The 71,568-nt window shown below is 51.0% G+C and overlaps 1 protein-coding gene and 1 pseudogene across 1 annotated transcript; one reads left to right on the plus strand and one right to left on the minus strand.

The window, feature by feature from the left end:
* Positions 1-12,351: 12,351 nt before the first annotated feature.
* LOC148217407 (serine/threonine-protein kinase pim-1-like) lies at positions 12,352-40,388 on the minus strand (annotated as a pseudogene).
* Positions 40,389-40,973: 585 nt separating this feature from the next.
* Positions 40,974-42,067, plus strand: LOC148217408 (syncytin-2-like). The gene is given in 3 exon segments (XM_088158608.1): positions 40,974-40,992; positions 41,083-41,279; positions 41,282-42,067. Coding segments are annotated over 3 exon segments (1,002 nt in total).
* The last annotated feature ends 29,501 nt before the right edge of the window (positions 42,068-71,568 follow it).

Genomic DNA, 71,568 nt, shown 5'->3' on the forward strand with positions numbered 1-71,568 from the left:
AAATGCATAGATTTTTTCATATAAATAGAAAAATTAGGTATAAAAAAGTAATAATAGTATTATAAAAATAAAAGCATAATTATACTTTTATGACTTAATTAAATTACAATATTACTAATAAATTTATAGAGGGGTTTTTATGTTTTAGGATGGCAGTCCCAGCTAGGCAATGTCAGACATGGTGAGGCTGGGGGTGAGGAGCAGCTTGTCCAAACAGGGTTGGCCTGCAAGGGGCTCATTCTTCTGCAAGCCCAGACCTCCTAAGGAGACATTCAGCACCAAGATCGCTTAAGGAATGCTTCAGTCAGCCCTTCTCTGAACTGAAAAATAAAAATAATATGGCCTTGATCAAAACCAAAATTCCTTCTCTTCTCACTGGCAAGGCAAGCTCTGTCTCCTGCTGTTCACAAACAGAGAAGGGCTGGAGGGAGATGTGGTGCTCAGAGGCTGTTTGGGGTACAGTGACCATGAAATAATGCAGATTTTTAATATTCTGTGAAAGAAGGAGGGTCATCAACAAAACATCTACACTGGACCTACAGAGAGCAGACTTTGGCCTATTCAGAATGCAGAATTGGGAATAATTGAATTGGGTTTTTTTAAGGGGAGCAGCTCTTAAAGGATTCCAGGAAGAATGGAGACACTTCAAGAAAGGAATCTTGAAGGAGCAGAAGCAGCCTGTCCCTCACTTTCCTCACACAGGAAAGAGAGCTAGAGAGGAAAATAACTGGCCTGGCTAGGCAGGGAGCTTTTACCAGGAAGTCATGGAGAAAATAAGGTGCATTACCTTTGGACAGAGGAGCAAGCAACTCAGGAAACATTTAGAGAAGTTGTTAGGTCATGCAGAAAGAAAATCAGAGGTGAAAGCTCAAATGAGGAGTTAACCTGGCTGCTTCTGTGAAGGATAACAAAAATGATTTTATAAATGCATTAATGGCAAAAGGAGAAGCACAGAAAATCTCCATTCCTTTCTTGGGGGGGATGTGTTTACCAAAGATGAGGAAAAGGCTGAAGTACTCAACCCCTTCTTTGCCTCAGTTTTCAACAATAAGACAAGTCATCCTCAGGACAAGTGTTCTCCTGAGCTGGTAGATGGGGACAGGGAGCAGAACAGACCCCTGGAATCCAGGGGGAAGCAGCTGGGGACCTGCTGAGCCACTCAGATGCTCACAGGTGTCTCTGGGACCAGATGGGATCCATCCCAGGGGGATGAGGGAGCTGCTGGATGAGCTGCCCAAGGTGCTCTCCATCATTTCTCATCAGTGCTGGCTCAGCAGGGAGGTGCCAGAGGACTGGAGGTGCCAATGTGAGCCCATCCCCAAGAAGGGCTGGAAGGAGGATGTGGGGAACTGCAGGCCTGTCAGCCTGACCTGGGTGCCTGGTGAGGTGATGGAACAGATCACCTTGAGTGCCATCACAGGGCACCTCCAGGATGGCTGAGGGATCAGAGGCAGCCAGCGTGGATTTCAATATCTGCATTGATGATCTGGATGAGGGCATGGAGTGCAGCTTCAGGAAATGTGCAGATGACACCAAGCTGGGTGTGAGTGAGGATGTGCTGGAGGGTAGGAGGGCTCTGCAGAGGGGCCTGGACAGGCTGGATCCAGGGCTCAAATCCAACAAGGTGAGGTTTAACAAGACCAAGTGCTGGGTCCTGCACTTTGGCCACAACAACCCCTGCAGTGCTCCAGGCTGGGCACAGAGTGGCTGGACAGCAGCCAGGCAGAAAGGGACCTGGGGGCACTGATGGACAGCAGGCTGGACATGAGCCAGCAGTGTGCCCAGGTGGCCAAGAAGGCCAATGGCAGCTGGCCTGGATCAGGAATGGTTTGGCCAGCAGGAGCAGGGCAGTGATTCTTCCCCTGTGCTCAGCACTGCTGACGCTGGACCTTGAGTCCTGTGTCCAGTTCCAGGCCTCCCCAGTTTAGGAAGGACATGGAGGGGCTGGAGCGTGTACAGAGAAGGGCAACAAGGCTGGTGAAGAGTCTAGAATACAAGTGCTCTGAGGAGTGGTTGAGAGAGTTTGGGTTATTGATCCTGGAGAAGAAGAGGCTTAGGGGAGACAATGTGGAGTCAAGGACAAAGTTGGACTCAATGATCTCCAAGATCTTTTCCAGCCTGGCTCATTCTGTGATTCTCTGAAACCACCCCTTGAGCAGTTGCAGGATGAGCCCTGGGCCTCCTCTTCACAAGGTCCAGCAACCCAGTTCCCTCAGCTTCTCCACACAGCCCCAAAGCCCATCCTGTCAGTCCTGCAGAGCCTCTCCAGCCCCTCCTCATTGCCCACAACAGGGAGCCCCACACCCAGACACAGCAGCCCAGATGTGTCCCCCTGGCCTGTGGTGCCTCTGGCAAGGGAACAGCACGAGGCACTGCAGGACCCTGCAGACAATTCCTGCAGCACATGGAGGATAATCCTGCTCCCCAAGGGACGTTCCCATGGTGCCAGCACAGGAACTGAAATGGGGAGTGGGGCCAGAGAGGAAAGGGCAAAAAGAGATGGGCTGTTTGCAGGGGAGGGAACAGAGATGGGCAATAGGAATAAATGTGGATCAGGAAAGAGGAAAGAAAAGAAAGGTGAAGCAAAGCGAATGCTCAGGGCAGTTTGGTGGTGGCTGCCAGGCAGCCCTGGCTCTGAACAATATCTGCAATGGGACAGGAAACTCATAGCTCAGGGGAACAAACTTTCTGGCCGACTCCAGAGGCCACAACAAACCTGAGTGGTTTCCCTGCCATCCCCCAGTCCTAGCTGGCCCCAGGGGCTGATGGCATTTGTGCTCACTCAGCTCCATGTCCCCACAGCAGCACCATGGGGGTGCTGACCCTGCTGTGTGCAATGCAAACAGGGGCTCCTGAGCCAGTGCTGCCGTGTGTGTGCCTGCAAGGATGCGGCTCCTGTGTGAGCTGGGGGAGAGGCCAGGGCTGCAGAGGGGGGATGTTGTTGGCAGGTGCATGAGGACGCTCTGGGACACTGCCCTGGGGTGTCCAGCACAGTGGGGATGGATCAGCCCCTGCTCTGCTGCTCCTTGCCAGGGTGTCCCCCTTGCAGGGAGCTTGCAGAGCACCAGCCATGCTGTTTTCCCCCAGCCTGCCCACGGCCAGCCTGGGGCTGCTCCCGGGGTTTTCTCTGCTCAGCATTGCCCTGGCCAAGGGTTCTGGAGAGAGCCTGGCCAAGGAGCCTGGAGCCCCCAGGCCCTGCCCTGAGGCGTTAGTGCTGCCCCAGCAGTGCCCATGGCACTGTCCCTGTCCCTGCTGCAGCCCTGGCACTGCCACCCCCAGGGCTGTGCCCGGCCCCCAGAGCACTCAGGCCCTGCAGCAACACGAGGGCCAGGAGGGCAGCGGGGCAGTGGCACGGGAGCAGCACTGGCAACACCAAGTGCTGCTGCTGCTGGGCACAGCTGCTGTGTCAGCACTGATCTGCCCCAGCTCTGCACACTGACATTGCTGCTGCAGCTCCAGAGAAGGGAACAAAAGGGAATTTCTGGTAAAAACTCTGTGGTGAGATCCTTTATTTCCTTTGAAGCTATTGAGAGCACAGCTCCTCATTGACACAGTCTGTGTGTCATAGTAAAGGTGAACAGAAACGAAAAAAGAAAAACACAAAAAATTACATTACTTAGTGGGCAATGTTAAAAAACTAAAACAAAGGAAATAAAAGAACAAACCAATATCCAAACCAAAAACAACATCCAAACCAACAGCTACAATCTAGGATTTCTTATATTACAAATGATTTGCAGCAATTGGCCAGCAGTTTACTTTTTCTGAAATCGTCCAGTGATCAGTGTCCACACTGCAGCCTTGAGCTCGTGGTTCCTCAGGCTGTAGATGAGGGGGTTCAGGGTTGGAGGCACCACTGAGTACAGAACTGACAGGGCCAGATCCAGGGATGGGGAAGACATGGAGCGGGGCTTCAGGTAGGTAAAAAAGCCAGTGCTGAGGAACAGGGAGACCACGGCCAGGTGAGGGAAGCAGGTGGAAAAGGCTTTGTGCCGTCCCTGCTCAGAGGGGATCCTCAGCACAGCCCTGAAGATCTGCACATAGGAGAAAACAATGAACACAAAACAACCAAGTGCTAAGAAGGTAGTGAAAACAGAAATCCCAAGTTCCCTGAGATAGGATTTTGAGCAGGAGAGCTTGAGGATGTGTGGGATTTCACAGAAGAACTGGCCCAGGGCATTGCCATGGCACAGGGGCAGGGAAAATGTATTGGCCGTGTGCAGCAGAGCAGTGAGAAAGCCACTGGCCCAGACAGCTGCTGCCATGTGGGCACAAGCTCTGCTGCCCAGGAGGGTCCCGTAGTGCAGGGGTTTGCAGATGGACACGTAGCGGTCGTAGCTCATGATGGTCAGGAGGGAAACCTCTGCTGACATGAAGAACATAAAGAAAAACACCTGAGCAGCACATTCTGCAAAGGTGATGATTCTGGTGTCCCAGAGGGAATTGTGCATGGCTTTGGGGACAGTGGTGCAGATGGAGCCCAGGTCAGTGAGGGCCAGGTTGAGCAGGAAGAAGAACATGGGGGTGTGCAGGTGGTGGCCGCAGGCTACGGCGCTGATGATGAGGCCGTTGGCCAGGAGGGCAGCCAGGGAGATGGCCAGGAAGAGGCAGAAGTGCAGGAGCTGCAGCTGCCGCGTGTCTGCCAATGGCAGCAGGAGGAAGTGGCTGATGGAGCTGCTGTTGGTCATTTTTTCATTCTCACCATCGGGGACTGTTCAAAGAAGACATTAACAATCCTGGATAGGTTTCCTTGAGTCAATCCTATGCTATTTTATTACACATTTACTTAAAGGAATTTCTCCTTTGCGGAAATTTCAGTCACCTTTTTTTTATCTATGAGCTTGGGGTTTTGATTTCTTCAAAGTGGGAGAAATCTTCTTGCAGCATTGCTCTCACCATGAACACTTGGGGAGCCCAGAGGGAAAGTAGGGCTGCCTGTGCCCCAGTGCTGTCAGACCTGCTGGTCACACACAGGTGCCTTTTTCATTACACCTCCCTCTATTTCAGGATGGCTGAACCAAAACATGCTTGAAAAATATAGTGGACTTTCTTAAGGCACAGTTTCAAAGAAAGCTTCTCTATACCCTTCTCTCTTTCCCTATGCAATTGGACAGGGAGAGACACCAAGGGTTTGCTCTGGCTCTGTGCTGCCTGCAGTTGTGCCTACTGGGAGCTCTTTCTCTCTATCCAAGTCTTGTCCCTGCCAGTGCTCCCAGATCCCAGCCCAGCCCTGGGGGCTCAGCTCTGCCCTGCACACCCCTCCCAGCACAGGGCACTGCCCAGGGCCATCTCCCTGCCAGCAGGGCCTTAGGGGCAGCTCACACAAACTGAGATGCTGCAAGCCAAGGTGCTGCTGCTGCTGTCTGTAGGCACAGGAGGGTGAGGAGGCACTTTGTGAGGGAGATGGGAGGCAGATGTGCTGATGGCCAGTGGGACAGTGCAGGAGTGTCAGTGACACAGACACAGCTGACAGCCCCTTTGCCTTGCCTTGAGGAGAAAGCTGAGAGCAGCCCTGGCCATGCAGCACCATCTCCACAGCAGGAGGAATCTGCCCTGATGGGGGTGGCTCCTTACACCTCCAACTTCTCCCCACAGTCCATGGGGAGCTGCCAGGCAGGCTGAGAGCTGTCCCTGGCAGGTGGCACATGGCCTGGGCTGGCCAAGAGCCCTGAGGGCTGCAGGAGCTGCTCTGCAGGACAGCCCTGGGCAGCCCTGGCTGCAGCACCAGCTTCAGCCCCTGCAGCCGTCCCTGGCAGCAGGAGCCGTCCTGCCCTGTCCCTCTGACGGTGCCCAGGGCAGCACATCCTCATCTTCCTCCTCCTCCTCCTCCTCTATCTCAGAGAAACTGGGAGAGTCCTCCTGACACATCCCCCAGGCTGTGGGCTCTGCTGGCTCCAGGAGATCCCTCCAGGAGCACAGGGGACATTGCCCTGCACCCACACACTCACCATGTCCAGGGCTGTGAAGATGTTTCCCCAAGTGCAGTCTCAGCTCAATGTCTTCCCAGTCCCGATTGCCTTGAGCCTGTCTGTGCCTGGCTCCTGTGCCCTCAGTGCCTGCAGGCAGTGCCCTCAGCCCTGCTGGGCTGGGAGAGGAGCTGCTCCTCAGCAGAAATGTCTTTTTAAAGCTCTTCTTGGTTGCCAGGAGCTGCCTTTGTGCCAGGAGCCCAGCCCAGCTCATCAGCACAGACACAGCACAAGGATTTTAATTAATCTCTTGGGGCTTTGGTTCTGTTTACTTCATAATCATTCCCTGAGAGAGTTCCAAAAACTTCTCAAGAACTCAAACATGAATTAAAATGCTGAAGTTTCTTCAAGTTTTAATGGGTCCCACTGAGGGACATGACTGAGAAAGTGTCATCAAGTTCCAGTTAGAGCTGGAAATTGGAGGCAGAGATGACAGGTGGGGAGAAAGAGAAGCCAAGTCTTGGTGCCCTGGGGCACAGCAGGGTCTGTGCCACCAAGGGCTCCGTGGAGACACCTTGTCCTGAGCCACTGGGGCCTCCTGGCACAGCCCCATCAAGGCTGGCCACTGTCACCCCTTGTCCTGCCCTCAGCATCCCCCCACATCCCAGTGGCCTCAGGGACCTGCTGGGACCAGTCCCTGGGGAGCCTTGGTCAGGAATGGCCCTGGGGGGCTCCTTCATGCTCCCAGGGACTGCAGGTTTTTCAGAGCACTTTGGGTTTTGCTTTTGCCTTGGAGTCTCTGAAAGGTTTGTGCAATCATGGCCTCCAATTATCTGCTTTAATTCGTCCCTTGACAGCCTTTGTCAGTAATGATACTCAATGGGGCTCATTAATGCTTCAAGGTACTCAGTTTTTTAAGGTACTTGGAGTTTCACTTTTTACAGGAACTCCTTTAGTAGTTTATGCAATCATGGTCCCAATTATCTGCTTTAACGAGTCCCTTGAGAGCTTTGTACTGACACTCAGTGGGGCTCATTAATACTTCAAGGAACTTCAATTTCTTGAGGTACTTTCCTTTTTCCTTTCTTTTCTCAGTCTCTGAGAGGTTTTTGGGCAATCCTGGCCTCCAGTTCTTTCCTCCAAGCAGTCCATGAGGAGCCTGTGGTGTGGATGGACATCAGTGGGACCCATTAATGCTTCGAGACACTTTGGCTTTTTCTTCTGACTTGGACTCCTGGAAAGTTTTGTGCAATCTCCTTTCAGGTCCTGAGGTTCAAGGGCTCAGCACCAAATGCACCACGGGGCTGATTGGGATCAAGCAAGTCCTGACAAACCATGGCTCTGCCTTGATTTCCCTCTGGTCAAGAACATATCCAGCAATTGCTTAGATTATTTTGACTACTTTGATCTTTCCATTTTCATCACAATTTTCATGACCTATCCTTGGTAAAACTAGAGGTGTTTCTGGCAAACAAAGATTCTGGCTGCCTATCAAGATACAATTTACAGACATCAGTAGTACTTGAATGACATGGTTCTTCATTCTTTTTCCTCAGTCTCATTTGGGTTAGGAACAATAATTTTGTTGTCCATGGAGCTGATCCCTTTTTAATTCCACACTAACCTCCCCAAGGTCCTTTGCTGTTCAGCTCTACTGCACTGTCTGTGGCTGACAAGGCTTGGTGGGGTCCTTTCCCCTCGGGCTGGAGAGGTGCCAGGTCCCAGTCCCTGAGGGCCCCCAGGCTCCTGGCTGGAATTCATGTGCAAGTCCCTCAGTGCCACATCAGCCTTCACATGGAGCCCCATGGATCATTTTCCAAAGAGCTGTTGGGGCAAAGAGGGAGATTTGGTCTGGCAGGATCTGTAAAACAATATCCCATAACATCCACTTGTTCTGGCACTGAGCACTTGGCTGCAGGGACACATTCCCATTGCTCCTGCCCAGGTTTCAGGAGTCAAACAGTGTTGTCTTTTCCCCAGAGCTGTTCCTTCAGCTGGCTCGGGAGGGCCATTGGGCCTCTGGACCCACACTCTGCCTCCATTATTAGGACTGCTGCATCCAAACCCTCTGTCTCTACAAACACAGGTGGATTTGAGGTGGAGCTCCTTCTTTCACAATTGTTGTTAAAACTGCAATATCAGTAACTGTGCCTCCCCGCCATGGGGTTGAATAATCCAATCTTGTTCACTATTACTTCACCGAATTACTTAAATTTCTCCTAGATAATCTGCATCAGTTCTTCCTTCCATGACATGAACGCTTTGTAAGGCCAAGCTCCAGCGAGCAGTTATCAAACCAAAGTGTCCTGGAGGAATCTGAATTCCTGTTCCTGTATTCTTAAGTCTCATTTGTTTTTGATTTATCCTAATTAATTCCAATGCATGAAGGCCCAGCCCTGCAGCCTCTGGGGGGGCCCTGCCAGGGGCCATCACACCCAGAACCATTTCCCAGGCAGTCACAGGCTCACTGTCCATGGCTGTATTTGCAAATTGGGTGCAGCCATGCACAGCGAGAGGGTTTCCATTGTTAAGGGCATGGAGCACATCTGTGAGATGGGTTCTCCACTGGGACAGCTTCCCAATCTCCTCATATCTTCAACTACTCTTTTAACAATCCCTTCATCTCTTCAACCAATCCTGCAGCTTGTGGATGATTGGGTATATGAAAAACCCTTATGTCTTATTCACTGCATTTTTCACAGGAACACACAAAGCATTCCACAGCACAGTATCAGCAAACCCCATAAAAATAGCCAATTTCATCCCTTCCTCCTTTATTCCTTGTAAACAATTCACAAAGTTTACCACTGATGTTTGGGTCTTGGCTAGTCCTTTTCTGTAGGGTATTTAGTGTCACAGTGAGCAGCCAAAGCTGACATATTAGCATTGTCAGCATTATTTTACATTAGCAATTTTTAATGATATCTAAAAAAAAAAAAAAGATTAGGTTATATTTTCATATAAGCATTACTATGAATAATAATATTATATTTCACTTGAACAAATGAACCTGAGCTCAAGATTTAAACCCTCCTCTGTCACTCCATGTGGGAAAAAAAACCAAAACCAATTCTTCCTTCTGTTGGTGCCATTTCCAACGTGCTGTCAACAAAATCCATCCCTGTCTTCCCAAACCCAAAAAAGTTCTTTTCCTTTTCTGAGATGCAATTTTTGGATGCTTTGATAGTGCTGAATAAACCAACTGAGAGCACTTCTAGTGTGGGAATGTCTGGTTTCATTCTCCTCTTGGGCTCCTCCCAAAGCCTGGCCAGGGCTCAAGGAGGACCCAAGGGAGCTGACTTTGACCATACAGCCCCAAACAAGGCCAGATGTCAGATTTCGTGGCCTTGTCCCCTTTCTAAATGCACAAAGGTCAATCCATGTTTGCTAAGGAGTGGATACATCTATCACAATGCTACTGATCCTGCATATTTCAGGAATGAGTGGATACAAAGATAACCTTTGCTTGGAAGGTTCATTGAGACGTCACCTTTGGCTCAGGGCCTGTTGTTCAGGCCTCACTCGGGCCTTGGCACTTCAGGACTGGGTTTAGTGCTGAGCTTGACACTGCTGGGTGAATGGCTGGACTGGATGAGCTCAGAGGTCTTTCCCTACAGAAAGGATTCCATCTGCTGCATTCAGCTAGGTCCATGTTAGCAGCATTACTTAGGTCCAAAAGTCCCCTCTTGGTCAGCTCTTGTGGCCTAAAGGCTTCAGCTCCTTTAGCTCCTGGTGCTGAGCTGCTCATGCTGAACGAGATGGCTCAGGGAGAAGAACACAGTTCATCCAATTCCTTCTGGGACACTGAGAGGGGAGGCTGTGGAAACAGGAGCATTGTTTGCTGTGCTCTCCTCCCTGCCCTTCACACCTTTCAGCACTTTGAAGCAGCCAAGAGCTTTCTCCAAGGGTGCAGTGAAGCAGCTGTTGCTGCTCCCAGCTCTGGCTCTTCCCACTCTCTGACCTTGACTGGTTTTGTCCCTCTTGCTGTGCCCTCTGTTCCCCCTGTGCTCGGTGGCTGCTGCCCAGGACTGTGGGACTGGCACAGATCAGGGGCTCCAGCCCCTCCTTTCTGTGCCCTTGGAGCTGCCTGCTCACAGCAGCCTTTTCCATCTGGAAGCTCCACATGGACAGGGAGTCCCCACCTCTGTTCCCTGCACAACCTCCAGGAGCCCAGGGCTGCCATCTCCAGTCCCTGCTGGCTCTGGGGGCTCCCAGGTGGCCCAGGCTGCTGTGACACCACTGCACACGGGAGGGAAGAGTGGCAGGGGCTGTGCTGAAAGTCAGGTCCATGTGCTGCTGCTGCTGCTGCTGCTGCTGCTGCTGTGGGGGTCATTTGTCCAGCTCTGCCCCAGAGTCAGGGATCAGATCCAGGCCCTGCTGCTGCTCCCTCGGGATCAGCCACAATTTGGGTGTTGTTGTCAGTGCCAGCAGAGGCCGTGGCTGGAGCAGCTGGTGCTGACACTGCCCCAAGCCCCGAGGCCAGAGGGGCTGGGGGGAAGCTGCCCCTTGTTCTCCCTCTGCCCCACACACAGCTGGGCCGGGCACAAGTGGGGCAGCACAGCAAACAGGGAGCCTGTCAGTCCCTTCCAGCCATGTCTGCTCAGAGTTTGGGCCTTGGAGCTCCAGGTGGACAAAGGCAGCTGCTCCTGGTCCCTCTGTGTGTCCCCGTGCTCTGCAGTGCTGCTCCACCAGTCTGTGCCCAGCAATGGGGAAAAGCCTCAGCCCTGCAGGGCCAGGAGCTGCCGGGCTCTGCCTGAGCAGCTCAGCCAGTGGGAAGGAGATGCTCCTCATGGGAACCAGGAGCAGAGGACGCTCCTTTTTATGGCATATTTTCTGTTTTATTGAAAAGAAAAAGGAAAAAGAAAAGGAAAAAACCTCTATAAAAAGTGAAAGATAAAAGCAAAATCCAAGTGTGCTGTGAAAAATCTTCTGTACCTTTAAGAGGTAACTGATCTTTTGCAACAGAAAACTCAGTTATTCACTTTGCAAATGAGTCAATGGCATTGATGCATCTTACTGGCCTCTGTAACCTTTTTTGATAAAGATTTTGGGATTTGTTTCCAATATTGATATTTTAAATTGTGGTGAAATTGGTGTGAAGCAAGAAGAAATTGCTTTGTGCCCTGCCAGCTCCTGGCAGGACTGGCAATCTCAACTCTGTCACCGCCCAAAACTTTTAGAAGATGCCCTTCCTTCTCACCCTGTGAATGAGCTGCACATTCCCAATGAAACTGTCAGAGGCTTCTTAAAGTCGCCAAGTCCCACTTACGGCTTTTGGCTTGGTTTGGAAGTGCAGAAGGGCAATTCTCCATCCATCAGCTCCAGACTGCACTGCCTTAGGAGCACGGCCCCCTCGCCAGGTTTTGCCCACTCGTGGCACTTCTAGAGAAGGAATAAAGTGCAATTGCACAAATCTAACGAAAAAGGAATGGCAAGTGGGACAGACTAAACATCTTGTGGAGATCCAGGCGTTCAGCTGGGACTATGGAGAGTTTGGGTTCTTGCCAACTGGATGTGTGTGTCTAACTGCAATCTCTTGGCCTGCAGGAGAGTCTCACTCACCTGCAAAAGCACAAAGCTCAGGTGGAGTGCTCAGAACGGGCTCGTCTGAGACAAAGCTGTCACAGCCATGTGAGGGCAGGGCTGGCCCAGCCGTGCCCAGGGCTGAGCCCAGCAGAGCCCTGGCAGAGCCCAGAGCAGCCTCAGCATCTGCAGAGCCCGGCTGCAAGGAGAGAAACCAGAAACCACCCGTCAGCTGAAGGCTCCTGTCCCCCTTGTCCCAACAGCCCGCAGTGCCCAGGCCATGCTGGCCCTGCCCAGAGCTGGGCACAAACTTCCCAGTCACTGCTGCCTCTGGGAGCAGAGCAGGAGGGCGGGACTGTGCCCAGCCTGCAGCCAGCCAAGGCACATCCAGCCCCTCAGCAGCTGCCCAGAGCCAAAAAGCAGCTTGGCAGCCGCTGAAGAATTCATTGCATCTGCCCCAGCAATTGGGGAAACCTTTGGAGCCCGGCCAGGCTGTGCCATGCCCACATCTGGCAGCATCCCCCTGGCTGTGGGCTCACCTGCAAATTGGGTGTGGAGTGTGTCTGTGAAGAAGGTGCCAGAATCAAAGTCGATCATCTTCAGCTGGCCACGTCGAGGAAGAGATTCTTGTCATTGAGAGTGTCCTTGGTGTGTCTGGCAGCAGCCCCATCTGGAACAGCTTCTCTAGGGGCTCCTTCTCCTTCCCTGGGGGCCAGACCAGGCTGTCAGTGTTCTTCCCAGGGCCCCAGCCATCAATGAACCAGACAAGCAAACCTAGGGGGGATGGTGGCCACCAGTGCTTGCCACACCAGCTCTCCAGCTCAGCTCCAAGAGCTGTGTGTTCCCTTCTGATGATCCCTGCTCAGAGCTACAGGCACTCTGGTTTGCTTTGCCACTGATTGCCAAGAGATGTGTGCAGCTGTTACCTGCCAGGCCTCTGGATCCAGCTGTGCACGTGGATCTCTCCCATCTTCTAGGGCAGATGAACACCCTGAATCCAAGGGTCGTGGAAAAGGTCTTCTAAGGATGGCCTGTCCAACGGTTGCATGGACAAACACCTCTTAATAACATCTTGGCACTCTGAAGACAGAAACCAGAAATCACCAGTACGTTGCAGAAGTTGCCTCCCCCCCACCCCGTTCCTGTGCCCAGGCCATGATGGGTGTACACAGGGTTGTGCCTAAACTTCCCCATGGATTCTCTGTTTGGAGGAGAGTAGGAGAGCAGGACTTGTGCCACCTCCTCAGCAGCTGCCAGAGCAGGATGCTCACACCCTGCTGCTGTCTCCCAGCACTGCTATTCCCCCCTGCCCAGGGATGAGGATCCACCTTGAGAGAGCCGTCGTGGGAACAAGATCCGTCCCCAGATGATCTCCTGGCCCCTCCTGAACGGCTGCTTCCCCACGACCAGGTGGTACAGCAGGAGGCCCAGGGACCAGATCGTTGCTGCCTCGCCGTGGTAGTGCTGGTGCTGGATCCACTCTGGTGGGCTGTAGGACAGGGTTCCTATGGAATACAGATGGAGTTCAGAAGGAGGATGCTGCTGCTCCCAGAGCCTCGCCCCAGCATCCCTGGGCATGTGGGGGATGCCCCAGTGGCACACGGGGTGACTCGCTGCCCTCTCACCAGCACTTGGGACTTGCGTACAGACTCGGGGCTGGAAAAGAAGCCACTGGTGCTGGAAGAGGGCAGCAGAAGCCTTGAGAAGGCCCAACCATGACACGCAAAAGTAAAACCCACCCAGGGGTGGAGAAAACCCACTCTCCTCCCCGCCTGCACGGCCCTCAGAAAATGTTAGTAAGCCAAGGCAAACAAGGGGAGAGGTGCAGTTCGAGCCCTTCCTCGCCTGCACACCAAACCAGCCAGGGCACGCAGTCAGACCCCCCCCTCTCTGCTACCCCCATGGGGGTTTCTGTCGGCCTGGCTGCCCCAGCTCCAACCCCAGACCAGGGCACACTGGGTGCTGAAGGCTCTCAGCAGGGCTGGGAGCTGGCCCCCCTCACACCCCCACCCAAATCAACTTGGCTCAAGCATTAATCCCATCCCGGCTCCAATAGGCAGAAACCTCGGTGCTGCATCCCGGCTGGGCCATAAGGTGCTCAGGAGCATCCCCTGGGAGGGCTCACCTGCAAACTGCGTGTAGGCTGTGTCCTGGAGGAAGGCGCCACAGCCAAAGTCGATCAGTTTCAGCTGTCCGGTGGCCAGGTCGAGCACGATGTTCTCGGGCTTGATGTCCCTGTGCAGGACCCCGCAGCTGCTGCAGTGCCGCACGGCCTCCAGCACCTGGCGGAACAGCCCCCGCGCCTCCTCCTCCGGCAGGAACCTCCGCTCCGCCAGCAAACACGAGAGCTCCTGGCACCGCTCCGGACGCTCCAGCACCAACAAGAAGCTGCTGGGCAGCTCAACCCACTCCAGGAGCTGAATGACAGCAGCACACCCAGAGGACACCTTGTCCAGCAGCGCGATCTCCAGGGGCGCACGGGCGCCGTGGGGCTGCGCCAGGACCACGATGCCGTCAGTGGGGCTGAGGCCGTGCCAGGGCTCTGGGACCCCTCAGCCAGCCCGGGATGCTCCGCATGCCCCGCTCACCCCACGCCCGCTCTCCATGCAGGGCTCCCGGCGGCTCCCACCCTGCCGGGCCCCAGCTCCTCGCCGCCCGGCACGCCCCGCCTTCGGCCGCCGGCCCCGCTCACTCACCAGCTCGCCCCAGTGCCGGATGCCATCCCGTGGCACGCATTTGATTGCCACCTGTGAGCAAGGGGCAGCAGCGGGCTGAGCTTACCGCCCGCTCCGCTCCGCCGCGCCCCGGCCTCCTCCTCTTCCTCCTCTGCCTCTCTTCCTCCTCCTCCTCGTCCTCTGCCCGCCGCCGGCCCCGCCACTCACCGGGGCGCCGTCCGCGAGGCGCGTCCCCGAGTAGACGCTGCCGAAGCCGCCGCTGCCCAGCAGCGAACCCAGCCGGTACCGCTCCTGCAAGGCCTCCTGCGCCTTCCCTGCGGGCGACACGCGGCCGTCAGCGCTCGGCCCGGGGCCAGACACGGCCCCCGAGCGCCCCCCGACCGTCCCGGGCCGGGCATCCCCACCCGCCCCGGGCCCCGGCGGCTCAGGGCCGGCGGCCGCGCTGCCGAGCGGCGGAGCTCGGGCCGGGGAAGCCGCAGCGGAGGCGGCGGGAGCGGCCGCGCCGCGTGTGTCCTCCGCGGGCCCCGGCAGGAGCCGAGGCCGGGACTGGACCCCGCGTCGGGGCCGGCTCCGGGCTCGGGACAGGCGGAGCCAAAGAGCGGCGATGCCGCCCCCGGCCCAGGCACTGATGCCCGCCCAGCAGCGCCAGCGCCAATACCGCCAGAGCCGGGCGGAGGCGAGACCGCGGCGGGACGGCCGGGGCCGGGGACGGGGCAGCCCCGCCCGGGGCCGGGAGTGGGGCGGGGGCATGGCCCGGCCTGGCGCGGGGAGAGGGAGGGGCCGGGACAGGGACAGCGAGAGGGGAGGGGGAGACCGGCAAGGGGATACTGGGAGAGGCTGCGGGACACCGCGACAGAGTGCGGGACAGCGGGAGAGTGAGACGAGGAACAAGAGAAGGGACGCAGAGGGTCTGTGGGATCGCTTCTTTCCTGCTGCTGCCGCTGCCGAAGCGCCGCGAGCGTTTGTCCGTGTGTCCGTTCCCCGCGTGTCCGTTCCCCGCGTGTCCGCTCCGCCCCGTGCACCCCGGGGCAGCACGGGCCGCTCCGCACCGGGGACGAACCGGAGTCACGGAGCATCTCTTCCTCCTGCACCCACTCAAAACCACCGTCTTATTTAGCTGCTTCTTCATTAGTTTGGAACTGTGATAAATGTGATTCCTGCTAATTAAATTGTCACTGTATTAGCAAAGTTGTAATTAGATCAATAGAAGTCAATTGTTACAGAGTGAGGGGGGAGATGGGTGAGACAGGGCAAAGGACGTCTTCCAGATGCTGGGAGTCGAAGAAAGATGTTGGAAGGGAATAGTAGAAGGACGTAGTTCTGACAAGCAGCATCTAGAAACAGAAAGTTTTGACCTTGAAATGGGACAAAATGGGCCAAAATGGGATGATTCCAGGCATGGGACTCAAAGTCTTGCTATGGAAAACATCTGCTCAGTCACATAGTGGCCATGCGCTCCCTGCAGGTTACACAGCGGACACTGAGGAAGACGATGAGCCTTCACTGGAAATAAGACCCTCAAAAGGATGAGAGACCCCCTAACCCATTAGTAGAGCACACGCCATACAACATAGTGACATAGATTTTAGGAATAGAAACTAGGAGGAGTTTTGTATAAACTTCTGTAGCATCTAGTATATAAGTGGGATTGTCAGCCTTGATGCTTTGGTAGGTGAGGAAGGGCGAGTCCCTCCTCGTACCCCTGGTAGGGGGAGGGCCCCCTCCCCGGTCAGTTATGCTTATGCTTTATACAAACCTCAATTATACTAAATTACTTACTCTCAAATTTTACTTATCCTGGAATATATGTATTCAATATTCATTTTAATACTTTGATTGTATTCATTTCCAATACTTTGATATTTTTTGTATTCAACTCTAACACTTTAATTGTATGCATTTATAATTGTTACTATTAAAATTTGCTGCTACATTTAATCTCGTTGCTTGATAAATTGGAAAAATAGAATATCATTCCCAAGAGAACTTTAATTTCCGGCAGGCTTGCAACTTGTCCCTCGTGCTCGCATGCCCCGGGCGCTATCCCGCCCGCTCGCCCCGCGCTGCAGTCTGTTCCTCACAAGCAAGCAAAGCGCTGTCCGCACTTTCCCCTGGAGCAGAGCAAAGTGCCGAAGGAGGAGCCTGCCAGCGCCAGGCAGAGCCAGCCCCGTGGGAGGGCAGAGCAGCACATGAGGAGCGAGACATGCAGCCCTTGCGGGGCAGCGCTGCTCTCCGGCCGCTCGGGGTGGGCAGCGGCTGTTTCTATTTTCTTGTTCAGTTCCGGGTGAAAATCGCAGACTGCCGACAGGAGAATTAAAATGAAAGGATGAAACTGATATTTTTGCCGAGTTTGGATGCCAGTCCAATACAGCAGCTCAGCTGCCTGCTTCCTCCCTGCCAATCCAGACCTTTCAACCTGGAGCAAAGGCCCTCTCTGCAAAGAAACTGCTGGCTGCTTTATTTGTCCTGCTGTTCATCAACACAGCTAGAAAAGCAAACTACTTTGCATCCTGAACCTGTCAAAACACGTGAGCTTTGCCATGTTAAGCCAAGAGATGGAGTCTTGACCCCTGCACGATGTCCTAGGAATCACCTTTGTTGCTGCTGTGTATTGTCACTGCTGAGGGTGAAATACTGTGAGAGCACATGCCCTGTCTCTAGATCCCATAGCCAACCTAAGTGCTGTGCTCTACAATCTTGCATTTGCAGGTTTCTGATGCCTCCAGCATTGCTTTCAAAGCAAAACAGGGAGAAGACAAACTGTGTGTGGCTAATGATAGTGCAGAGTGCATCAAACTCGCTAAATCCTAGGTCTTCGAGGTAAGATCAGTTGATGTAGGACCAGTGCAATGCAGAAAAGGGAAGCGTATAAGGAAAGGAATTAATAGTATATGTGAACATCTTGGGTTGTTTCTTTCCATTGTCATTTCACTTCTGGAAAGCTGCTCTGCTTTTCCAAGCATTTTCTCTGCAGCGATGTTTGCTCTTTTCACAAACTTTTCCTGGAGGACGAGCTCCTGTCACAAGACGTGCCACCAACTGCAGAGTCTCTTAGCTTTCCACACTGTGCGTGCTGCACTGTCCTGCAGCAAAGCAGGACAAAGGTTTTGAGAACTTGAAAACTTGTCCTTTCTTTTGCTGGTGGGCTGGGGAGTTGTGCCGTGGGTAAGGTTTTCACTGTTACTGTTCTGATCGAAGAAAACAGGAGGTGGTAGCAGGACTTGCTGGGGAATACAAGCCTGGCTGAATTCAGAGAAAGAATCTCCAGGGCCTGCAGGCAGAAGTGGAGAGTTGTGTGATAATCATTCCAACCTCCCAGTGGACATCTTGAAAATGATCTGGAATGTGAAAATGGTCTGACAGAGAAAGTTTGTTTCTGAGTTCGGTGTAGACGATTCCACATCTGGTGCATTGGTGCATAAATCAAGAGTACAATCCGCTCATGATAAGCCCCAGAACAAGCTGGACCTCTCAAAGTAGCCACCTAAAAGAATCAGAACAGGAGAAATGTAGGGAATGACTTGGTTAACCTTGCCTATGTTATAGATAATAAAAAGATTTAGCCGAATTGAGTATAATCAGAAATAAGTGATAATTTATTTTGTGGCTGGGATACGGTCCACGACAGCCACAATCACAAAGAGCAACGTCGAGCCCGGGATTGGCACCGGGTAAACACACTATGATCCAAACTCCACTGCTCCGGATTGCCCAATGTTCACAAAACCACTCTGGTCAGCCCAGTTTATATACAGTTTTTCATAGCCTGGAGCAGAGAGGTCTTTGTCTCCTTTCCTCGCTTCGCATATTCATGTGGTTTCCTTTCTCTGCCTTTGGCTGGACAAAACCATATTCTGGGAGACCATGAATTCTGATGAAGGCAGGCCTTGGTTTAGGGAAGCTGCTATTGAGATGTATTTTTCCCGATTAATCCTGGGTGCTTGGCGCTCAATGTCTGGGTGTTCTCTGGACTGTCTTTGAAGAGAGCCATCTCCTTGTGGCCACGTCCATTCACTTGTTAATTTGGGCTGTCCTGCTTTTGTTGGCTGTTACCATGTTGTGGTGAAGCAAGCTATGTTGTTTCTTTTTTTCCATTTGTGGTTTTCTTTTTGGTTTCTGAGTTTATTTTATTCATACAAACACTGTTCATTAACTTACAACTTTACACGAATTACATCATATATTGCCCCTGGAAGAGGGCAATTTTTTCTAATAATTACTAATCCATTCCCTTGGCTTTTGGCTTTCTTAGCAAGGCCATTTCCATCCCAGATTCACCATGAAGTGAGAAGCCTGAGCTTGTGGAAGTGCCTGAAAGATGCCGTGTTCCTCTGCAGGGACACTCAGGCTGAAACAGGAGCCTGAGGCCTGTGTGGGGAAGCCTCCTGGGAGCTGGAATTTGTGCCGTGCTGGGAGAGGAGGAGCAGGGGGAGAAGGCTGGGCGCTGTGTGGCAGGAGCAGGAGGTTTGGGCTCAGGACATTCCGCCTGCGCCGCTGCCCCGCAATGGGCGGCCGTGCCCGGGGCTCTGGGCCTGGCCCCGCGTGCGCTGAGCTCCCGACACTGCGGGAGCTGCCCGGGCTGGGCTCAGGATCCCGCTGGGGCTGGGCAGCAGCCTGGGCTCCCACTGGCATCAGCAGCAGCTGGAAATACCTCGGGGCATCTCCATTTCCTGCTGCTGGGAAGAAGGAACAGTGAAGCGAGTCAAGAAGTTCTGGTTTCTGTTTCCCTGGTGGATTTTTAAATTTAATTCCACACCACAGAGACAATTTCTGTGATGGTGTCTGTCTGTTCAACAGTGCCAGCAACAGGGCTGTTTTTGGGCACTGCAAACGTGGCCTGTGTGGCTTTAATTCCCCTTGACTGAGTGCTCAGGGGCTGGTAGGCATTCAAGTATCTGCTGATCTTTATGCTTGGAACAAAAATACTGACTTCACTGTCATGAAAGCACTGTGGATAGCATGAATTAAAAGAGGCACTTTCCGTTTTATGGATTAAATTCAAGTGGCAAGCAGAAGAGGGGCAAGAGCAGGCATGATCTACAGTTCTCAAGGCAAAGGCAACGACAGCCTCCTGCTGTCAGCTCAGGGTGAGTAAAACAGGGCTGAAAGCAGCGCTGGGACCCGACCCTTTCTTTCTCTGCAGGCTGGGTCAGGGCAGCACAGGCGGGCCCTGAGGAATCAGGGCTGGGTGTGGGTGATTGTTGCTGTACTCCAGAATTGCCCTGGACAAAGGCCTTGGAAGCCGAGGCAGGAGCAGGTGGGAAGGGGCCGGCGCTGCTGCTGCTCCTGCCCGGGAGCCCCGGCTGGGCCGGGCCGGCGCCCACTGCGCTGCGGCTGCTGCTGCTGCCAGAGCCGGGCGGGACTCGGGGACAGGGAATGGACACGGGGGGACAGCAAAGGCCTTGGGGGCTGCAGGGATGTTGGTGCTGGGGCAGCGCCAGCACAGAGCTTCAGCCTGCAATGAACCCCGAGGGAAACGCTGGGGAAAGGCTCCATTTCAGCCTTTCTTGACTCATTGCTGTGAAAGGACCGAAATAAAAGGGGAACAAGCAGGGGCCGACCCCTTCTCCTTTGGGAGGAGCCATGAGGGGCTGTGAGGGGCCATGAGGGGCCATGGGAGGCCAGGCACCTCATGGAACAAAGGGTCCATTGTGACACTGTGGAAGCAAGGAGATTGTTTACTAAAGGTCACGGAACGAAAAGTCCATTGTGACATTGTGGGGCCTCAGGGAATCATGGAGACCATTATGGCACTTCAAGACCCATTGGAACCAAGAGGCCATTGTGACACTCCAGGGCCTTGTATAACCAAGGGGTCATTGTAGCACGTCAGGGCCTCATGGAATCAAGGGGATCGTAGTGACACTGTGGGGCTCCAGGAGACCATGGGGACACTCTCAGTCTGTGAAACCAAGGATACCATTGTTACACATTATGACACCAAAGGGCCCTTGTGAACTGCAGGACCTTGTGGAACCCATGAGACCATTGTGACATGGCAGGGCCTCACGGAACCAAGGGGCCATTGTGACAGTACAGGGCTCCATGGAACTAAGAATTCATGTCACAGAGAGTGGCCCAATGGAATCAAGGTGCCATTCCATACTTCAGGGCTTCATGGAACCAAGGTGCCATTGTGACACTGCAGAACCAAAAGAGACCATTGTGACACTGTGGGGCCTCATGGAATCCTGGAGACCATTCTGACACTTTGGGTCCCATGGGAGCAAGTGGCCATTGTGACACCACAGGGCCTCCTGGAACCAAGGCAACCATTGTGACACTGGAGGGTCTCATGGGCACAAGGGGCCATTGTGACACTATGGGTCTCCATGGAAGCAAGGGGACATTGTGACACTATGGGTCTCCATGGAAGCAAGGGGACAGTGACACAGCCAGGCCTTGTGGAACCAAGGGGCCATTCTGGCATGTGCAGTCCCATGGAACCAAGGAAACCATTTTGACACTGCAAGGCCTCATGGAAGCAAGGGACCATTGTTCCACAGCAGAGCCAAGGAGACCATTGTGATACTGCTGGGCCTCATGGACACAAAGATCTGTTGTGATGCTATGGGGCCTCATGGAACCAAGGGAGAATTGTGATGCTGCAGGGTCCCTAGGATCCAAGAGCATGGAACAGGTCTGGTTAACTTGGCCTCCTAAGGGCCACCTGAGTGGTCCAGCTAACACTGGAATGTTGAGGGTCGCTTCTCATCTGCCATTAAAAACTTGGCATTCAATGCTTTCTTTCCTGTGGGAAAGAGATGTCCTTTAAATCCAGGGCTTAATGGCCAAAACTGGGATTCCTCCTCCAAATTTGATTATGTCCTTAGATTGTTCCCATATGAAACCTGCCAGGATAGAAAGCTCTGTCTGGCCTTGGTCTCTTGGGGGCCACCTTACATCTGCTTTTAAAATACTGAAAGGCCTTGCTTTTCTTCCCATGGAGAAAAGCATCTTTCACCTTCAGGGGTCCATGGTCAAAATTGAGATTCTGCCTCCAAAATTCCTTATAACCAAGGATAGCTCCCAGACAAAACTGTCAGATTCCCTTGGCTTCCTAGAGGGACAGATCTCATCTGCCTTTGAAACACTGGGGGGTCTGCCTTTTCCTTCCTATGGAGAAGAATTGTCATTCCAATCCAGGGACCCACAGCTGAAATGGAATTCCACATGCAAAACTCCACAAATATCCAAGAGTTGCTTTCAGACAAAAGATGCAAGGACAGACAGGTCAGGTTTGTCTTGGCCTCTGGTGAGTGATTCTGATCCGCCTTCAAAGCCCTGGGGTTCTGTGGTTTCCTTCCTACAGAAAAGAACTGTCATTCATGTCCAGGTACCCGTGGCCTCCAGCACATGTGCACTGTATACGGATCAAGTTCTCTGCTTAGTGGAGTGGAGTCTGAGGACAGCAGAGGAGAGCCCTGGGATTGTTTCAAGGACGGTTTCAAAGATGGCAGATCCTTTTGAAATAGTAGCGAATTCCCTGAAAAAGAAAGAATTAATGCCAGGTGCTGCTGGGGAGGTCCAGACTGAACCCAAGGAGAAAGGAAATTCTCTCCCAGAGCAGGGCTGTGGTGCAACATGTCCCCCAGAAGGAGTCTGGAGCAGCCCAAGGCTTTGTGTGTGCAGGCAGAGGCAGGCAGGAGGCAGAGCTGTCAGCAAAGGAAGGGGCCAGCGAGGTGGGGCAGCCGGGGGATGACGACAGCCTGCAGGGACAGAGGCGCAGGGCATGGACACCGTAGGACAGCCTGGGCTGCAGAGGGCACAGGGATGGGCAGCAGCTGAAAGGCCCTGACACAGCCAACTCCTGCAGCACTTGGGCCATGCAGGCTGGCCCTGGGCCTGAGGCCAGCAGGGGACAAGTGAGCCTTGCTGTGCTGGGGCCTCATTGCCTCCTTGTCCCTGCTCAGCAGCCTGGCAGGGGCCGCCCCATGGTGCTGCCCTTGGCATTGCACATGGCCAGAGCCCAGTGGGCCGGGAAGAGCCCTGAGCAATGAGGGAGGGACAGGATCTGCCTTGCCAGGGGCTGGGGCTCAATAAGACAAAATATTTAATATTGAATTAGAAACATAAATATCTCTGTTGACAGTGTTTTATTGGTTAATAAATCCTGAAAAGCTATTGAAAACATAAGTCTTGTGATTTCTAAGCCATGCTGTGAACATCTGTAAGACCACCTTACCCTTTCTGCCTGAATAGAAAATAAAAAACATAAGCTACACTTTCTAAAGGAACTCAGAAGTCCCATCTCTGTGCTTCACTTGGAAAAAGAAAAAATCCCCATCAAAATTGTAATGTAAAAAAAATAAGCTCACACTTTAAAAATATGTCAAAAAACAATAAACCCACACTTTAAAAATATAACATAAAAAGTATAAACCCAAACCTGGGGACACTTTCTCAGTCATGTCCCTCAGTGGGATCCATTAGAACTTCAGGAAACTTTGGACTTTGAAAACTTCAGAGGTCTCTTTTCCTCCTTTACCCTATTTTTGCCTACCTGACATCATTGTCATAAATTTTCTGCTCTAATTCAACCCTTGGGAAAACTTCTCCTTCATGTTTATCAGTGGGACTCTCTAAAAGTAAGAAAAACTTTGGAGTTTGAATCTGACTTGGAATTCTTGAGAGGTTTCTTCAGCTCCCTCTCAGGGACTGATGTTCAGGGACTCAGCCCCAACCCCGAGAGGGTCATTAAAGTCCTTGTGCTGTGTCTGTGCTGCTGAGCTGGGCTGGGCTCCTGGCAAGGGCAGCACTGCAGAGAGAGCCAATCTTTCCAAAATATTATTGGAGCTCCTTGGCAGCACCAAATGTACCACGGGGCTCACTGGGATCAAGGAAGTCCTGACAAACAATGGCTCTGCCTTGATTTCCATCTGGTCCAGTGCAGTTCACTATGATGGTTTTCAGCTCCAGTTATGGAGGAATATTTCAAAGAGCTGCTAAGATGTACACATTCCTATTTTCAAGGGTGTATTTTATTACTCTTCTCTTTACAGATGAGATGATTGCAGCGTTCTGTGATTGATATTGATCAGGTCTGGCCTGCTCAGAGAAGCTGTGCCTTGAGGTCTGACCCAGTGTGGACAACCTTGCTCCACATTCCCCAACCCCATCCTGTCTGTCCTCACTCACCTGGCACCTGCTTTGCTTGGAGAACTGACTGCACTCAACCAAACAGGTGTTTTCTTCCTTCTCTTTTTTTGAAGCAATCTAAAACTCCTGGATTTCCACATTACAAACAGACACCTTCCCTTAGCTTGTGCCAGCTCAAGGTGGACCATGCAGGTTCCCTTTCCCCAAGGCAGAACTCTGCAAGGAGTATTTTAAACCCCTGGACTCCCTGTTTCCACAAGTCCTTACTGTTGTCATCATAAACACTTGGTTCTGTGAGGTTCCATACTGTCACAGTGGAGATTTGGGTCCATGGTGTCACAATGCTCTTTTTGGTTCCATCAGGCCTTGATCTGTCACAATGGACTTTTGGTTCCATGAGATTCTGTATTCAACAATGATCTCTGGAGTTCCAAAATGTCACAGCAGAGCCTTGGTTCCATGAGGTTCATTGGTGTCACCATGGTCTCCTTGTTTCCAGGACCCACCACAATGTCACAACAGAGCCTTGGTTCCATGAGGTTCCTGCAGCAGGTCTTCCCCTATGGCCCAGCAGAGCTCATCTGTTCTGTCCATCAGCTGGGCCATCACTCAGGGCATCTTCCCCCTCTCAGGAATTGCTGAGATAACCCAGGCCGGACATCTGTCCTGTCCTGAGTTCTCTCTGGTGCCAGGGAGGTGGAATTCCCAGCTGACCAGGAAGAGAGAGACTCTTGAGAGCAGAATGAAGGGAGATGAGCCTTGAATTTCTGAGGGACACACACTTCACTTTACAAACTAGAAAAGCTACACAAAACTTTCACCAAGCAGAAATCTTCTGCATAGTCCCTGCAAACAGGTAGGGCTTCTCTCCCAATTCTGGATGCATCTTTGTGGTTCCTTTTCTGGGAGCTGAGTGAAAGGGCTCCCTGTGTACTCCCTCATCAGTTTGGTGCTAAGTTACATTGACTCCTGAGCTCTGCTATTTCTTCACTAGCTGTAATATAGGGAACTTGATTGTGCACTGTGTTTGTATCTACCTGTACTTCTTTTGTTTATCCTGTGCAGTCAGTAGTCCATTTAAAGTCTCTTGTCTGTTAATCTTGAGTCCATTCAGTGAATAATTCATTTTATAATAGACCTAATCAGCCATTCTAAAGAACATGAGAGCAACAGAAATTTGGGGTGCAGGTCACCTGAAGCAGAGCTACTGCCAGAAACCTGAGTATAAGGCAGGACTTCCACTCTGTTCAAAACATTGTATTTAAAAACAAAAACGAGAATATCTTTTTTACCATCTATTCTCTTCATGATTATACATTGGTATCAGCAATCTCCAGTTGATATTGATCCCAAGCACCTCCTAATGCAGTCTGAACAGATATGAAAATCAAGACCCTTTATGGCTGACAATCAATCACACTTTGTCCTTGCCCCTACCCCACCATTTCCCTCATCCAATCCCTTGGACTCAGAGCAGCCTTGTGCAAATCTGAGCTTTCTCCACCCCACGCTTTGAAGCAAAAATCAAATGGTTCAGAGCTTAGCTGAGGGATAGAAGCTGTACATATCATGATTAGAGTAAAAGCATGCAGAAAGTGATTCCATGAGGTCCCACACTCTCACATAACCCCTTGGTTCCATGGCCCTGTAGTGTCACAAGGGTCTCCTTGGTTCAGGGGTGCCTGTGGCAGGATGTCCACCCACCTCTACCACAGACAGGCGGTGCATAAAGAGATAACCCGGGCTGAGAGACCCAGCAAGGGATCATCTCTGGGGCCAAAAGGGCTCAGGCCTCAGCTCAGAATCAACATCTTAGTCTGGAAAGCAGATGTAGGAAGAGATAAAAGAAATATTCTTGACTGAGAGACACTGTTTTACAAACTTAAAAGACATACGAGTTATCACAGAAGCAGAAGCCACCACACGCACACCCTGGAGGTGTAAAGGGCTTCTTCTTGTAGTTTGCACACAGATTCCACAGTAACTTCCCTGGGGATTGAGGGAAAGGATCTCGATGTGAGACTCCACCAACAATTGGATGGTAAGATACAATGAATCCTAAGTTATATTAAGTCTTTGCTAGTTGCAATATTAAGAGGTACCTTTAACCTCATGTAGTATATACCTGCTAGAAGTCTCTTTTTGTCCTTATTCCTGTGTAGTATTAATTTAAGCCTTTCGTCTGTTAGTTTTCTGTCTATTAAATAAAAATTCATTCTATAATAGACCGAATCAGCATTTATTAAAGATATTGCAAATGAGAGTGAATTTTTGGGTGCTGACCACCTCAATAAAGACACTGCCTGCTGCCAGAGGCCTGGGCAAAGGGGAGGGAGTTACCTAAACCCCCACAATTGCCCCTGGTAACCGTGCCACACAGTGCCACAACTACCCCTTGGCCCAACAGTGCCCTGTAGTGTCACAATGGACTCCTTGGTTCCATGGGGCTACAAAGTGTCACAATGGCCCCTTTGTTCAATGAGGCCTGTTGTGTCACAGTATCTCCATGATTCCATAAGGCTCTGCAATGTCACAACAGACCATTGGTTCCATGACAACCCAAAGTGTCACAGTGGCCTCTTGGTCCCATTGAGCCTCACAGTGTCACTAAGGTCCCCTTGGTTTCACAAGGCCCTGCAGTGCCACAATGTCCTTTGTTTAGACGAGGCCCCACAGTGTCATCATGACCTCCATGGTTCCATGAGGCTCCACTGCTTCAAAATGGTGCCATGATGCCCTGTAGTGTAACAAAGGTCTCCTTGGTTCCACGGTGTCAGAATGGACCCTTCATCCCATGGAGCCTCACAGTGTCACTGTGGTCCCCTTGATTCCATGAGGCCCTGCTGTGTTACAATGGCCCCTTGGTTAAACAAGGCTCTGCAGTGTCACAATGGTCCCTTGGATCCAGTGGGTCCCAAAGAGTCACCATAGTCTCTATTGTTCCATGAGGCCCTGCAGTGTCATAATGAACCTTCATTTCCATAAAGGCCTGCTGTAACACAATTGGCCCCTTGGTTCCATGAGGCTTGGCACAATCAGAATGGGCCCTTTGTTTCATGGAGCACCACAGTATCAAAATGGTCCCCTTGGCTCCACAGAGTCCCCAAGTGTAACAATGGACCCTTTGTTCCATGAGGTTCTGCAGTGTCACCATGGACTCCTTGGTTCTGTCAGGCCCAGGTGTGTCACAATGGCCCCTTGGTTCCATGAAGCCTTTCTCTGTTACAATGGAATTTTGGTTCCAGGAGTTTCTGTGGTGTCACAATGGTCTCCACGGATCTGCACTATCACAGTGGACCATCAGTGCCAATCTGACTCTGCTGTGACCAAATGGATTTTGGTTCCATGCAGCCCCACAATGTCAAAATGGACCCTTGGTTCCATGGGATTCTGCTGTGTCAAAATGGACCCTTTGTGCCATGAGGTTCCACAATGTCACAGTTGACTCCTTGGGTGTGAGGCCACATTACCACCAAATCTCCAAAATATCACAATAAGACTCCTTAACACTAATGTGGTCTTAAAGAGGGCATCATTTATTCAGGCCTGAGGTCCAGCAGGGGAAAACACCAAACCTTACATAGACATATGATGCCAAAAGCATGTTGCTCATATGCAGTTGCTACATGAGTATTACAATTTACCCATTTCCAAGAAACCACCCCAAGTTCCCAGTTTCAGTCCTTGTTTTATCTATCACTGCACCCTTGAGACAGATGTCTTCTTGTGTTCCAAACATCCTGGAAGGAAAAGCAGCCCCTCAATACCTTGTTTCTCTACGAAATTGCACAGACACAGTAAAACTTGAATAAACCTTCTTAGTATTAAGGCCAAGGCTTTGTGTGGGCAGGCAGGAGGCAGAGCTGTCAGCAAAGGAAGGGGCCAGCGAGGTGGGGCAGCCGGGGGATGACGACAGCCTGCAGGGACAGAGGCGCAGGGCATGGACACCGTAGGACAGCCTGGGCTGCAGAGGGCACAGGGATGGGCAGCAGCTGAAAGGCCCTGACACAGCCAACTCCTGCAGCACTTGGGCCATGCAGGCTGGCCCTGGGCCTGAGGCCAGCAGGGGACAAGTGAGCCTTGCTGTGCTGGGGCCTCATTGCCTCCTTGTCCCTGCTCAGCAGCCTGGCAGGGGCCGCCCCATGGTGCTGCCCTTGGCATTGCACATGGCCAGAGCCCAGTGGGCCGGGAAGAGCCCTGAGCAATGAGGGAGGGACAGGATCTGCCTTGCCAGGGGCTGGGGCTCAACCCTTGGCCCTTTGGATTCCTGAAACACATCCAGGTTTGCTCAGCATCAGAGACATCTTTCCCTTGTTTGTCCCCATCTGCCTTCAGTGCCTCCAGTGCTCTGCTCTAACTGGAATCTGGGGACACTTAGTTATATGTTTTAGTGGGACCCATTAAAACTTTAAGAAATTTTGGAGTTTGAAACTGAATCTGAGTTCTTGAGAAGTTTTCTTTCAGCTCTCTCTCAGGGACTGATTTTCAGGGACTCAGCACTATGGGAAAATCCCAGCTCTACAGAGATGGGGCAAGTGAGAGGCATATTTTTAAAAAAATATTTTATTCCATTATCAGTCCCATTGATGGGTGAAACATAAGAGATGTAAAACTCTACACCATTCTATCAGAAGCCAAGTTATTTCCTGGTTCCAATATTTTATAAATATTTTTCAGCCTATTAGCTTTTGCCACACAATGCTGCTAATACTTCTAACACCAATCACCTAGTATTTCGCTCCACAAGGTCACCCTTGAAAATTGGAATGGATATTTCTAAGAAGGTCTTTGACATATTTCTCTAGAATTGGAGTTGAAAAACTTCTGAATGATCTGGAGCAGACCAGAGGGAAATCATTGCAGAACCATTGTTTTCTAGGAAAACTCTCAAGATTTCAGTCATAATCGAACTCCAAAGTTTCTGATACCGTTTATGGGTTCCACTGAGGGACATGACTGAGAAAGTGTCCCCAGGTTGCAGTGTGAGCAGGAAATTGGAGGCAGAGATGACAGGTGGTGTGGGAAATGCAGGCACGGAGAGCTCTCAGGGCCTTGTGCATACAGGCTCAGAGATTGAGATGGATACAAGGCTTGACTTAAACCTTGGAGAAATCTTGGACAATAAGAGCATTAAAAGTAAAATAGATATAAAACAAGAATAGAAGTTTTTAATTTAAGAAGAAATATCTTTTTAGCAAACAGAAATATGCATTATGCAAGCAAAGCAGTATGCTAAGTAAGATAGGAAAAGATTGTAAAGCTTAGCAATAGAACCTGTTACAAAGTTAATTAAAACTTTAAGATATATCAATGTAGGTTTGTGAAGTGTTATAGGATTGGTTGAAAAATGATACATTGCAGCAAAGCCATGGGAAGCAGAGCAATTAAAGAATGCTAGCAAACTTCACAGAAATATTTGATTGGCTAAAATACTAACATAAAGCATTGTAATTAGAATAGGATGTCATGGAAGCAAGTGTCCATTGTGACACAGCAGGGCCTCATGGCACCCAGGAGAGCACTGTGACACAGTGGCAGTCTGGGGAAACCAAGTGTCAGCTGCAAACACAGTGGGGTCTCATGGAAGCCAGGTGCCATTTGGATATTGCCAGGGCACGTGGAACTCAGTGTCCATTGTGACACAGCACAGCCTCATGGAACTCAGCAGACCATTGGGACAACCTGGAATCTCAGGGATCCAAGGCTCTACTTTGACCAAGTGGGGCCTCATGGGACACAGGTGCCACTGGGACACTGCCAGCTCTTGTGGAATCCAGTGTCCATTGTGACACAGCACAGCCTCATGGAAACATGGGGACCATGGTGACTCCATGGAATCTCATGGAAGCAAGTGTCAGTTGTGAACACGGCACAGCCTCATGGAACCCAGGGAAAAGTGGGACCATGCCATGGCTCATGGAAGCAAGGGGCCACTGTGACACAGCAGGGCCTCTTGGAACCCAGGAGAACATTGTGGGGCAATGGAATCTGATGGAGCCAAGTGTCAATTGTCAAAACAGCGAGGCCTCATGGAACCCAAGTGACCATTGTGACTCCATGGAATCTCATGGAACAAACTGTCAGGTGTAACACAGCAGGGTGTCATGGAACACAGGTGCCACTGGGACATTGCCACTGCTCATGGAACCAAGTGTCCATTGTGACACAACTGGGCCTAATGGAACACAGGAGACCATTGTGACGCAGTGGAATCTCAAGAAACCAAAGCTGCATTGTGACACAGAGGGGCCTCATGGGACCAAGGAGACCATTGTGAGGCAATGGAATGTCTTGGAGCAACAACTAGATTTTAAAGACAGCAGGGTCTGATGGAGCCCAGGTGCAAATGGAAAATTTCCAAGGCTCATGCAAGCATCCATTGTGGTAGAGCCAGGCCTAATAAATACAAAAGAACATTGTTACCCAATGGAATCTCATGGAACCAAGTGTCCACTGTTTCACCCTGCAGCCTTACAGAGTGATGGAGAGCATTGTGTTGCAATGGAATATCCTTAGACTGTTGTGACAAACCTGGGCTTTATGAAACCAAGGAGACTCCTGTGATGCAATCAAATCTGAAGGAAACGAGGATCAATTGTGAGCACATCAGGCACGCAGGAAAATAAGGAGAACATTGTCACACAGTGGAATCTTGTGGAACCAAGTCTTTATTCTGATTGTAGGGCCGAGTAGGAGACAAGTGCCATGGGGACATTGTCAGCTCTTGTGGGATCCAGTGTCCATTGAGAGACAGGGCAGATCATGGAAATATAGGGACCTTTGTGAGGCAATGGAACCAAGGGTCAATTCTGATAGAGAGGGGCCACATGGAACACAAGGGCCATGGAAATATTGCCAGGCCTAGTAGAAACAAGACAGCACTGTGGCAGAACAAGGCCTCATGGGATCTGGGAGAGCACTGTGAAACAATGGAATGTCATGGAAGCAAGTGTCCATTGTGACATGGCAGGACCTCATGGAACCCACTGGGACATTGCCAAGGCTTGTGCTAGCAAGGCTCCACTGTGACAAAGAACATCCTCATGGCACCCAGGAGAATATTGTGATGCAATAGATTGTCATGGAACCAAGAATCCATTGGGACAAAGCGTGGCCTGATGGAAACCCAGTGCCACTGGGACATCTCCAGCCTTGGAGGAAGCAAGTGTCCATTGTGACACAGCACAGCCTCGTGAATCACAGGAGAGCACAGTGACACCATGGAATCTTGGGGAACCAAGTGTCAATTGTAAACACAGCGGGCACTCATGGACGCCAGGAGAACATTGTGACCCAATAGAAACTCATGGAACCAAGTCTGAATTGTTCCAAAGAGGGACCTCATGGAACCCATTGTGATACCGTGGAAACACTTGGAAGCAAATGTCCACTGTTTCATGTGGCACAAATGAGCAAGTTAGAACTCTGGAGACCATTGTGACACAATGGAAACATGTGGACCAAAGGGTCCCTAGTGACACTGCAGGGCCTCATGGAATGCAAGAGACCACTCTGATAGAATAGAAATGCATGGATTCAAGTGTCCACTGTTTCATGTGGCGACCTCATGGAATCAAGGAGACCATTGTGGTACAATGGAATCTCAAGGAAACACGAGATAATTGTCAACCTATTACTGATGACTAAAACTGCATGTTGGATTCCTGAGCTGTGGAGCCACTCAAAACAGCCTCCTCCACAAGGTTCAGCCAGGGGATTTTACCACCCTGGCCTCAGTTCAAATCTTGCTGCCCCAGCCATGGTGGCCCAGCCCCTGTGCAGGCCCAGGCCAGGACAGGAGCATTGCGGGTGGGAACGGCCCCTGTGCCATGGTGCCCACAGCAGCCCTGGGGCTCTGTGCCCCATGGCCTCCCTGCTGGGCAGCCTCTGCCAGCTCCTGCACAGCCCGTGGCACCTGTGGGCCTGCACTGACAGCCCTGCCCCGGGCTCTGCCGGGCTCTGGGCCAGCACAGAGGCCGGGCAGGGCTGGCCATGGCCGGCAACAGGCCCTGAGCCCCGCAGGAGGATGGAGCTGGGCCACAGCCAAACTCAGCCCAGGCCAAAGCTGGGCTCAGCAGCCAGGGCTGGCAAGGGCTGGGGACAGAGGCTGGCGCTGACAAATGTCCTGGGCCCCCTCCCTGCTCTGTGCATGCCACCAAGGGCACAGAGCAGCCTCCTCTCTGGGCCACTTGCCTGTTTGCAATGCCTTCCCCAGGCGCTGGCCCTGCCCCACAAGGCCTGGGCTGAGTCGTGCCCCTGCCCGCTCAGCCAGGCTGACATGGACACTGCTGCTTTCTCTGGCAGGCTCTCTCAGGCCAGCCCAGCTCCCTGCAAGCTGTGCCAGCTGCCCTGAGCTCTGTGCAGCACCAAGGGCCTCTCCCCAGCACAGCCCAGCCGGCTCTGGCCCCACAGCTCTGCTCAGGCCAGGGGGCTCTGGGCAGTGGCCCCACGGCCTCAGCCCCTGCCAAGGGCACAGCAGCAGCTGCAGCTCAGAGAGGACTCAGCCCCAGCCATGGCCAAGCTGCTTGGCCAAGGCAAAAGGAGGCTCCCTGGCTGCCCTGCTCCCCTCTCCCTCAGCTCCTGACAGCTCTGCAGCCCCTCCTGCCATCCCATCTGCCCAGGCCAGCACAACAGCCCCGGCCTTGGGGCCCTCCAGAGCTGCTCCTGCTCCAGGCCCAGGGCCCATCCCAAAGCTGGGGCAGCCACAAAGCTGTGCCCATTTCTGTTCATTGCTGCTCTGATGAGGATGGATCCTCAGCCACTTGGAGGTTGCTGATGAATTTCACTACTCCAGAGGCCTCTTCCTTCTTGAGCTCTTTATTCTGGAATTCAGTGACAAAGACTCATAAATATTTGTTCAAAACACCCAAACAAAGGAAAGCCCCTGGGAATAATTTTTCAATTCTTCTGTGGTTAGTTAGACAGATTTCAGAAGTGTATTCCAAGTGAATATACTTTATTGAAAACAATGCAGACAGAACTCTTTTCTCCTGTTTTCTTTTCCTGTTTATAAATGGATATCACCAATGTCCAATTGATATTGATCCTCAGTACCTTATAATGCAGTCTGAAGAGATATGAAAATTGAGGCCCTTCATGGCTGACAATCAATCACACTTTGTCCCAAGCCTTTCCCTCATCCAACCCCTGGGACTCCTATGGATCAGGAATGGTGTGGCCAGCAGGAGCAGGGCAGTGATTCTTCCCCTGTACTCAGCACTGGTTGGGCAGCACCTTGAGTGCTGTGTCCAGGTCTGAGGCCTCAATTTAGGAGAAATATGGAGAGGCTGGTGCATGTCCAGAGCAGGGGCAAGGAGGCTGGTGAGGGGTCTGGAACACAAGTCCTGTGAGGAGCAGCTGGGGGAGCTGGGGTTGTTTATCCTGGAGAAGAGGAGATTCAGGGGAGACCTCATCACTCTCTACAACTCCCTGACAGGAGGGTGCAGCCAGGTGAGGGCCGGGCTCTTTTCTCAGGGAACACCAGCAGGACAAGAGGGCACAGCCTTAAGCTGTACCAGGGGAGCTTTAGGCTAGACATTAGGAAAAATTCTTCACAAAAATGATGATTTGGCATTGGAATAAGCTGCTCAGGGAGGTAGGTGAGTCACCATTCCTGGAGATGTTTAAGGAAAGACTGGATGTGGCACTGAGTGCCATGGTCTGGGTGACAAGGTGGTGTTGGGTCACAGGTTGGATGTGATGCTCTCCAAGGTCTTTTCCAGCCTGGGAGATTCTGTGATGATTGTGACACTGCAGGGCCCTGGGGCAGCAAGGGGCCAATGTGACACTGCAGAAATGAAGGAAACATGTTTGACACCTTGGTGCCTCTTGGGACCAAGAGGCCATTGTGACACTGTGGAACCAAGGAGAGCATTGCTGCACTGTGAGACCTCATGGAACCAAGGATCCACTGTGACACTGCGGGGCCCAAGGTTCCAAGAGACTTTGTGACACCATGGGGTCCCATGGAGCCAAAGGGACATTGTGACACTGGGAGGCCTCATGGAATCATGGGGACCATTGTGACACTCTAGGACCTCGTGGAACCCTGGTGAGATCAAGTAGGCTGGGAGTGTTGATCTGCTGGAGGGTAGGAGGGCTCTGCAGAGGGACCTGGACAGGCTGGATCCAGGGCTCAAATCCAACAAGGTGAGGTTTAACAAGACCAAGTGCTGGGTCCTGCACTTTGGCCACAACAACCCCTGCAGTGCTCCAGGCTGGGCACAGAGTGGCTGGACAGCAGCCAGGCAGAAAGGGACCTGGGGACACTGATGGACAGCAGGCTGGACATGAGCCAGCAGTGTGCCCAGGTGGCCAAGAAGGCCAATGGCAGCTGGCCTGGATCAGGAATGGTGTGGCCAGCAGGAGCAGGGCAGTGATTCTTCTCCTGTGCTCAGCACTGGTTTGGCAGCACCTCGAGTGCTGTGTCCAGTTCTGGGCCCCCAATTTAGGAAGGACATGGAGCGGCTGGAAAGAAAGCAAAGATGAAGAGGAACTGGTCAGGGCATTTTAAGGCATATATAACCATAAGGCATATAGGCAGAATAAGATCATAAGAATATAAGAATAAATATGAAGTACCAGTAAAAGTAGAAGAAGAAGTACAAGTACAAGTACAAGTACAGTTAGAAGAACAAGAAGAAGCACATAAGAAGAAATAGTTACAATAAGAAGAAAATAAATAACTATATGAAGAATGATAATAGAAATACTAAAATGAAGAATTAGTGGGAGTAGTAAAACTAATAATAATTTTAAGCATAGATATAAGAAGAATAATATAGACACTAAGAAGAAGAAGAAGTCGAAGAAGAAGAGGAGGAAGAGGAAGACGAAGAAATAGAAGTAGTAGAAAATAATTATAATAAAAATAACAAATTTATGATTATAATAATAATTTCTATTAATGTTATCAAGTTAAAATACACATCCACACATCTTCTAGAGTCGCAGTATAGTCTGGGTTCAGAAGGAACTCAAAAATCCACTCCTGAATAAAGAGGCTGAGACCAGCCCAGCCCACCCCTCCTTCACCTGACTGCAGCTTTGGCCTGGGACTTGAGCTGCCAAACAGCACCTGAGGTACCATAAAGGTGACACCACTGATCAATTCTCTCTGCTCTAGGGACAAGGACACAGCACTGAGGCAGGAGAATGTATCCCAAGAAAGCCAAAGCCAGCAGGTGTCCTGAAAATCAGCTTGGGCCAGGCTGGGGCTGGGGGAGGCCGTAGCCCACAGGCTCATCTGCTGAGGCCACCTTTGCACACACTGCCCACAGCCAGCCAGGGAGGACGAGAGTTCTGGGGCTGTGGGGGAACCTCTTCTCACAGGCACTCAACACCCATCCTCCCTCACACAAACTGGCTCCGCTGGAAAATGCCCAGCCCGGGAAGGCCACATCCACGGCACATGGCCGTGAGGGACACCTGAGGAGGGGCCAGAATCCATCCCAGAGCCCCAAAGCGCTGCCCAGACTCACTGCTGAGGCCTTGCAGCAGAGCACTGCTCCTGATGCAAAGGGATGCAGCAGAGCCAGAGGCTGCTGCCAGAGCCTGTGTCAGACTTGTCCCTGCCAGGGGAGGAACCTGGGCCTTCCCCCCTGGCCCAAGAGTGTATGGACCCCCAGAACTCCGTGTTTGTGGGGCACCCTGAGCACCAAGAAGACAGAGATGTAGAGCATCCACACTATGCCACTGGGATCCATCTCCAAGGGATCTGGGGATGGTCTCCATCAGAGAGCAGAATTCCATTGGGATCCACAGAGTGCTGAGGTTTTCTACTTCATCTGGCTCTGTCACTCTCTTTCTCTCCCCCCACCTCTATTCCATTTTGGTTTTTCTCTCTCTGTCATTGTTTCTGTCTCTCATTTACTCTTCAGTAAAATCCATCCTATTGACTTTGGCACATGGTCTCATTTGCACCCTAACTGAGGCAGAGCCATTTCTGATCATTTCAATCAGTGGATCAGAACAAGGGGCTGGAAGCCCTCCAGTCTGGCTGCTGCTCCATGCCACTTCCAGGGCCTTGGGCTGCTGAAGGGCTGCTGGGCTGGGCCCTTTGTGACACAGGGGTGTTCTATCGGGTTCCTGGGTGATGAGGGACATTCTGTTGTCCTGGTGACATGGCACAGCCCCAACCTGCAGGGCTATAGAAGGGGCCCAGGGCCCTGCACTGCCCAGTGCCAGGAGTGCCACTCACTCAGGAGGAAGCAGCTCCCGGGATCTCTGTGTGCCACACAGTTGCAGATGGAGAAGGAAAAGGAGAACCCCAGCTCCAAAGCAGCCAGCCCCATGGCCAGCAGGCTGGAAGAGCAGGCCCTCAGCGGGCAGGGGCTGGCAGCAGGTGACAGCTCAGGCCTGGTAACATGCAGCAACGATACCAGCAGCTGCCAAGAGGGATCCCAAGGGGAAACCTGCATTGAGCAGGGGCTGTTCCCCACCAAAACCAACATCTACCCTGAAGAGTGCCATGAGGAAAGGTGCTCTGGGCAGGATCTCTCAGCACCAGAAGAAGATGGAGATGGAGTCAGCGTCCTGGAGCTGTCCTGAAAATCAGCTTGGGCCAGGCTGGGGCTGGGGGAGGCCGTAGCCCGCAGGCTCATCTGCTGAGGCCACTGTTGAGGAATGGCTTTCTGATCAGGGCCATGGGTCTTTGGATGCATTGTTCAAACAATCCCCCTGTTGATCAGAATAAGACAGGCTGTTCATCATTTTGCAAGTGTTGCAGTGTGTGCTGATGTGACAAGGACACTGTAATCTTGTCATCCTGCTCTATGTAACTTTAGAGAAGTTTCTCATGAGAACAAGAAAGAACCCTGGCAAGAAGAAGCAGCAAGGCAGAAATGTGTGTGCGACCAATCAAAATGTGACTGCTGTACTTGTTGCTGGCTAAGTGAATAAAAAGCCATTGTAACAGAGAATAAACGGAGCTTGCTTTATCAATCATATTGATTGTCTGCATGCCTCCCCTCGCCGTCACTCGCCCCACCCTGCAGTTTGGCGCCCGGAACAGGGACCCCCACTCCTTGTTCTGGTTAGCGAAGGGAGATCAGAGCAGCACCGGTAGCAGCGACCGGGAAGTGGAAGATCGGGTGACGCTGGTGTAAGAATCCTGATCTGTGCTTGAACTGCCTTACAGGAGGAGTTCACCGTCTGAGGAAGGGCTAAACCTGCAAAGGCTGCACATTTCTATACATGTAAGGGACAGTTGCCGGCTATGGATGAAATGGATAATGAGGTAGCCTTTCATTTATTTATACGCTTTTTTAGAAAAATGGGGAGTAAAGGATATTGACCTCAAAATAGAACTGGCAGGTCTGATTGCCTTTGAAAAGGCATCAGGATTTTTTAAGGACAGTGGAGATTTGTTTGTGGTAGATGAGTGGAATAAATTTGGTCAGGTATTGTGGGATATGGTTATAGATGACTCTAATCCACCTAAAAATCTTATGAAACCTTGGCGGGCAATAACAAAGTGCTTGCAGAGGCATTTAACTGAGAAGCAGGTTGCTGCAGTGGCATCCTCTCACTTAAATGCAGGAACAGCTGCTGCAGAGTCGGATGCAGGCAGACTGAAGTTAGGAGTTCAGTCCGTGCCTATTCCTCCGACGGGAGGTCCGGTGCGAGTTAGCCGCCAACCGGAGTCAGAGACCGATCGTGCACGACCCTCTGCCCCGCGGATGGATAGTGATGAGGATAATGATTCATTGTCCCCAGGGGAGGAGGCTGAGATAGACGAGGAGGCAGCCAGAGATCATGGGGATGGTAATGACTGTTTGATTAGCATGAGAAGTGAGAGAAATAAGAAAGGGACTGAGAAAAGAAAAAAGGGCAGTGCTCAGATTTCCCCAGTAAACTGGAAAGCGATTCAAAGAACAGCAATTGAGAATCAGGATTAGAAGTTTGTAGCGGATATAAGGGAGGATATTTTAGCCTTCCCAGTTGTATATACACCGAGTGAGGGAGGACTTGCTGGAGAATACTATGCTATTGACTGGAGACTGCTGATGCAGTTGTGACAAACCGTAAATGAGACAGGGGCAATAAATAGTGCAGATGTTCAGGAATGGATGAAAGGGGCATTGCTGAGACAGTGTGTGTTAGAGAATTCTAACCCTTTTACAAGGAACATACTAGTGACATTGCCGGCTGATGCTTCAGTTGAGGAAATGTTAGACAGAATGAGCAGAGTGCCCGTAGGTCATCAAGCCTTGTTAGTGGAAGCAGTGAAGGAATTAGGGAAAGATTTGGTGCAGACACAGCAACAAGCTTTCGCAGCAGCCCTCGCTCCTCTTCGCCTGAACTCACCTCGAAAGGAAGGAGTCCCACGGTCCAAGGACAAGTGTCATCGCTGTGGATGCAGATGACACCTGCGGCATCAATGCAAAGTACAAAAGGTGTGGTGCCCACAGTGCCAAATGAATAACCACAGCTTGGAAGCTTGTCGCCGAAAGTCAAAAAACGATGGACTGAGAGCGAGAAGTGGCGGCTCGCAGACCCCAACAGCGGCTCAGGTGACAACAGCGCCACCTTGCGCCTGCCAGTGCAATCAGCAGCCAGGCTCCAACCCGCCACCTCAGGGAGCCTCGGACTGGCCCTGGCAACCGCAATAGACGGCACCCTGATCGACAACAGACCACAGAAAGGTCCCACTGGACTAAAAGGACCATTGATTATTGGACGCCAAGCCCATGGAGCATTGTTATTGGGTCGGTCCTCCAGCAGCATGAAGGGACTTTTTGTATTACCTGGACTTATTGATGTGGATTATAATGGAGAAATCTGCATTATGGTTCAAACACATTTCCCACCAATGTATATCCCTAAAGGAATCAGGATCGCACAGTTTATACCTATGCAGCAGTTAACAGTGGCAATGACTCCAGCTAATAAGGAAATGAGATGGGAAAGGATTTGGATCTACAGGTGGACTTGCATTATTGATACTTTCAATGGAAAATCGTCCTGTTGTAAATGCAGTTATTAAGTGTGGCCGACAAACTCTACGTCTTCCTGTCCTTTTAGACCCCGGCTCGGACTTGACTATCATTTGCCAATTGGTTTGGCCACCACAATGTCCACTACAAAGAATGATGGGAGGAGTAGAAGGTGTGGGTGGAGCTGCTATTGCACAGCGAAGCCGAGATATAGTCCAAGTTACTATAGATGGCAAAACTGTTTCTACCTATGTCACCATAATGCCACTGCCAGAAAAGGTTAATGCACTGATTGGAAGAGATGTGCTGACCTCTTTAGGCTTTGTCCTAACAACAGAGAGACCTTTTCCCTCGGGGCCATTGGATGGACTTTCCCGATTCAGCTGAAATGGCTGACTGATCAGCCGGTATGGATCGACCAGTGGCCACTGGAAAAGGAAAGTCTACAACAGGTTCAGATGTTAGTTCAGGAGCAATTAAATCAAGGACATTTTAAATTATCCACAAGTCCATGGAACACTCCTATTTTTGTGATAAAGAAAAAATCTGGGACATATCACTTGCTGCATGACTTAAGAGCAGTGAATGCAGAGATGCAGACCATGAGAGCCTTGCAGCCTGGACTGCCTAATCCAGCAATGATCCCAGAGCATTGGCATTTACTGATTGTGGATCTCAAAGACTGTTTTTTCACAATTTACTTACATCCAGAGGACACACAGCGTTTTGCTTTTACAGTTCCATCCATTAATCGAGAAGCACCTGCCCAGAGCTTTGAATGGGTGGTTCTACTGCAAGGAATGAAGAACAGTCCCACTCTATGTCAGCTGTTTGTGGCTCGTGCATTACAACCCATTCGAATTGCATGGCCAGATGCCATGATCTACCACTACATGGATGACATATCAGTGGCTCAGAAACAACCCTTGAATCCACAACAAGAGAAATTCTTGACTCAACAGTGGCTGCAACAGGGTTTATCAATTGCCCCAGAAAAAGTTCAGCGTTTTCCTACGTGGAAATATTTGGGATGGAAAATTGATAACGTCACAATTAGGCCACAAAAGTTAACTATCAAAATGGACATAAAAAGTTTAAATTATGGACAAAAACTCATGGGAGACTCACAGTGGCTACGACCAGTGGTTGGGATTACTAATGAACAGTTGGAAGTTTTGTGACCACTGTTGAAAGGAACTGATCCCACTGCTCCAGTAAGGCTCTCGCCCTTGCAGAATAACATGATTAAGCAGTTGAGCACTATAATTGCACGGCAAGTGGTCGATCATCTTGACCCTGACCTTCCAATTGATCTTACCATTCTAATTGGGCCATCACAGTTGCTTGGTGCACTTAAGCAGCACAAAAAGAAAAAGCGGGAGCAAGAGGAGGTCAAAGTTCTTGAATGGCTATTTCCACACCTACAATCATGAAAAACGATCCAGCAAAAAGTTGAGGACTTGGCTGAACTTATTTGTAAAAGAAGAACTCGAATAGTGCAGGTGTTGGGCAAGGAGCCTGGAACCATCTACTTGCCTCTTCAAAGAGAAGAGCTGGAGTGGTACCTGCGGAATTCTCAACTGTTACAAACTAGTCTCCTGAGTGAAGCACAGGACATCAATGTCAGCTCACTTAAAGTTTCAGTGCTTAAGTGGATGAGCCAGCAGAACTGGTTACAGATTCCAAAATATAGTGCACAGCCTCTCCAAGGAGCAGTTACAGTTTTTACTGATGCAGGAAGAAAATCACAGCGTGCTGCTGCCACGTGGCATGATGGCTCTAAATGGCATCATATCATTTTACAAGCAGAGACTGAAGACTCCTTACAAACTTTGGAACTGAGAGCAGTTGTTTGGTCTTTTAAAAAATGGCCAAGAGACAGGTTAAATGTTATAACTGACTCTCTGTATGTGGCTGTATCTGCAAGAATTGAAGATGCCAGAATCAAGGACATACAGAACCCTCAGCTTTTTGAGCTGTTGAGACAACTGCAAGCATGCATCAATCAAAGGAAGAAATCATATTCTGCCTTGCATATTAGAAGCCACAAATGAACCCAAGGTTTGGGAGAAGGCAATATGAGTGCAGGCCAATTGGTCTCTGTGTCAGAGCAAATTAATGAATTCACCAAGGCCCGTGAAGCTCATGCTACATTTCATCAAAATGCCCGTGGCTTACACAAGTATTTCAACATCACGATGGAGGAGGCCAGAGGAATAGTCCGAGCATGCCCTACCTGTAGCCATCATGGTCCGGGTCTCGGTGTTGGGGTTAATCCTCGAGGCTTAGGCCCGAATGAAGTATGGCAAATGGATGTTACACATGTATCGGAATTTGGCCAACTCAAATATGTGCATGTTACAGTGGACACATATAGTCACTTTATTTGGGCCATGGCACAAACTGGAGAAAGGGCCTTACACGTGACTCGACACTTAACTTACTGCTTTGCAGCCATGGGGGTTCCTAAACAATTAATGATGGAAAATGGTCCAGCCTATGTCAGTGAAAGGCTGAGAAAATTTTGTCAGCTTTGGGGTACACAGCATCCCACTGGGGTTACTCATTCCCCTACCAGACAGGCAATTGTGGAATGAGCAAATCAGACTTTAAAGTTATACCTTGGAAAATTTCAAGACATAACAGATGTGCAAGAAAGACTAGCCAAAGCACCGTTTGTGATGAATTACCTTTGTATATTTGCTAAACAGAATGTTCCCGTGGCATATGTTCATAGTGGACTTGAGGATACAAAAAGTAAAGAGGAAAACCCTTTTTTGTGTTATACAGGGACCCTGTGTCAGGGATGTGGAAAGGCCCAGCAGAGGTTCGCTATGTTGGCCGTGGTTCTATGTGTGTGCTTACCCCTACAGGTCCTCTGTGGGTGCCGAGCAAGTGGACACGGCCAGCAGTGAAGGGGCCCGATAGTCTGGGGCCGGACAGCATCGGCTGAGATATGGCCCTGTCCTCCTGGCATTCCAACATGTAATTCTTCTAATTTGAATGCTACCCTTGAGAGCTGGGATCAATGGGCACTGCATCTCCCTACAGCCTCCACAAAACCTCAAGAATTGGAGCTTTTAGGGTCTGTAAAGGCGGATGGCTGTGTAAACTTGAATTGGACAAATGCAAAGACCCAGGTTGTAATTTATCTGCTGTTAGTGTTAATTCTTCCTTACTGGTATATGGCAATGAGTCACTTTGGTGTGGTTATACAGCTCCCAATCGATCTGTGTCAAGCAATACTCCCATTCAATTACCACCTGGATACTTTCTTATTTGTGGTGATAGAGCTTGGTCTGGAATTCCTTCTTGGCTGAGAGGTGGACCTTGTACACTGGGGAGATTGTCATTGTTGACACCAAATACATCTATGATTTTAAATGTATCCAGACATCACAGAGCAAAACGTATGACTCACCAATTTAGCAGTGAATGTAGAGACAATGTTAAATTTTGGTCTCCTGGTGCAATAATAGCAGCTTCAGCTTTAGCACCCGCAGTTGCTTCCTCAGGTGCCTTAGCAACCCTCAACAGGTTAGGCTGTTGGCTTGCAAAGCAAACCAATGCAACATCACGAGCCTTGTCAGATCTTTTGTTAGATGTGGACTCTGTTAGACATGCTACACTACAGAATCGGGCAGCAATTGATTTCTTACTGTTAGCTCAAGGGCATGGTTGTGATGAATTTGAAGGGATGTGCTGCATGAACCTGACTGATCACTCTCAGTCAATTCATAAGCAATTAGCAGAGCTTAAGCGGCTTACTAAAGAGCTCCAAATTCAGGATGGGTTAGGCCTGGAAGGATGGCTGAAATCCCTGGGTTTGGGACCATGGCTTACCAGCCTGGTACAGCACCTGATCACCATAGGGATAATTGTATTGATTGTGATTATTTGTGTGCCTTGTTTGATTCAATGCTTGTGACGAATGTTAAATGATGCTACAGCAGCAGCTACTCAAGGAGCATTGGTTGTACAAAAAGAGAAAGGGGGAATTGTTGAGGAATGGCTTGCTGATCAGGGCCATGGGTCTTTGGAGGCATCGTTTGAACAATCCCCTTGTTTATCAGACCAAGACAGGCTGTTCATCATTTCACAAGTGTTGCAATGTGTGCTGATGTGACAAGGACACTGTAATCTTGCCATCCTGCTCTATGTAACTTTAGAGAAGTTTCTCATGAGAACAAGGAAGAACCCTGGCAAAAAGAAACATTAATGTAGAGATCTGTGTACACCAATCAAAATGTGACAGCTGTATAAGTTGCTTGCTAAGAGTATAAAAAGCCATTGTAACAGAGAATAAACAGAGCTTGCTTTATCAATTCCCTGGATCCACAGTATCACTCTGGACCATAGGTTTCATGCAGCTTGGCTGTGTCACACTGGCTCCTTGGTTCCATGAAGCCCCACTGTGTAACAAGGGAATCTTGGTCCCATGAGGTTCTGGACTGTCACAATGCTGTTCTTGGTTCTGGACTCTAACAATGGACCCTTGGTTCCACGAGGTTCCATTACGTCACAATGCTCTCCTTGGTCCCACAAGGCCTTGCTTTGTCACAATGGACCCTTGGTTCCATGAGCTTCCGTAGTGTAACCATGGTCTCCTGGGATCTGCATTGTCACAATGGACAATTGGTTGCATGGGAGCCTGCTGTGTCACAAGAGAGCCTTAGTTCCATGACGTTCTGGACTGTCACAGTGGTCTCCCTGCTTCAACGAGGCCCTGGAGTGTCACAAGGGCTGCTTGGTTCTGGGAGCTTCCACAACGTCCCAATGGTCTCCTTGTTTCTGCAGTGTCATAGTGGACTCTTGGTTCCATGAGGTTCCTAAATGTCACAGGTCTCCTTGGTTCCATGTGGCCCTGCTGTGTCACCACAGCCCCTTGGTTCCAGGAGTTTCTGGGCTGTCAGCAGTGGTTCCTTTGTTCCAATCAGGCACCGCTGTGTCACACTGCACCCTGGCTTCCATGAAGTTCTTCAGTGTCACAGTGGCCCCTTGGATCCATGCGGTCCCATAGTGTCACCATGGTCTCCTTGGATCTGCATTGTCATCAGGGACCATTGGTTCCACGTGGCCTGGCTGTGTCACAGTGATGTGGATTCCGTAATTGCCTTCAGCGTCACAATGGAGCCTTGTTTCTGTGAGGCTCTCAACTGTCACAATTGTCTCCTTGGTTCCATCAGCCCCCGCTGTGTCACAAGGGTCCCCTTGGTTCCATGAGCACACCAAAGCTTTGCACAAACATTGCAAAGCACCTGCTTAACACACCTGGGAACATCTGTCTGCATTCAAAAGAGAGGTCACAGCTGAGAAAGGCACCAGCAGCTTCCATCTGCAACAGAGATGCAGGGAAAGGACAGGGACAGAGAATTCAGCTGGAAGACTCTGAGAATTCTGCATCCAGACATCATTTCTGGTCCCACTGTCCCTAGTAGAAAGGTGTCATCATTCCAGGCAGCTTGTACTCATCATGTGCTTCTACAGTGGGGGTTTGTCGTTTAGGAAACCTGCTCAGGCTTTTCCCTTCTTTCCTCACAAACAGGAATACTTGTCCTGGGCCTGGATGCAGGCAGAGCCCTGAGGAGAGCAGGTGGGACATGGTGCAGTGGGCAGGGACAGCCAGCTGCAGAGTTCAGGGGGAAGGGCTTCTGGTGCAGGGCCAGGGATGTCAGTCCCAGCTGGGCCATGTCAGACACGGTGAGGCTGGGCTTGGGGAGCAGCTTGTCCAAACAGGGTCAGCCTGCAAGGGGCTCATTCTTCTGTGTATGCAGACCAGCTTAGGAGAAATTCAGGATCAAGATCACTTGGGGAATGCTTCTATCAGGATTTCTCTGAATTGAAAAATAAAACCATGCTCGATAAAAAAAAAGAAAAAGTAATGAGCTGCACACTGAAATCTTCCTCCTCAAGTAAACTCCAAACTGAACTCCAAGCAGCTGCACAAGGCCTGGAGACTGGAAGACATTGGAAAGAAGACAAAGAGCTCCTGAGGGTTTTCTGTATTTTAATGATCCCCAGGGTGGATTTGGGGCTGAGTGCAGGACCCCCAGGCACTGAGAGAAGGTTGAAGAAGCTGCTCAAGGAGTCAGAAGCAAAACTCCAAGTCCCTTGGAGCATCAGTGGCCACACTGAGGGCAGGGAGTGCCAAAGGCTCCCCAGGGAGTGGTGAGAGCAGATCCTTGAGGGCAGGATTGCAGGAGCCCGAGGCTGTGAGCAGGGAACTGCAATGCTGAGCAAGGCCTGGGCTGGGTGGAGGAAGCAGAAAGGCCAAGGCCTGAGCCCAGGCCTGGGCCAGCAGGGCCTGTCCCTCACAGGTGGCTTGGGGCTGTTCCTGGGGCACTGGGATGGGAGAGGCAGCAAGGACAAATGTCATCAGGCTGTGTGACACTCCAGATGCTCATGGAACCAAGGGCCAGTGTGACACAGCAGGGCCTGATGGAAACAAGAGGCCATGCTGAGCCTGTGGGGCTGTAACACCGCAGAACACTGAAATGCTGGGGGTGACCAAAGGTTCTTTTACTCGAGTTTGGTCCACAGGAGAAACACCAGCCAGATAATCTGAAGATGTCAAAATGACACAAATTTTTACTGGCAAAGTACAGAAAATCAAGGAACTTTGGAAAAGGATTTATTACAACATCCAGTTCAACATAAAAACCTTACTATAACAGGAACTTCACTAACAGCCCATTTAACCTAGAAACCTTTACACAATTAACTTGTTCATGTACCCAAAACTGTTCCATATAAAGAGCATTAAAAGAAGAGGAAAGAGAGAAACAGAAAGACAGGACCTCTATAGATAGACACACGTATGGCTACCAGTTCCTGGGGTTCTGTTGGGGGTTGAATTGTTCCCTTTCCTTTCTGTGGAATTTTTCCCATTTTTATGCTAACTATTTGTGGCTACAGCTTAGTAGCAATAGTTTTCTCTCGAAGGGAGCTGGGGAACAGGGTAGGAGCAGAAAAGGAAAGGTGGGACAGGGGGGCCTGGGCTCTCTTGCTTGCTCTCACTCGCTCGTGGAGTTGGAGGAAGACGGCCAGGGATCCTACCTAGCATCTTCCCTGCCTGCTGACAGACCTGCCCATCTGTGCTCTCTCTCTGCCCGCTCTTCACACAGCTCGAGGACGCTCACTCCATCCCCCTCATCCTCTTCTGGTGGGGAGAGCTCATGCCCAGTGCACGCTTCCTCATGGCACTGTGGATGGTACATGCTGGTTTCTGTGGGGACAGCACCTGCCCAATGCAGCTTTCCCCTTGGGATCCCTCTTGGCAGCTGCTGGTATCGTTGCTGCATGTTACCAGGCCTGAGCTGTCACCTGCTGCCAGCCCCTGCCCGCTGAGGGCCTGGTCTTCCAGCCTGCTGGCCATGGGGCTGGCTGCTTTGGAGCTGGGGTTCACGTTTTCGTGCTCCATGTGCAGTGCAGAACGTCTGGCACACAGAGATCCCGGGAGCTGCTTCCTCCTGAGTGAGTGGCACTCCTGGCACTGGGCAGCGCAGGGCCCTGGGCCCCTTCTATAGCCCTGCAGGTTGGGGCTGTGCCATGTCACCAGGACAACAGAATGTCCCTCATCACCCAGGAACCCGATAGAACACCCCTGTGTCACAAAGGGCCCAGCCCAGCAGCCCTTCAGCAGCCCAAGGCCCTGGAAGTGGCATGGAGCAGCAGCCAGACTGGAGGGCTTCCAGCCCCTTGTTCTGATCCACTGATTGAAATGATCAGAAATGGCTCTGCCTCAGTTAGGGTGCAAATGAGACCATGTGCCAAAGTCAATAGGATGGGTTTTATTGAAGAGTAAATGAGAGAGAGACAGAATGGCAAAGAGAGAAATAGACATGGAATAGAGGTGGGAGGAGAGAAAGACAGTGACAGAGACATAGAGATAGGAGTTTCATCACTTTGTCTCCTGGATGGTGTCACTGTGGTGGAGAGCAGGAGAGAGCTCTCCTTTGCTTTTAGCTAGATTTTGACTAATTGAAGCAGAGAAGTTCCCTGGACAGTTTTTTCCTTCTTTTTCCTGGAATTATTTGAACCTGCTCAGGACTGGGGACCCGGAGAGAAGCACCAGGATCTTGCACCTGCGGCCCACTGGGCAGTGGCATTTTCCAGCGCCAGAGGGACTGATGCCAGACTGAGCCCAGCTACCACCACAGGAGACTTTCTGAATTTGTCAGCTCCTCAGAGCAGCGAGAGGTTTTGTTGTTCGCTATTGTTCATTTTTTTGTGCTGGACAGTGCTTTTGATTTGTTGAATAAACAGGTTTTTTCCACTTCTCTGAGGAAATTTCTTCCCTAACTGGATGGGGGAGGGGCTGCTTGGGTTTGCTTCGGGGAGGTCCTTTTGGAGGTTTTCTCCCAAATTTGTCCTAAACCAGGACACCACCCAACTGTCCACACCCACTGACCATACACCACTGCCCACACCCATTGCCCACAACCAGTGACCACACCCCACTGACCACAACCACTGACTGCACCCACTGATGACCCCCACTCACCACAAACAGTGACCACACCCCACTGACCACAACCACTGACTGCACCCACTGATGACCCCCACTCACCACAAACAGTGACCACACCCCACTGACCACAACCACTGACTGCACCCACTGATGACCCCCACTCACCACAGTGACCACACCCCACTGACCACAACCACTGACTGCACCCACTGATGACCCCCACTCACCACAAACAGTGACCACACCCCACTTACCACAACCACTGACTGCACCCACTGACTGTAGCTGTCCGTTAGGGATTTTACACTTTGGAGCAGCAGAAATAAGACACACAGCTACATGGTCATCCCTCAGGATAGGAAGGAGACACGATTGAGAGCACGATTCACACTTATAGGATGTTCTGCAGAGCTAAGACAAGACAGTAGCTCATTGCATAATTGAGAAAACGCCTCTGGGACAGTACTTCAGAATGAGTCCCACGGTTGCTACCAGGTGTTAATCCAATGTTATTAATTCCATTCTATTTTGACCAAATTATCATCCATGGGGAACGTCTCCCTACCGGAGCTGAACAAGCTATCAGCCTGGGAACAGATCTGTGAGAGAACCAGGAGAAACTCCAGCCTGGGAATGATTTTCCTGGCTGTAATTTTTCTAGGTCTCTAACAGTGTGTGCACAATTGACTGCACCCACTGATCACAACCACTGACCACACTCACTGCACAGAAACCAATGCCCTCACCCCACTGACTACACGCACTGACCACAGAACTGACCGCTGTGCCACTGACCACAACCACTGACCACCTCCCACTGCCCATCCCCACTGACCAAACCCACTGACCAAACCCACTGACCACCTCCCACTGTCCACTCCCACTGACCAAACCCACTGACCAACCCCACTGTCCATCCCCACTGACCAAACCCACTGACCACTTCCCACTGTCCATTCCCACTGTCCACTCCCACTGTCCACTCCCACTGACCACCCCCACTGGCCAGACCAAATAGCCACACCCACTGACCACAAACACTGACCACGCTCATTGACAACAACCAGTGACCACTCAACTGACCATACCACCACTTACCACACCACCTGCCCCCACCCAATGACCACACCAAGTGACCATCCTTCACTGACCACACCCACCGACCACACCTCACTGACCACTCCCACTGACCACAACCATGGACCACTCTCACTGACCACACGTACTGGCTGCACCCCTTGACCACACCCCAATCACCACCCAACTGACCATACACCCACAGACCACACCTAATGACCACTCGAATGACCACACCCACTGACCATACCCAATGAACATTCTGCACTGCTCATACCCACTGACCACATCCACTGACCACACCCACCAACCACAGCCCACTGACCACATCCACTGATGACACACTCTGACCACAACTACTGATTATTCCCACTGACCACACGTACTGGCTACACCCCTTGACCACACCCCAGTCACCACCCAACTGACCATACACCCACATACCACACCAAATGACCACCTCAATGACCACACCCTCTGACCACACTCCACTGACCGTGCCCAAATACCATCCCCACTGACCACATCCATGGCCACACCCTCTGACCACCTGACTGACCACCCCCACTGACCACACTCCACTGACAAACCAACAGACCATACCCCCACTGACCACATCAATGACCACACCAATGACCACATCCCCTGACCACCCGACTGACAACTCCCACCTGACCACCCAACTGACCACATCCACGGACTGTAGCCAGTGGCCACACCCACTGACCACACTCACAGACCACACCAACTGACCACACCCCAATGACCCGCCAACTGACCACATCCACTGACTACAACCCACTGATCTCACCCACTGCCACCCCCAATGACCACCCATGATGCCCACACTGACTGACCACACCTATTACGTTAATTGGGTCATGGTTGGAGGCAGAGACGACATGAACTCTCAGTTACCCATATGACAAAAGCTTTCTTTATTGTTCAGGACCCTTCTGAAATCGAGGGTTTGAATGTCCTGGATATACCCATGTGATTGGTTGAGGTCTCAACACAGCCATTTCCCGGGCCAAGGATGCATCTGCACTTAGGGTTCAATGAATTGGCTGGGATCCTTTGTACGTGTTCAAATCCATCTGATCATTGCTCACCCGGGGACCTGTTTACTTCTAGGCTGGTGTGAAAAGGACCAAGATGATGATACACACAGAAACAGCATGAAAACACCAAGGTCAGACAAAAGGAAGAGTCAGATCCCAGATGAAGGAAGAAAGAGAGTCATGGATTGAATTTTTCTCTTTTTAAGTACGGAGAAGAGACTCTTGATTCCCTATAACACATAGATATTATGGCGTGGATGTGAATGTTTTAACTGTAGATATGAGCAGAGGCATTTGTGCTAAAGTGAGCAGATGTTGAAATGGCTGTGATCCCATCAGTTTGAATAGAGAAGAGAAGATTCTGCTGCCCCCCGGAGGAGGAGGAGGAGAAGAAGAAGAAGAAGAAGAAGAAGAAGAAGAACAAGAACAAGAAGAAGAAGAAGAAGAAGAAGAAGAAGAAGAAGAAGAAGAAGAAGAAGAACAAGAACAAGAACAAGAACAAGAACAAGAACAAGAACAAGAACAAGAACAAGAACAAGAACATGGAGGAAGACTTCTGTTTTCAAAGATGAAAAGAGTTTTTGTTCAAACTGTTATAATCCTTAAAGTGTGCCCCATAAGTTAATATGGTCCTCAATAATGCTTGTGGAGAAATCTCCATAGACTGAAGAGAGAAGTCTCCACTCCCAAGTAAATTAGTGGAATATTTTTTTTGAAAAAGATGGCAAACTGACTGAATTGTTTCTGTACATTGTCAGAGAGAAACAAAAGATGTTATGGGGGTAGGTGGAGTGTTCTACAAGTTTTATTCTGAGTTTTATTATTTTTTCTTATCGTTTCCAATAATAAAGTTTTTCTTAGTACTCTTTAAAGTTTGAGCCTGTTTTGCCTTCCTCCTAATCACATTTCACGGCAGGAAATGAGTAAATAATTCTAGTGGGTGCACAGGCAATTTAGCCAGTGCTAGACTCATAAATTTGTATATTGTCTGGGAATTCTTCAATTGGAAAACCAAAACCACTAAATAGGGGAAGGGAGGTGACAGAATCCCCCTGGGATGGACAGGTCCCCATCCAGCCCCCTGGGCACCCTGGGACCTGCGGGGATTGGGGACACCGTGGTGAGGGGTGGGCAAAGGGGTGGGCACAGGGGGTCCTGGGGTGTCCTCGAGAGGGACCACAGATGTCCCTGCCCTTGGCAGGGCCAAGTGGGATGTGACTGAGCTGGAGGCGGCCGGAGGTGCCCCGGGGGTGTCCCTGCTGTGCCACAGCCCCCAGGCCTTGGACAGTTCCCAGGTGAGACCCCCATGGCACCCCCGGGGGTCTGGGGGGCCGGGACTGTGCAGGGCCCCATCCCCAAGGGGGAAACACAGCCCTGCCACCCACGGGGACAGTGACACGGGACCTGGCACAGGCCTGGGGCTGCCAGGGGCACCTGTGGGGCAGGAGGGGTTTGGGGGCTCCCGGGGGTCTCCACCTCTCTGAGCCCAGTGGTCGCTCCACAGCCGCGCTCCAGCCAGGATTCCAAGCGGTGCCAGGTCCATTGGGATGAGGGCAGACACCTGTGGCTGTCGGGGGTGGCTCAGAGGTTCTGCAGGCTGCGGGAGCTGCTGGGCACCTCCAGGCACTGGGGGCTGCAGGCACAGGGGCCCAAATGCACTTGGAGATCGCCCTTCCCCCACGCCACAAAGGTGACACTGGGGGATGTCCCAGAGAGGGTGCAGTGACCTCAGAGAATGGCTGTGATGTCACAGAGGGGCTGTGGCATCACAGAGTGGGTTATGTGAGGTCATTGATCACCTATGGCATGATAGAGGGCACTGTGTGACATCACACCGTGGTGGTGTGACATCAGAGAGCCAGCTGTGACATCACAGGGTAAGTTGTGGCATTACAGAGCAGGCTGTGACTTCACATGGAAGACTCTCACATCATAGAGGGAGGCAGAATGACATCACAGAGTGGGCCATGAGATCACGGAGTGGGCTGTGACAGAGTGCAGCTGTGTTACATCAGAGTGCAGTGACATCACAGAGCAGGCTGTGACATCAGCAGGGCTGTGTGACATCCCAGGGGGATGCCTGAGGTCACTGGGCTGGTCACTCTGCCCCAGCCCCCCCTCACAGTTTCCCCCCCAGAGAAGTCTCCCCTGCTGCTCGTGCCCAGCAGGGTCCCCTGTTCCCCTGGGTCCCCCCTGCCCCAGCTCTGCAGCCTCCCCCAAGGATGTTCCACAAATCAACCCCTTGCTGAACCTCATCCAATTGTCCTGGGCCCATGGCTCCAGCCTGTCCAGATCCCTCTGCAGAGCTTCCTGCCCTGCAGCACAGCCACACTCCCACCCAGCTTGGCCTCACCTGGACCCTGACTGAGGGTGTCCTCCATGGCCTCATCCACATCAGCAACAAAGAGATTTCACTGCCCTGGCCCCAACCCTGAGCCCTGGGCACAGCCCTGGATGTGGCTCCATTGCCCAGCACTCCTTGGGCCTGCCCATCCAGCCAGATTTCTGCCCAGGGAACAGATGCTGCACAGGCTGTGGGATCAAGTTCCTGTGAGCCCAGAAGATTGGCATTAGTGCAGCTGTAGCTGTGCACAAGAGAGCTCTTCAGCCACTTTCTCTCTTTTCCTCCCTCTGGCCATGCAGGGAGCTCGGGACTTCAGCGTGTGACTTGAGTGTGCAAAGAGCAAATCTGGGCAGAATCGGGGCAGGGAGGGTTTGGGTCATCTTGGGATCTGTGCTGGGCACAGAACGTGTTGTCCATTGCTCTGAGACTGTCTGCTGTGGAAAGTGGATGAAATATCCAGCACAGGAATGACTTTTGGTTTTTAGGGAGCTGTGCCTTCCCTTGGTTTGTTTGCTGACAATAAATGAACATCCCTCTGTGTCTGGGGCAGCTCCTTCTGCAAGGAAAGCAGGTGGGAGTTGGTGCCAAGGAGCTGAAAGCTGCAGGCACAGCCTGGGGTGCAGGAAGCTCAGATTTGCACAAGGCTGCTCTGAGTGCCAGGGGTTGGATGGGGGAAATGGTGGGGTGGGGGTAGAGACAGCGTGTTATTGATTGTCAGCCATAAAGGGTCTTGATTTTGTATCTGTTTAGACTGCATTAGGAGGTTTTGGGGATCAATATCAACAGGAGATTGCTGATACCAATCTACTAACAGGAAAAGAAAACAAAACAATTTTTTCTATATTGTTTTCAATATAGTATATTCTCTTTGAATGCACTTCTGAAATCTGTCTAATTAACCACAGAAGAATTGAAGATTTGAATTATTCCCAGGAGCTTATTTTATTTGGGTGTTTTGAACAAATGTTAATTAGTCGTTGTCACGGAACTTCTCAACTGAAGACCTCAAGAAAGAAGAGGCCTCTGGAGTAGTGAAATTCATCAGCAACCTCCAAGTGGCTGAAGATCCATCCTGATCAGAGCAGCAATGAACAGAAATGGGCACAGCTTTGTGGCTGCCCCAGCTCTGGGATGGGCCCTGGGCCTGGAGCAGGAGCAGCTCTGGAGGGCCCCAAGGCCGGGGCTGTTGTGCTGGCCTGGGCAGATGGGATGGCAGGAGGGGCTGCAGAGCTGTCAGGAGCTGAGGGAGAGGGGAGCAGGGCACCCAGGGAGCCTCCTTTTGCCTTGGCCAAGCAGCTTGGCCATGGCTGGGGCTGAGTCCTCTCGCAGCTGCAGCTGCTGCTGTGCCCTTGGCAGGGGCTGAGGCCGTGGGGCCACTGCCCAGAGCCCCCTGGCCTGAGCAGAGCTGTGGGGCCAGAGCCGGCTGGGCTGTGCTGGGGAGAGGCCCTTGGTGCTGCACAGAGCTCAGGGCAGCTGGCACAGCTTGCAGGGAGCTGGGCTGGCCTGAGAGAGCCTGCCAGAGAAAGCAGCAGTGTCCATGTCAGCCTGGCTGAGCGGGCAGGGGCACGACTCAGCCCAGGCCTTGTGGGGCAGGGCCAGCGCCTGGGCAAGGCATTGCAAACAGGCAAGTGGCCCAGAGAGGAGGCTGCTCTGTGCCCTTGGTGGCATGCACAGAGCAGGGAGGGGGCCCAGGACATTTGTCAGCGCCAGCCTCTGTCCCCAGCCCTTGCCAGCCCTGGCTGCTGAGCCCAGCTTTGGCCTGGGCTGAGTTTGGCTGTGGCCCAGCTCCATCCTCCTGCGGGGCTCAGGGCCTGTTGCCGGCCATGGCCAGCCCTGCCCGGCCTCTGTGCTGGCCCAGAGCCCGGCAGAGCCCGGGGCAGGGCTGTCAGTGCAGGCCCACAGGTGCCACGGGCTGTGCAGGAGCTGGCAGAGGCTGCCCAGCAGGGAGGCCATGGGGCACAGAGCCCCAGGGCTGCTGTGGGCACCACGGCTGCACCTCCAGCTCCAGAGGAGATGGGACAGATGGGAGCAGAGACAAATCATTCCTGCTGCATTCTTTACTGTTCTTGCTTATACAGGTGACCTGCTGTCCTAGGGTGATGTTATGGTGTTTCTATCTCCAATCGTGTGTTCTGATTATTTTTGGTATTATGTCCTGTGCTTCCAGAACTGACTCTGAGAGTGAAGCTTTGTTTTGTCTTGTTATCAGCCGGCTTACCTCCCCCATGGTCTATGTTTAGGAGAGGTTATAGCTCGGCTTGCTTGCTTGCCTGCTTGCTTGCCTGCTTGCTTGCCTGCTTGCTCGCTTCTGCCTCTTTTTCTTTCCTTCACTTTGCCCTTGCTTTTTGCTTATTAGTTAGTTCAGCTAAGCAGTCCAACCTTTTCCCTGGACTGTTTTCTCTTCCACCCCGTCCCCTCCCTCTCCTGGATACCATCTGAACCTGTTCCGGACGGGGACCTGGGAAACCCCAAGAAACACCGGCAGTCTGCACTCTGTCACCTGAAGCAGTCATTCCCCAGCGCCAGAGACTGATAACTGAGCGACCACTCGCCAGAGAGACTGAGCTTGTCATCCCTTCAGAACGGTGTAAGAGTTTTTTGTCAGCTGTTGTTGTCTTTTTCCCTGTGCTGGGGAGTGTCTTGCTTGTTAAATAAACAGGTTTTTTCTCCCACTCTTCTCTGAGGAAATTCTTCCCGAACCCGGTGGTGGGGGGGGAGGAGTTGTGGGGTTTGCTGTCTGGGGGCTCCCTCTGGAGGTTTTCCCCCAAATTTGCCCAAACCCAGGACACCTGCATCCATATGTAGCAGATGATTTGTTTGTCAGATAACACTGGCAGAGTGATAAGAATACTATTTTTAGATGAAAAAAATAATTCATGCATAATACAGTAGAACAAAAAAAGACACATATGATCAGAAGAGCATCTGAAGTTTTCAGAGGATGAGAGTCTCCTTGATTTTCCAGTAGTCAAACCTGTTCAAACAACTTCCTCAAGGCTTTATTGAGGTGAGAGATGATCACTAGAGGCCAAGGTCAGCCAGAGCTCTCCGTTCTGGCAGCTTTTCTCTGGGAGAAACCTTGCATATAGGGAATTTTTCAGAGGAAGTATCAGTTTTGGCCGTGGGCACCTGAAAAGACAGATGGATCTTTTCCATAGGAAGGAAATCATAGAGCCCCAGTTCTCCTGGGGCTGTTGGAAGGCAGAGTTCAACATTCGAGCATGAACTGGACCTGTCAGGTGGCTCCTGGGAAACGAAACCACCCAGATCTGTTCCATGTCCCCTTGATTCCATGGGGCCCAACACTGTCATAATGTTCTCCTGGCTTCTGCAGGGTCACAATGGCCCCTTACTTCCATGAGACCCTGCAGGGTCACAATGGCCCTTTGGTTCTCAGGAGCCCCACAGTGTCACAATGGTCTCCATGATTCCGTGGGGCCTTGCAATGCCACAATGGTCTCCATGGATCCACGGTGCCCTGCAGGATCACAAGGGCCCTTGGGCTGCACCAGGCCCTGGAATGCAACAATGGCCTCTTGGTTCCACAAAGCCCTGCTGCTTCACACTGGGCCCTTGGGACCATGCAGCCCAGCAGGGCCACAGTGATGTCCTTGGGGCCACAGAGTCCCCACAATGTCACAATGGTCTCCATAGGAAGGAAACAACCGAGCCCCAGTGTTGCAGGGGCAGATGAGGGGCAGTCACCAGAGGCCAAGGACAGTCAGATTAGACAGTGCTGGCAAATTTTCTCTGGGAGTAATCCTCGAATAGATGTAATTTTAGAGGCAGAATAGCAATTTCAATCATGGACATCTAGAAGAGAAGGACAGTTCTTTTCCATAGGAAGGAAATCATGGAACAGTGTCGTTACATGAGCAGATGAAAGGTGTCTCTCAGAAGCCAAGGCCAGGCCACGCCTCTTGTCTTCTAGCTTTTGTCTGAAAGCAACCCTTGGATATAGGCAATTTCAGAGCTAGAATCCTAATTTTGGCCACTTCTGCATTGAGAAGAGGGACTTTTTTCCATAGGAAGGAAAGCACAGAGCCCAAGTGTTTGAAAGGCAGGTGAGAGGTGGCTCCTGGGAGGCCAAGCTAGCCAGATGTGTTTGTCCTGGCAGCTTTTGTCACAGAGAAGTTCTTGGATATACAGAATTTTGGTGGCTGTGTCTCCATTTTGACCACGGACACCTTGAGAATAAGGAGGGTTCTTTACCATTGGAAGGAAAGCACTGAGCCCCAGTGTTCCAAAAGCAGGAGAGAGGCAGCCCCCAAGTTGCCATGGGCAGCCAGACCTGTCTGCCCTGGCAGCTTTCATCTGGGGGAAACACTTGGACACAGGGATTTTTGGAGAAGGAATCCCAATTTTAGTTGTGGGTGCCTGGTATAGAAGAGAGGAAAGAAAGGAGCACAAGTGTTTCAAACACAGATGAGAGCCAGCTCCCAAAAAGCCAAGGCCAGCCACACTTGTCAGTCATGGCAGCTTTGGTCTGGAAGCTTTCCTTGAATCTAGGGAATTCTAGAGGTGGACTCCAAATTTGGCCAAGGGTGCCAGGATGTGAAAGGTGATTTTTGTCCCATGAGAAAGGAAAGCACATGGTGCCAGTGCTTCAAAGGCAGATGAGAGATGGCTCCAAGGTGGCCAAGGCACCAGATCTGTCTCTCCTGGCAGATTTCATCTGGGAACAATCTTTGCATAGATGGAAATTTGGAGAAGGAATCCCAATTGTGGCCATGGACACCTGGAGAACAAGGACAGTTCTTTCCCACAGGAAGGAAAGCCCAGAGCCCCAGTGCTTTAGGGGCTGATGAGCAGCACCCCTCAACATGCCAAGGTGATCCAGACATGCCTGGTGGCCCCTGGGAGGCCCAGCCAGCCAGGCCTGTTCCATGTTCCCTTGGTTCCATGGGGCCCCACTGATGCCTTTAGTTTCAAGTTTTCCTATTCTCCTTGGATGTGCTTTTCTGATGTGCTAGGGTGATGAAGGAAAAACAGTCCTATTCTAGTTAAGAACTCAAGGACAGTTTCTCCAAACTTCAGGCCCTAAGCACAGATTACATGGAGAGGTGGAGGGTGGGTTCATGCAAATTAACCAAAACCTATAAAATTGTAAGGTTTTGTGACCAACTCCTCCTTTCCTTCCATCTTGGAGCCATCCAGGAAGGGGCCACGACTGTGGCACTTATATTGCTAGGGTGTGTATTTTGTAGGCCTTTCATAGGCCTCATAATAAATACCCATTTTATTCTCCTTAATTCTGTGGGTAGCCTCTGTTCCAGCTCCTCAAGGCATCAATTGAAGTCCTTTAATAAATACCCACTTTATTCTTTTTACCTTGTCTAGCCTCTGTGCTAGGTATCCACTCCAAGGCATCACCTGTAGTGTCACAGTAGTCTCCATGATCCCATAAGGCCCTGTAGTGTCAAAACAGACCATTGATTCCATGGGACCCCAGAGTGTCACAACAGACCATTGGTTTCACTGAGCCCCACAGTTTCACTATGGTCCCCTTGGTTCCAAAATGCCCTGAAATGCCACAATGGCCCTTTGGTTACACAAAGTCTCAAATTGTAAAAATTATCTCCTTGGTTCCACGATGCCCTGTCGTGTAACACAGTTCTCCTTGGTTCCACGGTGTCACAATGGCCCTTTGTCCCTTGGAGCCCCACACTGTCACTGTGGTCCCCGTGATTCCATGAGGCCTTGCTGTGCTACAATGGTCCCAATGGCTACAATGGTCTCCAGTGGGACTCTCTACAACTCCCTGAACAGAGGTTGTAGTCAGGTGGGGGTCAGTCTCTTCTCTCAGGCAACAACTGACAGAATGAGAGGACACAGTCCTAAGATGAGCCAGGGGTAGTTTAGTTTTGACATCAGGAAAGAATTCTTCACTGAAAGAGTGACTGGGAATTGGAATATTTTGCCCAGGGAGGTGGTGTACTCACTCTCCCTGGCAGCATTTAAAAAATGACTAGATGTGGCACTCAGAGCCATGATTTAGTTGATGAGGTCACAGGTTGGACTTGATGATCTCAAAGATCTTTTCCAACCTTGTTAATTCTGTGTCATAATAATCTCCATTGTTCCATGAGGGCCTGCAATGTCACAATGGACCTTGGGTGGTTTCATTAATCCCTGTGGAGGCTGAAAGCCCTGCAGAGAAAGACCCTGCCTCTCTCCCATGGAGGGAATGCCCTTATGCACTCCTTCTTCATAATGGTTATAATGTTTCCCCTAGCATGCCTGTGTCATGTAAAATATTTGTAGCCTATTGGTCCTTCCCCCTTCCCCCCGTCCCTGTGCCCTCAGATGATTCATTAGTTGTTCTACCCTGACCCCTGGCTCTCCTATATCAAACCCTCTCCCTCTGCCCCTTGGAGCCATTTCGTCCCTGGACCCTTTGAGAAGGAATAAACTCCACCTTGGATCACCACACGTGGCTCCCATCCCTCTCTCCACCGTGGGCAGAAGCGGGGCTCACACAAGAGAGCTGAAATCACTGTCCTCCAGAGAGCAGGAATGTGCCTGTAACCACCAGGACGTCTCTCTAAAGTCGCTTCTCTGGAAGGTCGCGGCACCAGCGCACGCCCCACGCCCACCGGCTCCTTCCCCCCGGTGCCGCGCCGCTCCCCCGCTCTGCCACAACACTCGTGGAACCAAGGAGACCCTTGTGACATTGTGGAACCTCGTGGAAACAAAAAGCCTTTGAGACATTGGGGCAGGATGGTACCAAGGAGACCATTGAGATCCTGTGGATCCAAGGACACCATGGGGGCACTATGGAAATTCATGGATCCATGGGCATTGTGACACAGCAGGGCCTCATGGAACCAAGGAGTGAATTGTGACTCTGCCAAACCTCATGGAACCAAGGGGCCTTTGTGACACTGAAAAACTTCACAGAACCAAGAGTCTGTCATGACACGGGGCACTCATGAAACCATGGAGAACATTTTGAAACTTCAAGGCCTTCTAGAACCAAAGGGCCATTGTGGCACTTCAGAGCTTTGTGGAACCAAGGGGACCACAGTGACACTGTGGGGCCTCGTGGGATCCAAGGGGCCATGGTGACACGGTGGAGCCTCAGTGACCAAAGTTCCATTGTGACACTGCAGGGCTTTATGGAATCATGGAGATCATTGTGACACCACATGGTGTCATGGAAGCAAGGGGCCATTGTGACACTGTGGGGCCTCGTGGCCCAAGGAACAGTTGTGGTACCATGGAAATTGTGGCAATTGTGGTACCATGGAACCAAGGAGACCATTGTGACCCTACAGGACCCCATGGAACTAAGGATTTATGTAACAGTGCAGGACACATGGAACAGAGGGGACCTTGTGACACTGTGGGGTCTCAAGGAATTACAGAGACCTTTGTGACCCTGCAGGGCTTCATGGAATGAAGGGGCTGTTGTGACACCACGGGGCCTGATGGAGCCAAGGAGAGCATTGGGACACTGTGGGGCCCCATGGAACAAACAGGTGACTGTGACACTGCAGGGCTTTGTGGAAGCAGGGATTTATGTGACACTGCATGGCCTCTTGGAGCTAAAGAGACCATATAGAATTGTTGCAAATGATAAAACTTTCAATTTTTTAAATGTAGATTCAGTCAGGGGTTTATTCACCTTTGCCCAGGGGGAGGGGAATTGAAGTTTCTCTTCTAAAGACTCTGTTCACCAAGGTTGGGTGAAGCCTGATGGGTTTAAAATCTACAGACTGGGAGTAGCCACAAGATACACAGGAGGTAAATGAACATCAATGTACATCACCACCAGTGTGGTTGGAGACACCTGGTCTGGGAAAAGATTGGTAAGAGAATCAAAGAATGAGGACCTAACTGACATCAAAGGCAAAAGGATCAATAACCAATAGGAGATCAAATACTAAGAAGTGTATAATTTAAGACAAATGAATGTGAATTTCTTTGGATTTTGTCTGTATAAATATGTGAAAAGCCTCGTAAAGAACCATGTGTGATGGAATGATTTTCACCATACAACCCAGGCATGTGTGGGTGGAATGATTTCTATTGGACATGCTGGACACAATAACATGGTGGCCAGAAGAAAGTAATGCCTAAATTCTCTAACACTGAGGAGATGTTGTTAGGGAGTTCCTGTTTTTCATGCAGTTTCAGTGTCAGTCCCACTGAGATCCATCACCAGCACAGGCTCCTCCTGGACTCCATGGAGGAGAAAATCAGAGGCCATGATTGCACAAAGCTCCCAGAGAATGCAAGGCAAAAGCAAAACCCAAAGTCCTTGGAAAAACCTGCAGTCCCTGGGAGCATGAAGGAGCCCCCCAGGGCCATTCCTGACCAAGGCTCCCCAGGGACTGGTCCCAGCTGATCCCTGAGTCCACTGGGATGTGGGGGGATGCTGAGGGCAGGACAAGGGGTGACAGTGGCCAGCCTTGCTGGGGCTGTGCCAGGAGGCCCCAGTGGCTCAGGACAAGGTGTCTCCTCCCAGCCCTTGGTGGCACAGACCCTGCTGTGCCCAAGGACACCAAGACTTTGCTTCTCCTGGGCACTACCAGCCCTGCCAGAGCCCTTGGCCATGTCCAGCACAGTTTGTCCTGTGCTGTCCCACAGCTGCTCCTGTGTCCCTGCAGGCTGCACACTCCCATCTCGCTGCCCCTGCCTCTGCCCTGCCATTGCCAGCCGTGCCCTGACCTCTGCCCACCCTCACCCTCTGTGTCTTGGGACACACACACACATGCACTGAGCTCATCCCCCTCCTCCTCCTGGCTGCTTCTCCTGCCACAGCACTGCCCTGGGAGGGTTCATTCCTCACAGGAGCTGCTGTGTTTGTACTGGTGCATTTTATAGCTCTGCTTCTGCCTGTCTGTCAATTCTGTCTTCAAAGTGCTCTCCAAGGAAAAGATTAACTGAATGGTGGAATAAGAGAGGTGGGAAAAGCCCCCTGAGCCCCCTTGCCCTGGATGTGGCTGGGATGGAGTTCCCTTTGCCCAGAGCAGACCCTGTCCTGCTATGCTTGGCTCTTGTGGCTGGAGTAGGTTTGGACCAAGCCCAAGGCTTTGGCTGCTCCTGAGCAGAGCTGGCCCCATCATGAGGCAACTCATCAATCCCCCAGACAATGGGCTGAGGGTGGGCAAGTGTTCCTGGGGACACAAGGATGGGAGAGCTGAACAGGACTGTCCCTGGACAGTCACACAGCAGGACTGGGACTGAGCTGAGAGAGCCCTGAGGCCTTAAACCAGCCCAGGGGCTCTGAAGGGGAGGGTGGAAGAGAAGGATGGGGAGGCTCTGGAGCAGAAGCCCTGGGGCTGCCAGGCAGTGAGGAGCACTGGGGTTCCCTTTTCACCCCAGCTCTGCCCAGAGGCACCGACGCTGCAGCTCCAGAGAAGTCAGAGAGGAAAGGTGTCAGGGGAGCATGGCAATACAGAGTTCTTTATTTGGTGTAAGCACATGGGTAGTATAGCTCCTGGCTTATACAGTCTCTGGGTTTGCTGGAAGGGCAAACACTGAATTAAACATTGTAATGTCAAAGACTTCAGTACAAACAAACTGTCAGTAGTGTAACACCTGTTTGAGCACCAAAAAATACAGGACATAGAGTGAGAATACATGTAACAAAACCACAGCTATGCCGCAGGATGAGAGTTTATTGCTTCTGAGCAGCATTCATTAAAATTTTCCTCAGGCCATCCTTGAGCTCCTGGTTCCTCAGGCTGTAGATGAGAGGATTCAGGGCTGGAGACACCACCGAGTACAGAACTGACAGGGCCAGATCCAGGGATGGGGAGGAGATGAAGGGGGGCTTCAGGTAGGTAAATGTGCCAGTGCTGAGGAACAAGGAGACCACAGCCAGGTGAGGGAGGCAGGTGGAAAAGGCTTTGTGCCATCCCTGCTGAGAGGGGATCCTCAGCACAGCCCTGAAGATCTGCACATAGGAGAAAACAATGAACACAAAACAGCCAAATGCTAAGGAGGTGGTGAAAGCAGAAGCCCCAAATTTCCTGAGATAGGATTTGGAGCAGGAAAGCTTGAGGATGTGTGGGATTTCACAGAAGAACTGGCCCAGGGCATTTCCATGGCACAGGGGCAGGGAAAATGTATTGGCCGTGTGCAGCAGAGCAGTGAGAAAGCCACTGGACCAGGCAGCTGCTGCCATGTGGGCACAAGCTCTGCTGCCCAGGAGGGTCCCGTAGTGCAGGGGTTTGCAGATGGACACGTAGCGGTCGTAGCTCATGATGGTCAGGAGAGAAAACTCAGTTCCAATGAAGAACATAAACAGAAATACCTGAGCAGCACATCCTTCATAGGAGATGTGTCTGGTGTCCCAGAGGGAACTGTGCATGGCTTTGGGGACAGTGGTGCAGATGGAGCCCAGGTCAGTGAGGGCCAGGTTGAGCAGGAAGAAGAACATGGGGGTGTGCAGGTGGTGGCCGCAGGCTACGGCGCTGATGATGAGGCCGTTGGCCAGGAGGGCAGCCAGGGAGATGGCCAGGAAGAGGCAGAAGTGCAGGAGCTGCAGCTGCCGCGTGTCTGCCAATGGCAGCAGGAGGAAGTGGCTGATGGAGCTGCTGTTGGACATTTCTTCACTCTGGGCATGGGGGACTGTTGAAAGAAAACATTGACAAGCTGGGGCAGGTTTCCATTGGTGAATCCTATGCTATTTTCTTACATATTCACTGAAAATACTCTTTGGGGAAATTCCACTTGCCTTTTTCTTTTTTTTTTTTTGTGTTCAGATTTTTGATACTGAGTTACTGCCTCATCTTCAGCATTGCTCTCAGACTGAACACTGGGAAGCCCAGAGAGAAAACAGGGCTCCCTGTGCCCCACTGCATTCAGACCTGCTAGTCACACACAGGTGCCGTTTACTCATTACACCTGCCACTATTTCAGGGTGACCTCAGTTAAAACATATTTGAAAATAAAGTGGACTTTTTGACAACTCATGTTTAAAAATGGTTTTCTTCAAACCCTTCTCTCTTTCCCTGTGCAGATGGACAGGAAGGGATAAAAATGTTTGCTCTGGCTCTCTGCTGCCTGCAGCTGTGCCTACTGGGAGCTCTTTCTCTCTATCCAAGCCTTGTCCCTGCCAGTGCTGCCAGAGCCCAGCCCAGCCCTGGGGGCTCAGCTCTGCCCTGCACACCCCTCCCAGCACAGGGCACTGCCCAGGACCATCTCCCTGCCAGCAGGGCCTTAAGGGCAGCTCACACAAACTGAGATGCTGCAAGCCAAGGTGCTGCTGCTGCTGTCTGTAGGCACAGGAGGGTGAGGAGGCACTTTGTGAGGGAGATGGGAGGCAGATGTGCTGATGGCCAGGGGGACAGTGCAGGAGTGTCAGTGACACAGACACAGCTGACAGCCCCTTTGCCTTGCCTTGAGGAGAAAGCTGAGAGCAGCCCTGGCCATGCAGCACCATCTCCACAGCAGGAGGAATCTGCCCTGATGGCGGTGGCTCCTTGCACCTCCAACTTCTCCCCACAGTCCATGGGGAGCTGCCAGGCAGGCTGAGAGATGCCCCTGGCACGTGGCACATGGGCTGGGCTGGCCAAGAGCCCTGAGGGCTGCAGGAGCTGCTCTGCAGGACAGCCCTGGGCAGCCCTGACTGCAGCCCCAGCTTCAGCCCCTGCAGCCGTCCCTGGCAGCAGGAGCCGTCCTGCCCTGTCCCTCTGACAGTGCCCAGGGCGGCCCCGCTCTGCAGCACATCCTCATCTTCCTCCTCCTCCTCCTCCTCCTCCTCTGTCTCAGAGAAACTGGGAGAGTCCTCCTGACACATCCCCCAGGCTGTGGGCTGTGCTGGCTCCAGGAGATCCCTCCAGGAGCACAGGGGACATTGCCCTGCACCCACACACTCACCATGTCCAGGGCTGTGAAGATGTTTCCCCGAGTGCAGTCTCAGCTCAATGTCTTCCCAGTCCCGATTGCCTTGAGCCTGTCTGTGCCTGGCTCCTGTCCCCTCAGTGCCTGCAGGCAGTGCCCTCAGCCCTGCTGGGCTGGGAGAGGAGCTGCTCCTCAGCAGAAATGTCTTTTTGAAGCTTTTCTTGGTTGCCAGGAGCTTCCTCTCTGCCAGGAGCCCAGCCCAGCTCATCAGCACAGACACAGCACAAGGACTTTAATGACCCTCTCAGGGCTTTGGTGCTGAGTCCCTGAACATCAGTCCCTGAGAGGGAGATGAAGAAACTTCTCAAGAACTCAAAGTTATATTGAAACTCCCAAGTTCCTTGAAGTTTTAATGGATCCCATTGAGGGACACAACTCAGAAAGTGTGTCCAGGTTCCAGTTAGAGCAGAACAGTGGAGGCAGTGATGACAGGTGGGGACAAACAAGGGAAAGGTGTCTCTGATTCTGATTCCTGAAACACCTGGATGTGTTTCACGAATGCAAAGGTCCAAGGGCTGAGCCCCAGCCCCTGGCAAGGCAGATCCTGTCCCTCCCTCATTGCTCAGGGCTCTTCCCGGCCCACTGGGCTCTGGCCATGTGCAATGCCAAGGGCAGCACCATGGGGCAGCCCCTGCCAGGCTGCTGAGCAGGGACAAGGAGGCAATGAGGCCCCAGCACAGCAAGGCTCACTTGTCCCCTGCTGGCCTCAGGCCCAGGGCCAGCCTGCATGGCCCAAGTGCTGCAGGAGTTGGCTGTGTCAGGGCCTTTCAGCTGCTGCCCATCCCTGTGCCCTCTGCAGCCCAGGCTGTCCTACGGTGTCCATGCCCTGCGCCTCTGTCCCTGCAGGCTGTCGTCATCCCCCGGCTGCCCCACCTCGCTGGCCCCTTCCTTTGCTGACAGCTCTGCCTCCTGCCTGCCTCTGCCTGGACACACAAACCCTGTAGCTTCATACCAAAAGTTTTAATTCAGTTTTTACTGTGCCTGTGAACTTTTAGCCCAGGAACAAGGCATGCAGGGGCTGCTTTCCCAGCAGTGATAGTTGGTACACAAGAAGGCATCTGTCTCAAAGGTGCAGTGATAGAATAAACAAGGACTGATCCTGGGAACTTGGCGTGGGTTTTATGGAAATTGTTATATACATGTAATGACTTAATATAAGAAACACGCTTGTAGAATCATGTATCCAGGTAAGGTTAGGAGTTATCCTATGATGGATCTCAGGCCTGAATAAATGATGTGCTCTTTAACACCAAATTAGTGTTAAGGAGTCTTTTTCTGGTATTTCTGAGATTTGGCAACAATGGGGTCTCACAGAACCAAGGAGTCAACTGTGACATCTTGGAACCTCATGGAACAAAGAGTCCATTTTGACACAGTGGAACACCATGGAACCCAAATCTATTTTGGCACTTTGCGGCCAAATGGAACCAGTGGTCCATTGTCACCCTGCAGATCCAAGGAGATCATTGTGACACTGAGAATCATTTAGGAACCAAGGAGCCATTGTGACACAGCCTGGCCTCGTGGAGCCATGGGACCATTGTGACACTGCAGAACCTCACAGAACCAAGGTGACAATGTTATACTACAGAACGTCATGGAACAAAGGGTCCATGGTGACACTGCAGAACCAGGGAGATTGTTATTGGCAGTATGAAATCTCATGGAACCAGAAGTCCATTGTGACACAGCAAAGCCTCATGGAACCAAGGATCCATTGTGACACTGTGGATCCAAGGAGACCATTGTGACAAGGAACCTCATGGAACCACGAGTCCATTGTTACACTGTGGGGCCCTGTGGAACCAAGGGGACCACAGTGACATTGCAGGGCCTCATGGAACAATGGAGACCATTCTGACACTTTGAGACCCACTGGAACCAAGGGGCCATTTCAGCATGGCAGGGCCTCATGGAATCAAGGGCACTACAGTGACACTGTGGGTCTCCATGGCATGAAGGGTCCATTCTGACACCGTGGAACCAAGGAGATCATTGTGATGCTATGGGGTATTGTGTCGGTGGAGCAGCGGAGCGGCGCGGCACCGGGGGGAAGGAGCCGGTGGGCGCGGGGCGCGCGCTGGTGCCGCGACCTTCCAGAGAAGCGACTTTAGAGAGATGTCCTGGTGGTTACAGACACGTTCCCGCTCTCGAGAGGACAGTGATTTCAGCTCTCTTGTGTGAGCCCCGCTTCTGCCCACGGTGGAGAGAGGGACGGGAGCCACGTGTGGTGATCCAAGGTGGAGTTTTTTCCTTCTCGAAGGGTCCAGGGATGAAATGGCTCCAAGGGGCAGAGGGAGCGGGGCTGATATAGGAAAGCCAGGGGTCGGGGCAGAACAGCTAACGAATCATCTGAAGGCACAGGGACAGGGTGGGAAGGGGGAAGGACCAATAGGCTACAAATATTTTACGTGACACAGGCATTCTAGGGGAAACATTATAACCATTATGAGAAGGGAGTGCATAAGGGCATTCCCTCCATGGGAGAGACGCAGGCTCTTTGTCTGCGGGACTTTCAGCCTCCACAAAATCTTTTTAAAACCCCTCAAACCCCAAAATCTTTTTAAAAAAGGTTACTGAGGTCAGTAAGTTGCATCAATGCCATCAGATCATTTACAAAATAAATAACTGAGTTTTCTGTTTCAAAAGATCATTTCCCTCTTAATTCAAAGTTAAAACATAAGATTTTTCACTGCACACTTGGGTGTTTTTATCTTTCACATTTTATAGAGGTTTTTTTTTTCTTTTTCCTTTTTCTTTTCAATAAAACAGAAAACATGCCATAAAATAGAAGTGTCCTCCGCTCCTGGTTCCCATGAGGGGCAGCTCCTTCCCGCTGGCTGAGCTGCTCAGGCAGAGCCCAGCAGCTCCTGGCCCTGCAGGGCTGAGGCTTTTCCCCATTGCTGGGCTCAGACTGGTGGAGCAGCACTGCAGAGCACGGGGACACACAGAGGGACCAGGTGTTAGTAAGTTAGGAGTCTCTCTGATTTCTTTAGAGAGAAATCAGAGTGTAAGAATTAAATTTAAGTTTTTGAATGGAATAAGTAAGTAAGTAAATGGAATAAGTTTTAAGTGTTTTTAGTAAGCAAAAGGTTTTAGATGCTTAAGAAGTAGTATGTGTTATAGTGAAGGTTGAAAAACATATTAGTGTTTATTAGAGGCTCCAGGAATCTAGCTTCAGACATAATAGAGTTAGAGTTAAGAATATTGCTTACATTTTTCAGTTAGAACAAGATAGGCCATGAACGTAGCCTATATGCAGTCTGGCATGCTAAGAAACCAGAATTCTAATAGGTTAAGAAGTAGTGGTCTGAGTTTGTGTCTTAGCTAGTTGGAAAGTTTCTATAAAAGAACATGCATCAGGGAGAGCTGGGGCTCTATGCCATGACTTTATGCCATGTGCATTTTGCCATTGCATTTTGCCACTGCAGTTTTCCCACTGCTTTATGCCGTTGCTTTAGCCATTGCTTTTATGCCATCGTTTTGCTTTGTTTTTCCTTTTAAGACTGATGTGTTTCTGCAATAAATAACTTTATGGCAACTATTAGCTGCTTCACTTTTTACACACAAAAAATAAACCTGACAGTGTGGGTGCCCAAGAGGCACCCAAAGTTTGACTAAACCTCACATTTGGTGCCCCGTGGTTTTTTTTTTGTTTGTTTTTGTTTTTTTTTTTTAGAGGAGGAATCAGTAGTATTGTAGAATTTTGTTTTGTAATAGTTTAAAGGAAATATAGGTTTTGATGTTATGCTATGCTTTTGCTGCTTTGCTTTGTTCACTATTAGTAGTGCAGATTTGCCAATTAGCCAACTTAAAAATACTTAAGTAACTTTAATTAATATATTAAGTTTAAATATCATATGTCTGTCCAACACAACCCCCCAAAAAACCTATTTTTCCTTTGTTTAGATATCCCTGTAGTTATATTGTTAGTGTTATTTATAATTTATATTGTTATTTGAATTGTTTGTATTTGCATTGCTAGATATATTGCTAATGCAAATTTGTGTCTACTTTGCCATGATAGCCACTTGCTACTAAATAAATAAAGTTTTGCTTTAATAACCAAGTGAAAAATAAGCCCAACAGTATGGGTGCCCAAAAGGCATCCAAAAGGTTAACTAAACCTCACACCAGGAGCAGCTGCCTTTGTCCACCTGGAGCTCCGAGGCCCAAACTCTGAGCGGACATGGCTGGAAGGGACTGACAGGCTCCCTGTTTGCTGTGCTGCCCCACTTGTGCCCGGCCCAGCTGTGTGTGGGGCAGAGGGAGAACAAGGGGCAGCTTCCCCCCAGCCCCTCTGGCCCCGGGGCTTGGGGCAGTGTCAGCACCAGCTGCTCCAGCCACGGCCTCTGCTGGCACTGACAGCAACACCCAAATTGTGGCTGATCCCGAGGGAGCAGCAGCAGGGCCTGGATCTGATCCCTGACTCTGGGGCAGGGCTGGACAAATGACCCCCACAGCAGCAGCAGCAGCAGCAGCAGCAGCAGCACATGGACCTGACTTTCAGCACAGCCCCTGCCACTCCTCCCTCCCGTGTGCAGTGGTGTCACAGCAGCCTGGGCCACCTGGGAGCCCCCAGGGCCAGCAGGGACTGGAGATGGCAGCCCTGGGCTCCTGGAGGTTGTGCAGGGAACAGAGGTGGGCACTCCCTGTCCATGTGGAGCTTCCAGATGGAAAAGGCTGCTGTGAGCAGGCAGCTCCAAGGGCACAGAAAGGAGGGGCTGGAGCCCCTGATCTGTGCCAGTGCCACAGTCCTGGGCAGCAGCCACCGAGCACAGGGGGAACAGAGGGCACAGCAAGAGGGACAAAACCAGTCAAGGTCAGAGAGTGGGAAGAGCCAGAGCTGGGAGCAGGAACAGCTGCTTCACTGCACCCTTGGAGAAAGCTCTTGGCTGCTTCAAAGTGCTGAAAGGTGTGAAGGGCAGGGAGGAGAGCACAGCAAACAATGCTCCTGTTTCCACAGCCTCCCCTCTCAGTGTCCCAGAAGGAATTGGATGAACTGTGTTCTTCTCTCTGAGTCATCTCGTTCAGCATGAGCAGCTCAGCACCAGGAGCTAAAGGAGCTGAAGCCTTAGGCCACAAGAGCTGACCAAGAGGGGACTTTTGGACCTAAGTAATGCTGCTAACATGGACCTAGCTGAATGCAGCAGATAGAATCCTGGAATTATACAATTCTTTGTGTTGGAAAAGACCTCTGAGCACATGGAGTCCAGCTGTTCAGCCAGCACTGTCAAGCCCAGCACTAAACGCAGTCCCTGAAGTGCCAAGGCCTGGACAACAGGCCCTGAGCCCAAGGTGACCTCTGGATGAACCTTCCAACCAAAGGTTATCTTTGTATCCAATCATTAGCAAGATATGTGTGGTCATTAGTGCTGTGATTGATGTATTCACTCATTAGTGAAACATGGATTGACCTTTCTGTATTTAGAAACCAGACAAGGCCATGAAATCTGACATCTGTCCTTGTTTGGGGCTGTATGGTCAAAGTCAGCCCCCTTGGTTCCTCCTTGAGGCCTGGCCAGGCTTTGGGAGGAGCCCAAGAGGAGAATGAAAGCAGCTGTTCCTGCACTAGAAGTGCTGTCAGTTTGTTTATTCAGCACTATCAGAGCTGGGCCCTCTCACAGCGGGGTTGGAAGCCTCACCTGTGGCTGGAGGCACCTGCAGGAATTCCCAGTGTCCAGGAGTGGCTCTGCAGTCCTTGGCTGTGACAGCTTCCCCAGCTGATGTGTGCACCTGGCTGATGGCAAAGTCTGAGGGTGACTGGTGCTGTCTCTTAATCCCTGCAGGCAATCTTTGGTGCTGATGGTTGGCTGCATTGCTGAGCTTCTCCTTTTGTGATTCTTTGCTGCTTTGAACTGCAGTAAATGACACTGATTGCTGAACTTGTGTCTGTGCCTCTGCTGCTGCCCCTGCCCACTGCTAAAACAAAGCTGGTGTAGTCTGGCTAGGTCACCACAAAATGTTGCTTTTTAAATGTAAATGTAAGGAATCAGTATTGTCTGAAATTCCCAGGTATAGGGAAAACCTTCCCTAGAGTTTGCTGGCTCTGCAGTGGGCTGAGGTTGGAGCACTGTGTGAGCAATGGGGAAGGCAGCTGCAAGAAGCTGAACCACTGGATGTATTAAAATGCATCCAAAAATTGCACATGGAAAAAGGAAAAGAACTTAATGGATGTAGGAAGATGAGGGTGAATTTTGTAAACAGCGTCCCAGAAACAGCACCAACCAAAGGATCAATTGTTATTGGAACTCTCCCACATGGAGGAACAGAAAAGGTTCTTCGTCTTGAGCTTGGATTTGTTTGTGCAAGAGAAATAATAATATAATAAATAATTATATGCATATATAATATAATAAATTTGTATGCATGTATTTACATGTATATAAATAGCATTGTAGAATAATGTTCCAAATACTGAGTTTTTTAGCTTTGGCTACTCAGGGATTTAACACTGAATAGCCTACAGAAATGTTTAGCCAGGACGTGAACATCACTGGTAAACTCTGTGAGATTGTATAGAATGAATGAAAGAGGAAGGGATGAAATTGGGAGTTTTTCCAGGGTTTGCTGACACTAGGATGTGGAATGCTTTGTCTGTTCCTTTGAAAAATACAGCAAGGAAGACTGTTGGGTTTTTCATATACCAGACTACCTACAGGCTACAGAATTGAGTGAACAGATGAAAGGGATTGTTACAAAAGCAGTTGAAAATAAATAGGAGATGGGAACGTGTCACAATGAAAATCCCATCTCCCAGATGTGCTCCATGTCCTGATCAATGGCCCCACTGGGAAATGGGAACCCCCTGGCTGTGCATGGCTGCACCCAGTTTGCAAATACAGCCATGGACAGTGAGCCTGTGACTGCCTGGGAAATGGTTCTGGGTGTGATGGCCCCTGGCAGGGCCACCCCAGGGGCTGCAGGGCTGGACCTTCATGCATGGGAATTAATTAGGATAAATCAGAAGCAAATGAGACTTAAGAATACAGGAACAGGAATTCAGATTCCTCCAGGACACTTTGGTTTGATAACTGCTCGCTGGAGCTTGGCCTTCCAAAGCGTTCATGTCATGGAAGGAAGAACTGATGCAGATTATCTAGGAGAAATTTAAGTAATTCGGTGAAGTAATAGTGAACAAGATTGGATTATTCAACCCCATGGCGGGGTGGCACAGTTACTGATATTGCAGTTTTAACAACAATTGTGAAAGAAGGAGCTCCACCTCAAATCCACCTGTGTTTGTAGAGACAGAGGGTTTGGATGCAGCAGTCCTAATAATGGAGCCAGAGTGTGGGTCCAGAGGCCCAATGGCCCTCCCGAGCCAGCTGAAGGAACAGCTCTGGGCAAAGACAACACTGTTTGACTCCTGAAACCTGGCTGAGAATGTGTCCCTGCAGCCAAGTGCTCAGTGCCAGAACAAGTGGATATTATGGGATATTGTTTTACAGATCCTGCCAGACCAAATCTCCCTCTTTGCCCCAACAGCTCTTTGGAAAATGATCCATGGGGCTCCATGTGGAGGCTGATGTGGCACTGAGGGACTTGCACATGAATTCCATCCAGGAGCCTGGGTGCCCTCAGGGACTGGGACCTGGCACCTCTCCAGCCCGAGGGGAAAGGACCCCACCAAGCCTTGTCAGCCACAGACAGTGCAGTAGAGCTGGACAGCAAAGGACCTTGGGGACGTTAGTGTGGAATTAAAAAGGCATCAGCTCCATGGACAACAGAATTATTGTTCCTAACCCAAATGAGACTGAGAAAAAAGAATGAAGAACCATGTCATTCAAGTACTACTGATGTCTGCAAATTGTATCTTGATAGGCAGCCAGAATCTTTGTTTGCCAGAAACACCTCTAATTTTACCAAGGATAGGTCATGAAAATTGTGATGAAAATGGAAAGATCAAAGTAGTCAAAATAATCTAAGCAATTGCTGGATATGTTCTTGACCAGAGGGAAATCAAGGCAGAGCCATGGTTTGTCAGGACTTGCTTGATCCCAATCAGCCCCGTGGTGCATTTGGTGCTGAGCCCTTGAACCTCAGGACCTGAAAGGAGATTGCACAAAACTTTCCAGGAGTCCAAGTCAGAAGAAAAACCCAAAGTGTCTCGAAGCATTAATGGGTCCCACTGATGTCCATCCACACCACAGGCTCCTCATGGACTGCTTGGAGGAAAGAACTGGAGGCCAGGATTGCCCAAAAACCTCTCAGAGACTGAGAAAAGAAAGGAAAAAGGAAAGTACCTCAAGAAATTGAAGTTCCTTGAAGTATTAATGAGCCCCACTGAGTGTCAGTACAAAGCTCTCAAGGGACTCGTTAAAGCAGATAATTGGGACCATGATTGCATAAACTACTAAAGGAGTTCCTGTAAAAAGGGAAACTCCAAGTACCTTAAAAAACTGAGTACCTTGAAGCATTAATGAGCCCCATTGAGTATCATAACTGACAAAGTCTCTCAAGGGACTAATTAAAGCAGATAATTGGAGGCCATGATTGCACAAAACTTTCAGAGACTCCAAGGCAAAAGCAAAACCCAAAGTGCTCTGAAAAACCTGCAGTCCCTGGGAGCATGAAGGAGCCCCCAGGGTCATTCCTGACCAAGGCTCCCCAGGGACTGG

This window comes from Sturnus vulgaris, unplaced genomic scaffold (assembly GCF_052056855.1).
Source record: "Sturnus vulgaris isolate bStuVul1 unplaced genomic scaffold, bStuVul1.hap1 Scaffold_84, whole genome shotgun sequence".
Lineage (NCBI taxonomy): Eukaryota > Metazoa > Chordata > Aves > Passeriformes > Sturnidae > Sturnus > Sturnus vulgaris.